The 72089-nt window shown below is 38.4% G+C and overlaps 2 protein-coding genes across 4 annotated transcripts; one reads left to right on the top strand and one right to left on the bottom strand.

The window, feature by feature from the left end:
- The first annotated feature begins 23349 nt into the window (after positions 1–23349).
- On the top strand, positions 23350–45630 carry LOC139710793 (uncharacterized). The gene is made up of 8 exons (XM_071622700.1): positions 23350–23581; positions 24923–25180; positions 27820–27957; positions 31245–31503; positions 33696–33971; positions 38949–39176; positions 41599–41730; positions 43381–45630. Exons 1-8 carry the CDS (start codon positions 23357–23359, stop codon positions 43650–43652), a joined length of 1788 nt encoding a protein of 595 aa, XP_071478801.1. The 5' UTR covers positions 23350–23356; the 3' UTR covers positions 43653–45630.
- A 2361-nt stretch (positions 45631–47991) lies between these two features.
- Positions 47992–68006, bottom strand: LOC139710795 (1-aminocyclopropane-1-carboxylate synthase-like protein 1). Of its 3 annotated transcripts, none has more exons than XM_071622703.1 (13): positions 67890–68006; positions 65839–66150; positions 64494–64553; positions 62994–63134; positions 62112–62178; positions 58549–58646; positions 58195–58272; positions 57530–57630; positions 56382–56523; positions 55153–55297; positions 52450–52592; positions 51812–51965; positions 47992–49862 (listed from the first exon to the last, which is right to left on the bottom strand). In XM_071622703.1, the coding sequence occupies exons 2-13, from the start codon at positions 65971–65973 to the stop codon at positions 49804–49806; spliced, it is 1323 nt and encodes a 440-aa protein (XP_071478804.1). In that variant the 5' UTR covers positions 65974–66150; positions 67890–68006; the 3' UTR covers positions 47992–49803. The 3 variants fall into 3 exon arrangements, with proteins under 3 accessions (XP_071478804.1, XP_071478805.1, XP_071478806.1); XM_071622704.1 differs by having other exon boundaries at positions 65839–65997; positions 67890–68004; XM_071622705.1 differs by lacking the exon at positions 65839–66150 and having other exon boundaries at positions 67890–68001.
- Positions 68007–72089: the final 4083 nt, after the last annotated feature.

Genomic DNA, 72089 nt, shown 5'->3' with positions numbered 1-72089 from the left:
GCAATGCTTGCATTATTATTTTTAAAACTAAAACTTGATATATACATGTATTCCCTAATGGAGATTCTCTGGGAAATTTACAACCAGAAGGTCAAAGGTCAAAGGTTAAGGGTCAAAGGCCAGGTTTAAATGCAAAAAAATATATATATATTTTATACTGTCATTACACTCTTTCTTCATACCTTGAAAATTACTCAATGCATAAACTTATAAAAGGGTCAGTCAGAAGTCAAGAAAAAATTCTCAATTCCCCAAATACAGGTCGTGTACCTGCACTCTTAGACAATTATAGCAAATCAAGTTCAAGGAAAGTGAACATTCAAGATATTTCTGACAAACCTGTCATTTTAATATTTTGTCAGTTTTGTGAAACTGTCAAAACACATTGTGAAGACATTGTACCATACACCTATTGGGAGAATCATGCATTATGGCGGAGGCATCAGTCGCCAAAGCGACATATCTAGTTTATTCATGAAAGAAAATAGCACACAATCACTCTGAAGTACTCAATGCTTTGAATGCTAGTGGCAATTTTGTGAAAGTTTCATGCCTCAAAATGATTGTTATCATTTAAAGTTTCTCGTATTATGATGAAGGAAAGAAAGGGAAGCAATATACATAATAAAATAACAATGATCAAGATGAAATGTTCAGATGAAGCTATTATGGTATTAGAAGCAGTGGAGGGGAAGTTATTGATGATTCATATTTTGACTTTGTACAGTATTCATCTTGTTTTTGATATAGTGCAACCTCACCCATTTTTCGTAATTTCTCTAAATTGTATTTTCTTTCATGTAAGGTGGTGATAAACTACCCCAGACGACGAGCAAACGAAAATCAACCTACTCATCTATTCTCTCCTCAAAGCAACGGAAGCAGTCCGTCTTGACACAACGTACTCTTCCGCGTGCTCCAGACACAGGTTCGTAAAAACCTGAAATTTTAACGTGCATCAGACTTATGTGAATTTCTGTGTTCCCAAATTCTCTCTGTAATTTGTTCCCTTTGCATTTGTGCTCATTTGCAATATTTAAAAACAATAGAATATCGTAATGTAAGCCATGCATAATAAAAGAATTTAAAAGAATAGATTACGGGCACTGAGGAGACAAAGAGTAATGTCAAGGATAGAAATAGAAATAATATTGTTCAATATGTAGATTTTTACAATGCAATAGCTATGATAGTAGGAGAAAGAGGAGAAGGGTAAATTCTTCATGATACAAATGTTGGGTTTCATTTAACCCTAACTTACCTGGTGGAAGGCCATAATGCCCCCCCCCCCCCCTTGACGCTTCGCGCGACATCTCCACAATGCAAGAACGCATCCACATGGCGAGAACGCATCCACATGGCGATTCATGACAATTTACCTTGAAGCCTTGGGCAACTTTTAAGACCAAATTTGTGACGTCCGGGTACGCGGTTTCGAAGTTACGCAACATTATGTAAATGCATGTCGGACTGAAAATTGCTCAAAAACATGATTTTGTGTACAAAACCGATGCAAATCAGGTTTCTATCTGAAATTCGTAATTGTATCATTATTTCTACTTTTAGTGATTAAAAACGATTAATTTTATGTTTCCTATGATTGATATAGTGTTGCCAATGATTTCCATCGAAAAAACAATAAAAAACAAGAAGTAAATAGAACAATAAAATACATAAGAAATTATAAAATCAATAAAATACATAAGAAAATTGATACCAATTTTTTTTTTAACCTAAATTAAATCGGAATTCACCAAAGAGTCCTCAGCAAAATATTTTGAAGTTTGGGGGCTTGATTTAATGATTTCCATCCAAATTCTAATTTTATGCATAAATTACTATAATTATCTCATATAAAATAAAATAAAGCGATTTAATGAAATTTAACGACACAGCCCTATAGATTGCATCATGACTGAGGCGTGTGCCAATTTTTGTAATGAACGCACGAATTGTGGCTGAGATCATACGGGGGGGGCCCAATCATGCCCCCCCCCAAAAAAAAAAAAAAATAAAAATAAAAAAATAAAAAAATAAAAAAATAAATAAATAAAATACAGGTACCTGCACTCTTAGGCAATTATAGCAAACCAAGTTCAAGGAAAGTGAACATTCACGATATTTCTGACAAACCTGTCATTTTAATATTTTGTCAGTTTTGTGAAACTGTCAAAACACATTGTGAAGACATTGTACCATACACCTATTGGGAGAATCATGCATTATGGCGGAGGCATCAGTCGCCAAAGCGACATATCTAGTTTATTCATGAAAGAAAATAGCACACAATCACTCTGAAGTACTCAATGCTTTGAATGCTAGTGGCAATTTTGTGAAAGTTTCATGCCTCAAAATGATTGTTATCATTTAAAGTTTCTCGTATTATGATGAAGGAAAGAAAGGGAAGCAATATACATAATAAAATAACAATGATCAAGATGAAATGTTCAGATGAAGCTATTATGGTATTAGAAGCAGTGGAGGGGAAGTTATTGATGATTCATATTTTGACTTTGTACAGTATTCATCTTGTTTTTGATATAGTGCAACCTCACCCATTTTTCGTAATTTCTCTAAATTGTATTTTCTTTCATGTAAGGTGGTGATAAACTACCCCAGACGACGAGCAAACGAAAATCAACCTACTCATCTATTCTCTCCTCAAAGCAACGGAAGCAGTCCGTCTTGACACAACGTACTCTTCCGCGTGCTCCAGACACAGGTTCGTAAAAACTAGAAATTTTAACGTGCATCAGACTTATGTGAATTTCTGTGTTCCCAAATTCTCTCTGTAATTTGTTCCCTTTGCATTTGTGCTCATTTGCAATATTTAAAAACAATAGAATATCGTAACGTAAGCCATGCATAATAAAAGAATTTAAAAGAATAGATTACGGGCACTGATGAGACAAGGAGTAATGTCAAGGATAGAAATAGAAATAATATTGTTCAATATGTATATTTTTACAATGCAATAGCTATGATAGTAGGAGAAAGAGGAGAAGGGTAAATTCTTCATGATACAAATGTTGGGTTTCATTTAACCCTAACTTACCTGGTGGAAGGCCATAATGCCCCCCCCCCCCCCCCTTGACGCTTCGCGCGACATCTCCACAATGCAAGAACGCATCCACATGGCGATTCATGACAATTTACCTTGAAGCCTTGGGCAACTTTTAAGACCAAATTTGTGACATCCGGGTACGCGGTTACGAAGTTACGCAACATTATGTAAATGCATGTCAGACTGAAAATTGCTCAAAAACATGATTTTGTGTACAAAACCGATGCAAATCAGGCTTCTATCTGAAATTCGTAATTGTATCATTATTTCTACTTGTAGTGATTAAAAACGATTAATTTTATGTTTCCTATGATTGATATAGTGTTGCCAATGATTTCCATCGAAAAAACAATAAAAAACAAGAAGTAAATAGAACAATAAAATACATAAGAAATTATAAAATCAATAAAATACATAAGAAAATTGATACCAATTTTTTTTTTAACCTAAATTAAATCGGAATTCACCAAAGAGTCCTCAGCAAAATATTTTGAAGTTTGGGGGCTTGATTTAATGATTTCCATCCAAATTCTAATTTTATGCATAAATTACTATAATTATCTCATATAGAATAAAATAAAGCGATTTAATGAAATTTAACGACACAGCCCTATAGATTGCATCATGACTGAGGCGTGTGCCAATTTTTGTAACGAACGCACGAATTGTGGCTGAGATCATACAGGGGGCCCAATCATGCCCCCCCCCCCCCCCAAAAAAAAAAATAAAAAAATAAAAAAATAAAAAAATAAAAAAATAAATAAATAAAATACAGGTACCTGCACTCTTAGGCAATTATAGCAAACCAAGTTCAAGGAAAGTGAACATTCACGATATTTCTGACAAACCTGTCATTTTAATATTTTGTCAGTTTTGTGAAACTCATCACACATTGTGAAGACATTGTCCTATACACCTATTGGGAGAATCATGCATTATGGCGGAGGCATCAGTCGCCAAAGCGACATTTCTAGTTTATTCATGAAAGAAAATAGCACACAATCACTCTGGAGTACTCAGTGCTTTGAATGCTAGTGGCAATTTTGTGAAAGTTTCATGCCTCGAAATGATTGTTATCATTTAAAGTTTCTAGTATTATGATGAAGGAAAGAAAGGAAAGCAATATACATAATGATCAAGATGAAATGTTCAGATGAAGCTGTTATGGTATTAGAAGCAGTCGAGGGGAAATTATTGATGATTCATATTTTGACTTTGTACAGTATTCATCTTGTTTTTAATATCGTGCAACCTCACCCATTTTTCGTAATTTCTCTAAATTGTATTTTCTTTCATGTAAGGTGGTGATAAACTACCCGTGACGACGAGCAAACGAAAATCAACCTACCCGACTATTCTCTCCTCAAAGCGACGGAAGCAGTCCGTCTTGACACAACGTACTCTTCCGCGTGCTCCAGACACAGGTTCGTAAAAACCAGAAATTTTAGCGTGCATCAGACTTATGTGAATTTCTGTGTTCCCAAATTCTCTCTGTAATTTGTTCCCTTTACATTTGTGCTCATTTCCAGTGATATTTAAAAACAATAGAATATCGTAATGTAAACCATGCATAATAAAAGAATTTAAAAGAATAGATTACGGGCACTGATGAGACAAGGATTAATGTCAAGGATAGAAATAGAAATAATATTGTTGAATATGTAGATTTTTCCGGTGCAGTAGTAATGAGCTACATGATGATAGTAGGAGAAAGAGGAGAAGGGTAAATTCTTCATGATACAAATGTTGGGTTTCATTTAAAGGGGAAGGCTAGTAACTGGTCAGTGGGAATCAGTGGAAATGCTGGGAGATGATTGTTCCAATCCTTATGGGATTCATTCAATGATGAGCTATGATAGTAGGAGAAAGAGGAGAAGGGTAAATTCTTCATGATACAAACTTTGGGTTTCATTTAACCCTAACTTACCTGGTGGGCGGGCCATAATGGCCCCCCCTTGACACTTCGCGCGACATCTCCACAATGCGAGAACGCATCCACTTGGCGATTCATGACAATTTACCTCGAAGCCTTGGGCAACTTTTAAGAACAAATTTGCGACGTCCGGTTACGCGGTTTTGAAGTTACGCAATATTATGTAAATGCATGTCAGACTGAAAATTGCTCAAAAATGTGATTTTGTGTACAAAACCAATGGAAATCAGGTTTCTTTCTGAAATTTGTAATTGTATCATTATTTCTACTTTTAGTGATTAAAAACGATTAATTTTATGTTTCTTATGATTGAAATAATGTTGACAATGATTCCCATTGAAAAAACAATAAAAAACAAAAAGTAAAAAGAACAAAGAAATACATGCGAAATCATAAAATCAATAAAATACATAAGAAATTGAAATTGATACCAATTTTTTTTTTTGACCTAAATTAACCCTAATCAGGCTGGAGGGGGGGTGGAATCCGCCCCCCCCTCTCGACATTTAGCGAAATACTTGTATCTTCGCAGCGCGATAAGCTCCCGCCGCGATGTTTCATGAAGCTAACTTTTTTCTTTCAAGTATCGCGCAACTTTTGAGACCAAAATTGTTGCACCCGCGCGTACCGTTTTGACGCGACGCCCGTTCGAAAAAAATTTGTCAACCCCAAAATTGCTCCAAAGCGTGATTTTGTGTACAAATCCAATGCAAATTGTGTTTTTTCAATTAATTCACATTAAAATTCATATCTTGACATAGAATGGACGAAATTACTTTATTTTAGCATAATAAAGCTTCGAAAAATGTCTGTGACAAATTTTGGCCAAAAAACAAACAAAAACAAAAGGTCGAAAAACAAGGAAATACATAAGAAATTCAAAAAACAATCAAATACATAAGAAATTAATTTCGATACAGATTTTTTTTTTCCTATGTGTCTGGAGAATGATAAAAGAAACATTTTTTAAAAGAAATTAGCTTAATTTGAGCATTAATAAGTGATTTAGAGCCCAATACTGATTTTATGCATAAATTACAATAATTAATTAATATAAAATATAAGGAAAATTTTTCGGAGAAAGCAACCATACATTTTGATAGTATACGTTGCGGGTGTCGCGTGTGCCGATTTTCGGCGCGATCACACGTTCCATAGGCGATCCCAACGATCCCAGAGCACCAAAAATGATCTTCTGTTTGTGAAATTCTGTGAAGATCTTGTAGCTTTTATTTTTATCTTGTCATATACATGTACATGTAAGTGAACCCCACCCACCTTTTTCTCTTAAAATGACAATTCTAACTTGAATTTTCTTCCACGTACACAGATGGTGGAAAGGCACCATCCACTTTGCCGCTTGTTAAGCGTTGGACCTCACAGATGAAGCAAAATTCTGCGTCAAACACAGGTTAGAAACATTGGAAATGTGGGGGCAATGTAGGGGTGTGTTCCAGCACTCTCTTAGAAGGGATGTTATAGTTTTGGTAGAGACAATAATTAGGCTTTTAACTTTCTGTGAGATACCAAGAAACCACTTACAAAATAGTACAGAGCGTACCATTTTAAGAGGAATTCAAAGTTTATTAGATGGAAATCAGTTTTGGAATGGCTGAAGCATCCAAAAACAAAGCAAAAACAAAGTGATCCTAGTAAAATGTGGGTCGCATCTCTTTTTATGCCTCCACCACGAAGTGGTAACAGAGGCATTATGTTTTCGGGTTGTCCGTCCATCCGTCTGTCCGTAATGAATTTTGTGGCAAGCATAATTTCATTAACTAAAAAAACATCTGAGGTATCCTAATGAAATTTGGCATGTACAGTCAAACCTGCCTTAGCAGCCACCTGTCTATAGCGGCCACTGGAAAATTCCCCCGAAAGAAAAGCCGTGTTAAAGACCCTGTGTATAGCAGCCACCTGTCTAACACGGCCAGCGGCCACAAATTTTGTTTCCCGCTGTAGATTTTAACCTGTCTATTGTGGCCAAAAACCCAATGGAGCCGTAGCCAAGCCAATAATTCAGCATGTTTTTCTGCTTTGTAGTCGTGCGGGCAACGTTCAGTGATCGCCATCGCTGCATTCATCCCTCATTCAGTCATAATAATGCACTCGTGTTAGGCTTTCTTCATGACAATACACATACTACTGTGCAACAATTTCATATACATCGGCATGGTTAAATGCATGAAACACACGGTGTGTGCATACGTACACACATACATGTACATGTAAGGATACAACGATGATACATGTACATGTAAGCAATGCACACAAAGTTGGATTACCTGTCTATAGTGGCCACCTGTCTATAACGGCCACTATAGACAGGTTTGACTGTATGTGTATTAGGGGGTGAAGTTGTGCCTATCAACTTTTGGGTGCACATCACTGAACTCTATAGTGGAAGGGGCGCTGTGCGCGCTTAGCGCGCACTACACACCGAAAAGCCACTACGCTCGTGTTGCGCTGTGGGTAAAAGCTTGAAGCCACCGGAAGTGCTGGCCGGTGTCAGCCATTTTGGGACTTTGCTATGGGGCACCAATAAGGTGCCAATAATCACATGGCTATTTCGTTACGAAATTAGTAATTTTGTCCACAAAATTGCATTTTTAAATCAGTCATTTCGTTGAAGAAATTTTCATTTTGTCAAAAAAACAGTTGTTTTATTAGGACATGTTCATTTTGTCGACTAAAGAGCCATTTGGTAATGAAATAGCCTGTGCGATTCTTGGCGCCCCATGATTTACACCAAAGTAACTTTCCACTGAGGAATGTGCACTTCTTCTGCGTACCATCAGCACAACCAAAGCGTCTTTGTGCACAACGCAACAATAGCGTAGAGTAAAGTGGGCTGGACCTAAAGGTGGCGTCCTAAAATTGCAGCGCCAACTAAAGCTCTTCCGGTGGCTTCGAGCACTGCGTGTAACATCAATTCCAATATAGAGTTCAGTGGTGCACATGCTCAAGGTCAAAGGTCAAAAGGTTAAGGTCAAATATGGAAAATTTCACTATTTCCTCCATATCTATGCATTGCCTGAAGATATTTTTTTGAAACTTAGTTTATACATGTATTGCCCAATTAAGATTCTCTGGTGAAAGTTTCAGGTCATGAGGTCAAAGGTCAAAAGGTCAAGTAAAAATATTAAAATTTTACTTTTTCTCTGTACCTTGGAAATTTTTCAAGGTATCTTCATGGAACATAGTATATATACATGTACTGAGTGGCAGTGATTATCTAGAGAATTTAGGGTTCATGGGGTCAACGGTCAGGGGTCAAAGGTCAAGGGCAACACTTCAACATGTAACACTATTTCCCTCATATTTGTGCAATGCCAGCAGGATTATCTTTTTTAACACTTGGTGTATGCATGTATAACCCAATAGAGATTCTCTGGGAAGTTTTTCATTTTCTTTTTCTTTTTCTTTTTTTTGCCTCAAAGGTCAAAAGGACAAAGATCAAAGTGAAAGTGCTGAACTAACTGTTTCCTCCATATGTAGGAAATGATTCAAGATATTTTGAGACTTACTACATATTTATGCATGTTCTGCCTGTCAGTGATTATCTTAATATGAATTTTAGGGTCGAAGGCCACATGAAAATGGCAACAATTTACTATTCAATACAGAAATTGCACTTTTTCTCCATACCTTGAAAATTACTCAGTGCATAAAACTTATGAATGGATCAAAGTCAAGCTAAAGTTCTTAAATCGCCAAATACATGCTCTCCTATTCATCCAATTAAACTTAGGTCAAGGAAGGTGAACATTCAACACATTTGTGACAAACTTGTCATTTTAATATTTTGCCAATTTTATGAAAATGTAATCACACATTGTCCACATGTACTATAGACCTATTAGGAGAACCATGCATTATGGCGGAGGCATACAGTCGCCATAGCGACATTTCTAGTTTAGTATTGCTCTTTTTGGATATCTTAGCCATTTCAAAACCAATTTTCTTTCAATAAATGTTGAATTTCTCTTGAAATTACATGCTCTTTTATAGTTTACGAGAGGCTTCACATCATCTCACCAAGGAATGAGAGAAACCTGAAGTTTGGTCTCAACCAAAATTCTATGATCCCTTTAGAGCAACTCATACCATACCGAGCCGAAAATGAACCACTTCCCAGTTTTCATGAATACCGCACCATTGTACCATCAACCCTACTTGAAGTTGGCATCATGACTCAAGGAGTTGATTTTCCTCAAAGAAAGGAAATTTCAGACATTGTCTGCAATTAAATTGATGCAATGTGTTAGTCTATAAAGCTATGAGAGACCAGTTCCTTTTATACATGTGTTTGACATTATTGAATAAAGAGATGATCAAAGGCAGAAAATGGATGAATGTTGGCAAGAAGCTGTGAAAGTCTTGCAGCTTTTATGTTTGTCTTGTTTTTAATGCAATCACATTACCACCCAATTTCCTGAAGTACTCTAACTTGAACTCTCTTTCATTTAAGATGGTGATAAAGCGCCCCAGGAGAATACCAAAAGTGACTCAACTACAACTCCATCCGCGAGGCGACGAAAGCAAGTATTGACACCAGGTACTCTTATTCGTACTTGAGACACAGGTCAGATTGTGAAACCAGAAATTTCAAAGGAGACCTCTGGATGATTTCAGATTTTTACATGTGAACCACTATGAATTATTTACAGACAGCAAAGAGAGAAAAAAATACAGCAAAACTTTTTGTCTCAATCAACCCTGGACGATTTGTAGGTGAATATATAACTGTACACCATATTAGCCATATTTCACAAGTCTAAATTTTCACAAGTCTAAGTTTTCACGAATCAGGACTTCGCTATGATTTTGCAAGTACTTAATTTCGCGATCCTAGAGTACTGTACTGAATGGAGAAATATATACTTGTGCATCACATTCATATCTGGATCAGAGTCATTATTTTTGTTACTGTGTCTTTAATTTCATGAATTGCACATGATTCGCAGAATTTGTGGATGAAGAAAACTTGCAAAATATTCCATGAATACAGCATATCATTGTCAACAAACCTGTGTACACTTCAAACTCTGATTCCTCTTTGAAAGGTGGTGGCAAAAACGCTTTAGAGAGCAGAGGTCTTACAACACCGTCACGCCTCCTGAAAAATGGAGAAGACGCCAATCTGGAGAGAAGCATTCCATTCTCATCATCTCTTCCGAATGAACACTCAGAGGACGATGAAGTTGACGATCGGCCCCCGCCCCGACGTAAAACTATGAAAGATCTAGCCATAGAGTACATTGTAGCATCAAAATATCGACTCGCGTTCAAAAAGTTATATGAGGAATCTCAACAGGCAAGGAAGGCGTTTTTGGCCTTTGCACAGGAAATGATCCGGAAGGAGGTATTTAAAGCGATCCTACAGTTTTGGTTGAGACCTATTGTGTGGTGAAATAATGAGAAACCTCTTATGATATGAAAGAGCACATACAGTGTAATTCTATGAGGAATTCAACTTTTTTTGATAAAAATTGGTTTTGAAATGGCTGAGATCTGTATCTCAAAAAGAGTGATTCTAATAAAGTGTGGGACCCACACTTTATTATTGTGTGGTGAAATAATGAGAAACCTCTTATGATATGAAAGAGCACATACAGTGTAATTCTATGAGGAATTCAACTTTTTTTGATAAAAATTGGTTTTGAAATGGCTGAGATCTGTATCTCAAAAAGAGTGATTCTAATAAAGTGTGGGACCCACACTTTATTATGATCGCTTTGTTTTACTTTGTTTTCGGATGTTTCAGTCATTTCAAACCCGATTTTCATCAAATAAACTTTGAATTCCTCTTAGAATGGTATTCTCTGTACTATATCATAAGTATTTTCTTAGTATCTCGCTAAAAGTTAAAAGCCCAATTCTCATCTAAGTTGTACGAATTTGCATGTGTCATCAGTATGACAATATGCCCACAATGGTATTATTACACATTTTCTTTCAATTTCCACTCCTCTCCAAACAGCTGAAGTCAGAACAACCCTGACAGGCAGATCATATTTGTCATGTTCTGGAACTCTCTTATAATTATGAAAATGATTTGCATTTATTGACAGCAAACTCATTTATACTATGACTTTTTTTTTTCTTCAAATTAGTCACTTCTCTATAAAAAGAGGAGAAACATTAATGCTTGTTAGTTCTGAATTGTTTTAATTGCTTAAACATGTTGCAATGTTGGTACTCTTGTATATGAATGTATGTCATCCAATTTTTGTCGAGCCCACCGAGCGGCGTCTGTCCGTCCTTCGTCCGTCCGTCCGTCGTCTGTCCATAACGCTACAAAAACTTCAATAACTCTTTACTCTGAGCTTCAATTGCAATCCAACTTCGAGGGAAGAGGAGTCGTACAAAGTTTCACATTTTACCATACAATGTATATGAAGGTCACCTCAAGGTCAAAGCTCACAGGCAGTCGTCAATGAACTTTAGGGCCCAATGTTAAGTTTTTATGGCGCGTTTCTATTATGACTCATAACTTTTGATCCATAGGTCCGTTTGTTATACCAAACTTGGATGATAGATGACCCTTGGGGAGTGGATGTTCACCACAATGCAAAGGTCACAGGCAGGGGTCAACAAACTTTTAGAGCCCTATGTTAAGTTTTTATGGTGCGTTTCTATCATGGGTCATAACTTTTGATCCATAACTCCATTTGTGACCAAACTTGGATGGTACTGTAGATATCCCTTGGGGAGTGGATGGTCATCACAAGGTCAAAGGTACATGCAGGGGTCAACGAATTATTAGAGCCCAATGTTAAAGGACAAGTCCACCTTCATATACATAAGGATTGAGAGAATGCAGCAATATTAATAGAACACATCAGTGAAAGTTTGTGGAAAATTGGACAATCCGTTCAAAAGTTACAAATATTTCAAATATCTGCGCAATCACTGCTGGAAGAGAAGACTACTACAGTGTATGATGTCACATGCGTACAACTATATAAGGAAAATAAAACGAGAATTTCACAAAACTTAACTTTTTGAATAATGTGCACATTTCTTCGACTTGCTACTGACGTGTGTTAAGGGTAATATTATTCCCCCTGCCTTCTGAAAGAGAGAAGTCGAGTGTCCTTTTGTTATGCGAGAAAAATGGAAATATGTTGAATTTTCTATATTCTTTCTTTATATTGTTGTACTCATGTGACATCACAAGCTATAGTAGTCTTTTCATCCAGCCTTGACTGAGCAGAAACTTCAAAAATTCATAACTTTTAACAGATTGTCCGAAGTTACTCAAACTCTCACTGATGTGTTCTACTAATATTGCTGCATTCACTCAACCCACATGTCTGTTAAGGTGAACTTGTCCTTTAATCTTTTATGGTGCGTTTCTATTATGGGTCATAACTTTTGATCCATAACTCCATTTGTGACCAAATTTGGATGGTAGATGTCCCTTGGGGAGTGGATGGTCACCACAAGGTCAAAGGTCACAAGCATGGGTCAACAAACTTTTAGAGCCCAATGTTAAGTTTTTATGGCGCGTTTCTATTATGGGTCATAACTTTTGATCCATAGGTCCGTTTGTTACCAAACTTGGATGATAGATGTCTCTTGGGGAGTGGATGGTCACCGCAAGGTCAAAGGTCACAGGCAGAGGTCAACGAACTTTAAGGGCTCAATGTTAAGTTTTTATGGCATGTTTCTTTTTTGCCATAAATTTTTACTCTTTTTATCTGTTATATCTCTTTTTTTTATCTGTTATATCCCATTCACGTACAATTTCTTGTTCGCGAATGGGCGAGACACATTATGGCACTTGCCTTGTTTTCAAGACCCACCAGGTCGGCGTTCATACAATTGTAAGATTATGTAGCTGATTTTTCGCTTCGCCTTTTGATTGAAATTCTGCTTGTTTTATTTGAGGTGAAAGCCATGAAGTGCAAGAAACCAGCAAGTGGTTACAGTCGGCCCTTTTCAATCGGAAATGTTCGAGATTTCCGTTGGGATGAACTCGTCGATGAAACGGAGAAAGTCATGCCGATCACCTTTGGCTGCATGTCAGCCATATTGCCATCTACAGAACGAATCAAGCAGCACATGAGGAGACTGAAAGGCAAGATAGGCGCAAAAAGGTATGACTTACAATATGTAAATGTGACCCGCTACAACAACAAAAAAAAAGGATCCAAAAGGCAGGGGAGGACAATTTTCTGAAAATGGCATGACAGTATTCCCTTACTCTTCTGCTTTTTTTTATATATAGCACATCCCATTAAAGTACTCGGTTGCGGAGATATCCATGAATTTATGAACGCATGTCAAGTGGTTTTGGAAATCAGAGTTTCAAGAAAACGCCTTCAAAGTTTTCCTTCCGACGCTATCATGATCAAGGGGAGGCGAGACAGTTTTCACTGTTTGACGGTAGAAGTAGAAGGTATTGAAGCAATTGAAACCAAATTTGGTAGGCATTATGGCCCTGAGGTATATATGGAACACATGATTTTTGTGTTTGTCAAGCAAACCATTGCCATGGTAACCGCAACTTTACGAAAACCTTGCATATCGAATAACTTTTCCATCATTCAAACACAAGCAATTAAAGTCAAATTTAGTATGTATCATGATCTAGAAGTGTAGTTTTGCAAGACACCAATGTGTTAGAATGTGTTGCCATGGTAACCACTCATTTTTGTATCAAAATAAACCATTCAAGCTATGAAGGTCAATTTTGGTTTGTATGATGCTCTTCAAATGTAGTTATGCAAAACGTCCCTTGTGTTTGTATCAGACAATGCATTGCCATGGTAACCACACTCTTTACCCAAACCTTGTGGAACCAACTGGTACCATAGCACTCAAGCAACTGTGGTCACGTTTTGTTTGTATGATAATGTATAAATATTGTGCAAGACACCACATACATTGTAGACTGTGCCTGATGCTGGGGGAAAGCATGTTTCCATTTGCTGTAAGTTTTATACTCAGTGTCAACTCTGTAATTGTACAGTAAACTGAAATTATTCTGTTTCCCATTCGACAAGTGCACAAACTTGGTATTAACGTCATTGCCCTCATGACATCCACATACTCTAAAGTGACACTTGGGGCGGGCGTATTAATCACCTTCAGTGATAATTCTAGGGGGGGTTTTTTTGAAAAAAAAAAATGGTGTTTTGAGTGAACCGCATGAGATTCATGCATCCTAGCAGGATATATCCCTGCATTGGTTCCTGGCCAGATTTGTGGGTCTTACGATGGTTCTTGTCGCAAGGAGTCTCTGCTAGCACTAAAATGAGCACATGAACCCCCATTTTGTATGCCTCCGCCACAAAGTGGTGCCGGAGGCATTATGTTTTCGGGTTGTCCGTCCTCGGTTCCGTCCTTCCGTCCATCCGTAATGAATTTTGTTGGCAGTGTAACTTTAAATCTTTGGAGGTACCGGTATCCCAATGAAACTTGGCTTGTGTGTGTATCAGGGAGTGAAGTTGTGCCTATCAACTTTTGGGTGTACATGCTCAAGGTCAAAGGTCAAAAATACGCATTTCACTATTTCCACCGCATCTATGCAATGCCTGAAGATATTTTCTTGAAACTTAGTGTATGTTACCAAATTAAGCTTCTCTGGTAAAATTTGAGGGTCATGAGGTCAAAGGTCAAAAGGTCAAGAAAAATATTAAAACTTCACCTTCTCTTTACCTTGGAAATTGTTCATGGTATCTTCATGGAACATAATACAGTATATGTACTGACAGGCAGTGATTATCTAGAGAATTTAGAGTTCATGGGGTCAAAGGTCAGGGGTCAAAGGTCAAGGGCAACACTTCAAAATTGTACTTTTTCTCTCATGTTTATGCAATGCCAGCAGGATTATTTATTTTTTTTAACTTGGTGTATGCATGTATAACCTAATAGAGATTCTCTGGAAAGTTTTTTTTTTTTTTTTTTTTTTTTTTTTTTTTGCCTCAAAGGTCAAAATGTCAAAGATCGAGTGAAAGTGCTGAACCAAGTTTTTCTCCATATCTCAGAAGTGGCTCAAGTTATCTTGAAACTTACGATGTATTTATGCATAATCTGCCTGACAATGATTATCGTATGAATCTTAGGGTCAAAGGCCAGATGAAAATGGTAACAATTTACTATTCATTACAGAAATTGCACTTTTTATCCCTACCTTGGAAATTACTCAATGCATAAACTTGTGAATGGGTCAAAGTCAAGTTAAAGTCCTTAAATCCCCAAATACATGCTCTCCTATTCATCCAATTATTTAAACCTAGGTCAAGGAAGGTGAATATCCAACACATTTGTGACAAACTTGTCATTTTAATATTTTGCCAATTTTGTGAAAATGTAGTCACACATTGTCCACTTGTACTCTGGACCTATTAGGAGAATCATGCCTAATGGTGGAGGCATACCAGTCGCTATAGCGACATTTCTAGTTACAATTGTTCTGCATTAAGTAACCCTTCTTCTACAATTTGATTTCGTAAAAATGACATGGGTTTGAATGTACAGCATGACATTCATGAACCCTACGTAATATCAGGGCATCCATGATAGGTTTATACCATATTTTGTGGTCCTAGGATGATTTCTATCATATGGGGGTGCTGCCAGCACAAAAACAAGCACATGACACCCCCCCCCCCCCCCCACACACACACACACACTTTTTTATCGTTTTTCTGGAATTAGTAAGCCTTCTACAATTTGGTCAAGTTTCATGAAAATGACATGGGCTTTGAATGTACAAAGATTTAGACCATTATTTTTGTCGATTTAGGTTTTTTTCGGAAATCGAATCTTTGATATGTTTCTACATCTACATACACTAAATTTCATTGCATAAGACTAAGTTTTTCCTATCGAAAATGGAATTTTGAGCACCCTATGTTGGATCCCACCCGTCCGTTTCGAGCTTCTTTCGAACGCCGCACCAATATCCCTAGTGTTGCTACGTCACAGGGTTTTGCATGCGATTGGCTGGTGGGTCGCATACATTTCCATAATTCGGCTTTCGGAGACACCAATTGCGGCGTTTGGGGAATGCTTTGTCCACACGTGCACGATTACATGCTCCATTGTTCTTGCTATAGTGGTTTATATACGCTCGCGCTGTAGTGCGTGCTGTTCATTTGGCTTTCTATCCAAGCTATTCTACCGCAATGTTTGACATTGGAAGGGAAACAAAAATCATGTAGCATGACATACTCGTGTGAAAAGAAAACTAAATATTCTCAAATTTGTCTACTTGTACATGTAGTAAAAATTATGACAGAAGGTAGATGAGAGGAAAGGAGCAGTCACATGTGACCAATTACTGTATATTCAAATAATACACGTCAAGATAGCACCAAACTAAAAAGTCGTGTTTGTTTGTTTGTTTTGTTTGTTTTACATAATTCAATTTGCACCACCGAACAAAGCAACATATATAATGCATGTCTTGTAAAAGCAAAACAAACAGGAAGCATGACCCTTGCCAGCACTAGCAATTTTCTGCCCTCAAAAGGGTCGCCAATGATTAAGACTAATCAACCACAATGAATACGCGACTTGTAAATGTCTGGATTTGCCACTGCTCCTGTTACATGCACACAGTCATGGCGTCTGGATGGCATCACTGTAATGCGTGCACCATACACATGTACATGTACAGTATACATGCAATTATCGTATTCGCCATCTTGAAAGACGTGCTGTTAAACAAACCTTAGCGAAACACATTGTTTTCCGGCTCCATACGCTGAGCTCCGAGGAAGGTGCCCGGGAAATTTGACTCTCTCAGTGAGCCAATCAGAAGGCGATGTGGTTGCTAGAGGCGGAGCTTAATCAGGCAAAAGTCAGGAATTTTGTAAATTCATTTTTTCACTGAATTACATTGCCAATTTCCTAAGCTTTGCATTGATGTTAATACTTGTATTCTTAGGCACCATAAGTGGGCATAGAAAGAGATGAAATAAAATGCACTTTTTAAGTTGCTAGCCTGACAAAATTGCGAGAAAACAGGCTTTGAAGATTCAACTCTTTCTCAAAGACAATGTCCAAGTGGCGATGCAAGGGGAGAATCACCCATCCGTACAATGGTGCCAATCGATGTTAAGCTCCGCCTATAGCAACCACATCGCCTTCTGATTGGCTCACTGAGTACTCGTACGGATGGGTGATATATATAGCGGCTTTGTATCCAGTGGAAAAGGCATTCTATAAATGTCTATTATTATTATTATTATTATTATTATTATTATTATTATTATTATTATTATTATACCCCCGCCAAACGAAGTTTGAAGAGGGTATATAGGAATCAGCGGACAGTGGTCGGGCGGTCGGTCGGGCGGTCGGGCGGTCGGTCCGTTGCAAATCTTGCGTCGCGAACTACTTCCTCAGTTTTTAACCGATTCCCATAAAACTTGGCACAGATGTGTGCCTTGGGTTGTAGATGTGCAAGACGTATTTTTTGACAGTACCCAAAAATACGTTGCCATGGTAATGGCATATTATGGGCAAAAATGGGTACAAATCTTGCGTCGTGAACTCCTCCCACAGTTTTTGATCAATTTTTATGAAATTAGGTACAGATGTTCATCTGAATATGTTAATGTGCAAGACACATATTTCCGCAGTGGCAAAAAGTGCGTTGCCATGGTAACGGCATGTTATTGGTAAAATATAGGGCAAAATGCTTCATGGCAAAACTGCTTCATCAGTGTTCTTACAATTCTCATGGAATTCATATTGAATGTTTGTCTTAGGATATAGGTCAGCATGACACATTTCTTGACAGTGACAAAAAGTATGTTGCCATGGTAACAGCTCACATATTATGAGCCAAAATGATGGAAAATTTTGTGTTGCAAACTACTTCCTCAGTTTTTGCCCAATTTCCATGAAACTTGGTACAGATGTGTGCCTTTGGTTGTAGATGTGCAAGACGCATTTTTCGACAGTACCCGAAAGTACGTTGCCATGGTAACGGCATATTAATGGCAGAAGATCAGGGAAAGATCTTGCGGATTTAACTACTTCCTCAGTTTTTTGACCAAAGCTTATGAAATGTTGTTTTGACCAAAGCTTATGAAATGTTGTTTGGCGGGGGTATAACCAGTCGCTGTAGCGACATTTCTAGTTATTATTATTATTGTCATCATTATCATTATTAAATCCTTTGTATTTTTTTTTCTACCAAGGAATATGACTGATGAAGAGGCTCAGGCCCATTTTAATCGCCGACTGGGGCAGATGGTGGCCATTGGTCTGTTCACGAATCGTCCTCGCATTTTCAAGTTTGTGCAGACGTGTATGGGCTTTGAGCTGTGGCGGCAAGGCGTATCGACCAAGGTGTTCCGTATGCTGAATCACAGCGGCATCTGCTTGAGCATAGCTGCCGCAACCGGTTACGTGGAATCGCTTACAGAAAACCATGACGAGAAACTAAAGGAATGGAAAAAGACGTTCGAGGTGATGTACTTCACACACACTGTATATTTTGTGAGGTTTTTTTTTGTCGAGCCCACAGGAGGTGAGGGGAGACTAAGGGATCGCCTGTGGCGTCTGTCCGTCCGTCGTCCGTCCGTCGTCCGTCCATCCTTCCGTCCGTCGTCTGTCCATAATGCTACAAAAACTTCAAAAACTCTTTACTCTGGGCTTCAATTGCGATCAAACTATGAGGGAAGAGGGGGTCATTACAAAGTTTCACATTTTACCTTTCAATACATGGACCTAATATACATGTACATAGATGGACTGTTCACAACAGTCTTTCTTTGATGTAATGATCGTCACCGACACCTGATTATGTGCATCTTAATGAGTACATTCAGGTGTCTTGACAATAACGATTGTGCAATCATGTATCGTCACTAACAAAAGGATCGTTTCCCTCATTTCAGTCTTGTTTCGCTGATGTGCCTTTTTCAGACAGAAATGTCTTTGACTAAATACAGATAATGAGGAGCAGCAAACCTGAGATCATGACAAATTTTGTGCCAAAAGATGGGTAATTGCTGATTTGCACATTTTTGCACACGCATAAGACCTTGCCCAATGGCAAGATACACCGTGTATATCTGTTCTCTACCATCACCATCCCTTTTTGCTCTGGAATAAGCTGGAGAAAAGTAAAATATTGAGATCACAAATGACAATCTTTCTGCCAAAATGTTAGCTTCCTTTTAAAAACTGCCTACCTCTCCCAAGCGAAATTGCTTGAGGTATGATTTCCTAACATGCACCGCAACTGCACATTCACTTTACTTGATTTTTGTAAGTTATTTTCTTCTGCGCATATAGTTTTAGATTTCTCGAATCTCCGTCTTGTTCTTCCCCCGGCTTGCTGGCGGTGACGATCATGGGATCAAAGCAGTGAAGCATGCTAAAAATGTCTTTGTGGCGCTTTTGAGATGTACGGGTGCATGAATTAATTGCCGATACGATGAATGTCCTTGTGTATTAGGTCCATGCCTTATATGAAGGTCACCTCGAGGCCAAGCTCACAGGCAGATGTCAATGAACTTTAGAGCCCAATGTTAAGTTTTTATGGTGCGTTTCTATTATTGGTCATAACTTTTGATCCATAACTTCATTTGTGACCAAACTTGGATGGTAGATGCAGAGATGCCAAGTTCAAAAAATTTTATGAGTAAGACTCTCATGACTGGACGTCTCGACGCTCACGCGACGCGCGAGCGAGGGAGCGTAGCGACCAAGCAGGGGGAAGGGTGGAGTCCCCCCTCCAGCGGTAGGGACCTTTTTCAATTCTTAGCTCTTAATGGTGCTATCTGGTGCATACTTGAGTGACTATTTTTGTCCCCGCCGAACGAGTTCGAGCAGGGGACTATGAAACGGGCTCCGTACGTGTGTGTGTCCGTGTGTCCGTCTGTCCGTCTGTCCGTCCGTGCGTCCGTGTGTGATCAAAATGTTCAAAATGCTACTCCTTCGCCATTTCTAACCCGATTTTGATTCTGTTTGCTTTATATGATAGTACTACATGGGAGCTTTGAAACTTCTATACAGAATTTCAGTTGTGACCTTTGACCTTGACCTTTGACCTATATTGTACATTTTGCTTCAAAATGCTACTCCTTCGCCATTTCTAACCCAATTTTGATTCCGTTCGCTTTATATGATGGCACTAGGTGAGGGCTTCAAAACTTCTACACAGAATTTTGACCTTTGACTTCTTTGACCTTTGACCTTAATTTTTGACCTATATTGTACATTTTGCTACAAAATGCTACTCCTTCGCCATTTGTAACTCGATTTCAATTCCGTTTGCTTTAAGTGATGGCACTAGGTGAGGGCTTCAAAACTTCTACACAGAATTTTGACCTTTGACTTCTTTGACCTTTGACCTTGATTTTTGACCTGTATTGTACATTTTGCTACCAAATGCTACTCCTTCGCCATTTCTAACCCGATTTCGATTCCGTTTCCTTTATGTGATGGCACTAGGTGAGGGCTTCAAAACTTTTACACAGAATTTTGACCTTTGACTTCTTTGACCTTTGACCTTGATTTTTTTACCTATATTGTACATTGGCTACAAAATGCTACTCCTTCGCCATTTGTGACCCTGCACCTCAAAACAAACAAAAAGTCGCCAGAAATGAAATTTTAGTTAAGACCATATTCTGAAAGAGCAGACTTTAACCTTTAAAATGATGTATAATTCAAATCAAATGGACTCTCCTAACCTATCTAAATATTGGAAAGAAAGCAAAAACTTAGGAAAAGTGTGAACTGAGAAAAGAGGCTCTGAAGTACAGTGTCTATTCAAGCGCTTAATCTTTACCAAACCGTGCTGGCTGTGCGATGAATGGGACAAAAAACAGGAAGTAAACCACCAGAGTAACAACAATGAAGGGATTATCAGATTAAACTGAAATTAAGCACGCCTCATTAACACATTCTGTCCATAATTAATACCAACTTCCAAAGCAGTAGCACTATCCTTTCAAAAGTTATTAGAGTTGAAAGTGAAGAGTGTGGACAAGGTTTTTCAGAAATGAAAAAGGGATTCTAAAGACACACCTAATCACACTATTCTACCAGAAATGTTCCAGATAAACTGCTAAAAAAAAACACTTTCCTGCCCGTTCTATGATACCAAATTTTAGCATAATGTAAAAGAAGATCCACTCTTTCAGAAAATATGAAAAAGTCAAGTTCGGCTAGGTTGACCCATTTCACTTATTTTCAGTCCTCACGCAAAATCAGTGTGTGCGACTTTATGTTCGTTTTGAGGTGCACGGTCACATTTCTAACCCGATTTCGATTCCGTTTGCTTTATGTGATGGCACTAGGTGAGGGCTTCAAAACTTCTACATAGAATTTTGACCTTTGACTTCTTTGACCTTTGACCTTGATCTTTTTACCTATATTGTACATTTTGCTACTAAATGCTACTTCCGGCGGGGACATATATTACGCACCGCGTGATTTCTACTTTTCCTTGTTTAGGAATACTTATTTTGAAAGATGAAAGGGAAATATACCAGGTCCTTCAATTGCAACGTTCACTGCAATCCTTTGAGCTATGTCCCGATGCGTGAAAAATGGGTACCATATGCGTGAGATCGTGAGACAGACCCTAAATTTGTGAGTCTCGTGGAGAATGTGTGAGACTTTATACATTGTAGCTCTGTAGATGTCCCTTGAGGAATGGATGATCACCACAAGGTCAATGGTCACAAGCAGCGGTCAACAAACTTTTAGAGCCCAATGTTAAGTTTTTATGGCGTATTTCTATTATGGGTCATAACTTTTGATCCATAGGTCCGTTTGTGACTAAACTTGGATGGTAGATGTCCCTTGGGGAGTGGATGGTCACCACAAGGTCAATGGTCACAAGCACGGGTCAACAAACTTTTAGAGCCCAATGTTAAGTTTTTATGGCGCATTTCTATTATGGGTCATAACTTTTGATCCATAGGTCTATTTGTGACCAAACTTGGATGATAGATGTCCCTTGGGGAGTGGATGGTCACCACAAGGTCAAAGGTCACGGGCAGGGGTCAACAAACTTTAAAGACCCATTGTTAATTTTTTGTGGCACATTTCTTTTTTGCCATTAATTTTTACCCTTTTATGTCTTTTTCAAGGTCACAGTACAGTATTTCCCTCATGTTTATGCAATGCCAGCAGGATTATTTAGTTTTTAAACTTGGTGTATGCATGTATAGCCTAATAGAGATTCTCTGGAAAGTTTTTTTTCTTTTGTTATTGCCTCAAAGGTCAAAAGGTCAGAGATCAAGTGAAAGTGCAGAACTAAGTTTTTCCTCCATATCGTGGATGTGGCTCAAGTTATCTTAAAACTTTCTACATATTTATGCATGTTCTACCTGACAGTGATTATCTTATGAAATTTTAAGGTCAAAAGCCAGATGAAAATGGTAACAATTTTACAGGAATTGCACTTTTTCTCCATACCTTGGAAATTACTCAATGCATAGTTAAAGTCCTTAAATCCCAAATACATACTCTCCTATTCATCCAATTAAACCTACATTGTAGGTCAAGGAAGGTGAACATTCAACACATTTGTGATAGACATGTCATTTTAATATTTTGCCAATTTTGTGAAAATGTAATCACACATTGTCCACTTGTACATTTTGTACTATCTAGACCTATTAGGAGAATCATGCATTTTGGCAGAGGCATACCAGTCGCCATAGCGACATTTCTAGTTTTGGTTTTGTGATGCATGGTCACATTTGTTATTATATTTATATAGAACTAAGTACACTGTAATGTAACACACTGTGGACACTGATACAGTATCCTGGAATATCTCCCAACAACTGAATACAATAATTATAGATCCACATTTCTTTGAATATTGATGAGATTGATTAAAGTTGTAATAAGACATAGAGCATTACCTTGCATATCTTACAATTAAAAACAAACCAAATACTAACAAAAAAAACTAATTGCGATAAAAATATAGATTTTGCATAATTTAATTTGCTTGCCAGTAAGTGTTGGTATTACAGTATCATGATTAAAATGATTGTCAACTGTTTCAGAACCATTAAATTAGTTTGTCCAGTACACTCCCAATGACTCAAAAGTCATGCATATCTTGTATTCCCTCAGTTCTTTTGTGACAAAAGTAATAACAGAAAAAAAGATATGTAGAATTCCTTTGTACCATTTATGGACATTAAGCAAAATATTCCTGTACGCAGGACGCGATACCTAATACTCGTACCAAAGGTTACCAGAAGCGAGTTGTTACTTCTGCTCCAACGTTTGGCTTGCACTTCAATCGCGTGCTGGAAGAGACCGAATCACCACACCTGGGTGGGACGCCGGGTAACAAGTTCTTCATGCAACAAACCATGTGTTACGCTGCCAAGGACCGCGTGCAATACAGGATGGTGACCGCTCCAGTGGCCACTGTCGCTCAGGCGGCCGAGACTCTGGACGCCTTCACGTTTCTGCCCGCCCCTGACGTCCTAGACAGGCAGCGGTTGCGCCTCGTGGACGTTGTGGCCAACATCATGAGCAGGCACATGACTTTCTTACAGGATCTGTCGCGTGACCTTCCCATTGCTCAAGGGCATGTGAAGAGTGACTGTATGTCACAAAAGTCTGAACTGGTAAGGAGTGTGATTAGGGCCAAGCTATGTATCGACACGATTGCTCCTTTTTTATTGAAGGAAACCAAAACCCAAAGAGCAATGTGGATTGAGTGAAAGCACCAACATTAGTAGAACACATTGGTGAGAGTTTGAGGAAAATCAGACAATAGAATCAAAAGTGTTAAAGTTTCGGGGTTGGAACCGTTGGATGAAGAGACTACAATGTACTTATGACATCATGTGTGAACAACAATATGAAGGAAGTACATGGGGAATTCCACAAAAATTCATTTTTCTTGAAAATTGCACATTCCAGTAACTTGATACTAACATACATAATGTCTGTAAAGGTTAGCAATTATCCCCCTGGGTTCTGAAAGTGGTTCGTCAATTTCAATGAATTGTTGTAGAATTCCCTTTGTATTTTCTTTATATTGATGTCCACACAATCATGATGTCATTACACCAAAACTTCAAAAATTCATAACTTTTGCATCAGTTGTCTGATTTTCCTCAAACTTTCACTGATGTGATCTACCATTGTTGCTGCTTTCGTTCAATCCACATTGCTCTTTGGGTTTTGGCTTCCTTTAAAGGGGCATTCCAGACAATTTTTGTAATTTCACATCATGTGCATAATATTGATAGCTCCATGTACAGATTTGTAAAATTTATCGTGGTCCTTGAGCAGAGAAATCAGTACTTTGAAGAACCTTGAATGAATTACATTGAACAAAGATGATGACACAGGAGGCTCACATACACGTATTTCAAAAATGTTGCAGTGTAATTTTACAATGTATTATGATACCATTTGCTTAACAATGTCGCATGTGTATAATCTATTATGCATTGTACCTTCTTTGTTTTGCTTCCTTTGAGCCCTGTACCATGTACCTCATGCATTCTTATGGTGAGGCTGTCATGTCATCATCCTTATTCATTGCAATTTGCTATGAATTTCATAATATTTTGATATTCTTCATCCGAATCATATTAAAATTTGAAACTCTATTCTCAGTATATAAACTAATTTATGCTTGTTCAAATATAAAAGTCTGGAAATCATTTGTAGGGCTCCTTTAATTGAGTAGATATGAATATATTTATGGTGGAGAGGCCATGGGGCATCCCAGAGAGTTTTCATAACTCCACACCGTGAAGTATATAAATCAAGAGTGCCATGTACAGATTTTTGTGGAATTCATTCTACATTGTGGCCTTTGAGCAAACCTTCAGTAATAATATGAGCTTTATGGCCTCAGGTCATCATAATGGTCGTCAGAAACATACATTACTGTGCAGTCTGAAGGAAAAGGTGTTACTGTTGAGTCATTGTCAAGTTCTCTCTCATTCCAGGTGACATTGGGAATCGTACCGACTAACCCCGGCACGACGCAAGGGATTGAAACGGTATTAGAGCATCTCCAGCAGTACCTCCCGGCCTCCGCCAGGGGTGGAGGCGCCACTCCGACCCTCGTCAGTGGTAACGAATCGGCCATGAAGGGCGTCCTGCAGGCTCAGAGAGTGCGAGCGGACCAGGAGACATGGCAGGAGCGTCTGGACGGGTACATCCCAGTGCCCCAGGAATACGACAAGGAGATTCTTTTCCTGCAGGTTTGTTTTACGTCGAGCGTACTCATTTATTCTTTTTAGAGGAGAAGAAAGAACCTAAATGCACATCAGATTAAATTCAATATTTTCATCATCTTTATTTAGCAATAGGAATTAGTGAGTGCTGGGTCCCTGATCGTGTGCATAGCTGTTTGGCCCATGACTGTGATGATAATTTTGCAGTCAAACCTCATTAAAAGGAGTCTTATCTGAATTACTATGTATGGGTGTTCACCAAGGTGGTACTGGGGACTTTTTCTTTAATTTGAGTTATAAAATGACCTGGGGAATTTAGTAAACAAGTGCAAGAGTAAAGTCCTGTTATACTTTGTAATTGTCCCCGCCGAACGAGTTCGAGCAGGGGACTATGAAACGGGCTCCGTACGAGTGTGTGTCCGTGCGTCCGCATGTGCGTCCGTGTGTGATCAAAATGTTCAATTTGCTACTTCTCTGTCATTTATGAGCCAATTTTGATTCTGTTTGCTTCATATGATAGCACTACATGGGAGCTTTGAAGCTTCTACACAGAATTTCAGTTGTGACCTTTGACCTATATTGTACATTTTGCTACAAAATGCTACTCCTTCATCATTTCTAACCCAATTTCGATTCTGTTTGCTTTATGTGATGGCACTAGGCGAGGGCTTCAAAACTTGTACACAGAATTTTGACCTTTGACTTCTTTGACCTCTGACCTTGATTTTTGACCTTATTGTACATTTTGCTACAAAATGCTACTCCTTCGCCATTTCTAACCCGATTTCGATTCCGTGTGCTTTATGTGATGGCACTAGGTGAGGGCTTCAAAACTTCTACACAGAATTTTGACCTTTGCCTTCTTTGACCTTTGACCTTGATATTTGACCTGTATTGTACATTGGCTACATAATGCTACTCCTTCGCCATTTCTAACCTGATTTTGATTCCGTTTGCTTTATGTGATGGCACTAGGTGAGGGCTTCAAAACTTCTACACAGAATTTTGACCTTTGACCTTTGACCTTGATTTTTTACCTATATTGCACATTTTGCTAGAAAATGCTACTTCCGGCGGGGACATATGTTACGCACCGCGTAATTTCTACTTTTCCTTGTTCCGTCAGGGATTACGTTGACAAGAGAGACCCGCTGACGCATGCGCAGATTCCCCAATTCGCTGACGGCACATTTGCACTGAAGCACGGCTTCGGATGCCCGTTTTTTCCCCTGAAAATATCGGCGCGATCTTTAGGAATAGGTTAGCGCTTTAGTGGAATATTGAAACTTAAAGTCTCTCAGTCGAAGTGTAAGTCACTTTAGAGACTATTTTTCACGTTTTCATTATCAAAAATTAACGATCGGTATGGAGGCGAGCACGGCTGCCTCTCCCACACCCCCAGCGGCGGCCGCTAAAACTGGCACGCCGGGTCCGGGCACCGGCAAGGTCGGTATCCCAGTAGTAAATGGATGCCCACGAGATTGAAACCTTGTTGAATATTGAATTACCTCGGGTAAATTGGATATTTTCGGTGATTGATTTGTTGCACTGGGCTGGGTGTAAAAAATTTTGTGTGTTTTTAGTTTTGTGGGATTGAGACATTTAACAGGAATGTATGTAACAAGCAAAAATAATTGCATGCTTTTATTTTTGTGCTAGTTTCTTGTTGCAGGAAATGCACACAAAGTTCCACACCACAAAAAATGTTATTAAGGTGTTTCAATCAGTGAATCTATGAGATGTTATAATGACATGTAGATTGCCTAACGTCTAGCATTACTGAGATGCCTACAGAAGTATCCAACCAACAGCAGCGCTAAAACTCTTTCAAACTCACTAATTTTACCATATTTTGTTCTATCTGTGTGCATTATATGCAAAACATTGCTTAACTTCAGTGCAGTGTACCCGGACGTCGCAAAATTGGTCTCAAAATATGCAGGAGACTTCAAAGCATAAAGTCATAAAATGGTGCAGCAAAATCTTTGCGTGTTGCAGAATCATTGTGTGAAATGTCGAGGGCGGGGTCAATTTGGACCCCCCCCCCCCCATCCCTGGTCGAGATAGGGTTTAACCCTAAAAAGACTGGGTGGGGGGGGGGGGGGGCCCATAAAAGGTCCCCCCCCCCCCCTCGACATTTCGCGCGATTACTCTGCAACACGCAATGCTCTCACTGTGATGCTCCATGATTTTTTTTTCTTTCGAGTTTCCCGCACATTTTGACACCAAATTTGTGACGCCCGGGGGTACGGTTCTGAAGTTACCTAACCTTTTCCACATGCACGTGAGGCCGAAAATGGCTCAAAAATGTGATTTTGCGTACAAAGTCAATGCAAATTGAGTTTTTTCACATGGTTCATATAAATATGCTTATTTTTACTCTCAATGGCTAAAATTCATTTGTTTTAGGAGTATCATGCTTCAAAAAGTGTCTGCCACAAATTTTGTAAAAAAGAACAACAAAACAAAAGGTCGAAAAAACAAAGAAATACATAAGAAATTCATGAAACAAAATAAATTTTTGACTCCCCCTTCAGATCTCGGCTGCCCAGTTAGAATAGGGTTAACTCAGAAATTGTAACATTACAGCTGCTAACAATTTGAAATGCAAATTACTGCAACAGAAGAAATCATAACCGAATAGATATAATTTTTTCCTCTTCAAGGACTCAAACAATGTCTTCTTCGATGGAGAAAGCGCTTCTGCAAAAGGGACAATTGCACAGTTGAAGAATGAGTTCAATTACACCTTCTTCCGGAAAGAAGTTCTGCAAAATGTGCAGGAAGCATGGGATATGTACGAGGTGAGACTTTACTCAGTAGCAGTAAACAGTATAAAACATGTAGCGCAGTCTGCAACCCCAGACTAGTAGTGCCTCAGATTCAAGGTATGACCACACATTATCTCGTGATGCTAAAGAGATTTACCTTCTTGCTGGTGTTCTACTAGTCTGGGCTTGCATACTGCACTCTTTATTTATTACACTAAGGCTCTACTATTGTAAGCTATTGTAAACTCTTTACTTAACATAATTTTGCTTACCTCAATCTTGACTTGACGTAACTTTACCTACAACTGTAAGTCATGTAGCACTTGTAAGATCAATGATAATATTAAATGGGTTAGTCAAATACCGGTTAGTGGATTGGCTAAACAGAGTCATGTGATGGAGGTACATACGTTATGTTTGCCCATGGGCGAACATCCTTGGTAATCTTCTCCCATGGGAAAACATTTTCACGTAACAAATTACAGAAGGCTTAGGGCCACGTGTGCACTGTGAATTTGGCTCTGCGCGAGCGAGCGAATGAGTGCGTTGTGCTGCATCATGCTGGTGGCCATAATTGCAAAGATCGTACACTGAATCTCTACGATCTTTGGTGGTTGACGTTGACGTATTTGACTAACCCATATAATATAACAGATGATGACTTTTATTGTTGGGAACATGTACCAAACGTTCCACCCTCAGGGTTTGAAATGCTATTTCGGGACTTATAACCTCCCTCAATAGCATTTCAAACCCTTTGGGTGAAATATTTGTTATGTTCCCTCCCCCGCCAGTCATCATCTACATATAATGTCACTCTAGTGCTCCCTGCTCTTCTTTACAATTGCAATGTCCTTTGTGTCTTGAAGACCAGTGCAAGCTCTGAGTGTGTCTATGTATGTGTGGTGAGGTTGTCCATTACCAAAGAAAGTGATACAGTGAAACCCCGTTCATGAGTTAAAACAAGGAACCGCTCGTAACGAGGTGATCGCATTGGTCCCGTTTTCATTTGCGTGTTAACCTATGGCAGAACGAATCGTTTATAACGAGTTCGGTTATAATGAGATTCCAGCTATAACGAGGACAATTTCGGTGAATCATCGTAAAGAAAGACATATTAAGCAATTTGATCGGATATATCGAGGTTCCACTTCTTGACTAAATTGCCGCTTTCAAACACACGACAAACGAAACACTGAAAACCGAATTCATGCTATCCACATCTTTTTTTCCGTTTTGCAGAGAACCGTTCCTTCCATTTTTTCTTCTAAATCATGCGATAAGACACAGGAATGCCTTCTTATGTTCCTCCTACATCATTGAACATAATCATTCGATTTTCTTTTTCGCAAGATACGCATGTGTGATTTTAGGGAAGATCACAGCGCAATGAGAAAAAAAAAAGATAATGCATTCCAAAACTTTTCATGTAGCGACACCTGTGGCCAAAAATGGACAATTGGAATGCATGTGCAACTCATCATTATGTCCTTTCTATTTTTAGTTCCAACTTCCAGTTCTTTTGCTGGTTAGCAAATATGATTGTGGATGATTAAAGCCTAAATAATTAATGAAATCATCGCGATCCCGCCGGGTGACAGTAGCGCAAAAATAGTTGAATAACGCATGTCACTATACTTAATCGGTGTTCTGAAAAAGAAACGAACACATTTGATAGTTCAAGAATGTACAAAACGCGAAGAGATTTTCAAAAGAAAATAAAGAATGCAATTTTAATCCCTTCAGACGCCACTATCATACATTGTATAGAATTACGGCAGAAATGATTCATGAAATTATCGAATTCCCGCCTGGCACCAACGGAGTAAAATACCTTGCAAGTTAACGGTAAACAACGCATGTATGCTACTCTGAAATTATCGCGATCTCGCACGGTAACAGTAGCTTAAAAAATAGTTGAATAATGCATGTTAACCTAAATCAGAAAAAGAAACGAATGCATTTATTAGTTTGAATAGATCTTGGTTTGTTCATTGTCAGGATTCTAACGCTGCATTTCACAATGAAGATTTTTCTCTCTGTCAGAATGGTCTATGAGGTATAAATTTGCATAAAAGGATCACAACGTATCTTTCCACATTCAATCCTGTCGCATATTTTTCAGGAACGAATGTACAGAACGCGAAGAGATTTTCGGAAGAAAATAAAGTACACAAATTTTAATTCCTTCGATGCATTTCACAATAAAGATTTTTCTTTCTTTCAGAATGGTCTATGAGGTATAGATTTGCGTAAAAAGGATCACAACGTAACCTTCCACATTCAATCCTGTCGCATATTTTTCAAGAACGGATGTACAAATCGCGAAGAGATTTTCGGAAGAAGATAAAGAACACATTTTTAATCCCTTCGAGTACAACAATCATATATATTGTATAAGATTACAGCCGAAATGATTCATGAAATAATCGCATTCCCGCTGGGCACCAACAGCGTAAAAATACCTTGCAAGTTACGTAAACAGTGCCAGTATTTCACTCTATTTGTGCTAGTTTTAGAAAAAATTAACAAACAAGAATTACAATGAAGAATTAACTTATTTCAACCCCTACTTTTTTGTCTAATTCACAAATAATTTCCCTTCATTATCTCAGTACTAATGATCCATAATCGTGTAATAACAACGCAAAGGATGTTCTTATGATCTTAACTCTCATTGATGGGTATATGATGTCGTGCTTATGTTTTTCTTTGTTTTCGATGCGTACGGTTATAACGAGGTCCCGGTTATAATGAGGTAATATTGCCGGTCCCACGGACCTCGTTATAACGGGGTTTCACTGTATGTGTTTGTGTGTTTGCCCCCCCCCCCCCCCCCCCCCCCAACAACAACAACAACAAAAAAATGAAATCAAATTTGAATTTAATTTAATTGACTTGAATTGAATAGTTGCATTCATTTTGCACATAACACACAGCAGTGGCATTGTTTGGATATTGTGAAGAACAACGATTCATTGAGAATTGTCATGTACAACTTTTTGTCCTTGATTTGTTACTTTGTGTAATTATTCTCAATGAACCGTTGTTCTTTGTTATTTTGTTGGAGGGCCCGCAGGAATAAACATGTTTAAACCATGTTTTAACTCGCATGTATGCAGACCTTGTTTTTTTACCAAGACAAACTTTTGAACATTCCAGTGAAGGTCCATTTTAAATTCTGTTCTGCATAATTTTTATATTTATATACTTTATTGTGATATATGTGAGAACTATGAAAATAAATTGAAATGAAATGAAATGAAATGAAATGTACACACATATTTGTTATATTTTGTACTGATTTTCCTACTGCACAGTTTGTGACTGAAGGATACTCTCTCCTCTGTGCCTTGAAATTCTGTGGAACATCATCTCTACATGAAGTCCCTGCCAGTTTTCCGGCTAAAGGCAGCAGACAGAATAAACTCCTCTGGGTCAAAACTGTGGCCCAACGAGTTGTGGATTTCGTTTACCACGAGCCGAAAAGGTCATCGATACAGCTTGCAGCGGATGCATACGGTGATAACACAGATAACGAAAGTGATGCTGCCGTGTTGTGTTGTTACTGCCGAGCCGGTAAGAATTATGGTCTACTACATTGCAGTTCAACCTCAATTGACTGGCGGGGGGGGGGGGGCATCCAAAAGCGAGATTTGGTTGGATAAGAGAGTTATGCTCAAATACAGCCTAAAGCATGAAATTGAGACTGACCTGAATTTATTTGTGTATCGGGATAGATAATCAAGAATTGTGACAGAAGGCGTTTTCACATCAGCCCATTGTTTTGAAATAGCGCACTATTTTCTGACTTTGGAAATTAACCCAATCACAAAATAGCGCACTTTTTGATAATGTGAACACAAATTAGCGCACTAATTGTATCACTCTGATTGAGAAAATTTCTTGAGTCCAACTCGGGAAATTTCTGAAATAGCGGGATAACATAGCGAACTAAAGTGAAATCGCCTCAAGAAATTAGTGCGATGCATCCCATCATGCCTAGCGTGTGTGACCCGAAAGCGTGCGCTCTACTGGAATGCCCGACACTCTTTGCGCATGCTCAGCTGTCGAATTAGCTCAAAAAAATTTCGGCTAATTTTCTTCCTGCTGATGTGAATAGAAAAAATGAAATTATAGCGCGCTAATTTGCGATTGTAAAAAATATCTCGAGCTTGGATTTTTATCGGGCTGATGTGAAAACGCCTGGAGATCTCTGTTGCCATGGACATGCATCGTTCATTGATTCAAACACCTGTGTATGTGAAAAGCATCACAGGATGCTTTCATTATTTTCTCATTGTGCATCACCAACAGCCAGCCTTGAGTAAAAACAACAGTAAACGGCGCTTTCAGATGTCTAAAAACCACATGCGCAGAGGATAATAAATCCCTTCAATAAAGAAAAATGCATCTGCAGTTGTAATATAAGATGGGAAATCATCGCTCAGTTATTTTCATTTGTGAAGTGCACATACTTTACATGAGAAAGCAAGGGTTTTGGTAGGTTGTAATTTGTAATCTGATTTTTCCCATTTTCAGCACATTGTTTCAGAGTAAACTTGGACAGTAATGGTACAATTTATGTAGATGACATATATCGTCGCTGGGGTGACAAGACCTTGTATCTGCAATTTTGGTGAAAATGACTTTTTTTTATTAATGGTCAAATAATCGGTTAAGTGATGTCCTGTCCAAATCCTAACTGTCTTACCCCAAAAATGAAGCCACCACGGCATGTCCAAGGAAAGGCTATCCCATTCACTATAGTGCTTTGGCCGCCATGTTTTTTGGCTCTCCGGAACACTTGACATTTTGTAGATACGAGGTCTTGTCGCCCCAGCGACGATATGTCTTTACCATTATGCAACGTTACATGCGCATCCACGAGCATCCACTTCAGTAATTACTCATTTTGCGACACAAAATGTGTCATTTTTTTTAGGTTTGCTGCTCCCCATCATTGATGTTTTTCCAAAGGCAGTTAAGTCTGAAAAGGCACCTCAGCGAAATAAAACCGAAATGAGGGAAACAAATTTTTTGTCAGTGACAATGAACGATTACACAATCATTATTGTCCAAACATCTGAATGTACTCATCTAGATGCACATTATTAGGTGGCAGTGATGCAGGTCGGATGAAAGAAAGACCCCGTTCATAGTCCATGTGTGTAGTACAGTGTAGGTCCATGTTTTATTCATCATTTTTAATTACTCACGAGCTAGCCATGCAATGTACAGTGTGTGTTGTAGTTCACAGGAACATGTAGAATGTATAGCAAATAGAGTGTCACTGTGTGTGTCTGTGTGTCTGTGTGTTAGTGTGTTTGATAGTGTGTGTAGTGCTGGAGCAAGGGTTTGTATATATGACACTCCAAAATGCATCTACAATGTACTTGTACCAGTCATACAACAAATCTGTCATACACTACATAATTGTTTGAAACATCAACTTCACTCTTTAATGACTGTCAGCACTTCACAGTGAATCTAATTGACACAAATCTGAAAGGCTTTCTGTGGGAAAATATTAAAAAAGATAGGGTAAATCTGAAAAATTCCTATCCGTTTCATTAAAATAGATCAGGTTAATCTGGAAAATTTGTACCCGTCTTTCAAAATACCCATCCTGTGTACCTGATTATCCAGTAAATATAACACACATCTGGAATAGTTTTTCAATTTGCAAGTCAATTATGTGTCCGGTAGAGTGCCTGATTAACTGGCATCCAATTATTAAACGGAGAGCGCTGTGTGAATTTCCTACACAGTGAAAGATGAAGAGATGATCGTGTGCTGCAATGCTATGTGCCCCACGCCGTGGTACCATCTGAGCTGTGCGAGACTGACGGCTGCCCCCGAGGACGACTGGTACTGCTGCCACAAATGCTTGAAGAGTCCCAGCTACACCTACTGTCTCTGTAAGCAGAAAAAAGATGCAAGAGGTAGTACGAGAATGGTGCAGTGCGCTAAACAGGAGAACTGTAGGGGTCACGAATGGTATCACTATGGATGTATCGGACTCCAAGACACTGATGTGCTACCAGGTGAGTTTTTTTCTTCTTCTAGTTAACTGTTTTAGTTTGATTGTGTGTTTATTTTCATACCTCCGCCAAGGGAGGAGGTTATGTTTTCGTTACTGTTGGTTTGTTTCATTGTTTGTTTGTTTGTTTGTTTGTTTGTCTGTTTGTCTGTGTGCAAAGTAACTCAAAAAGTAGTGAACGGATTTGGATGAAACTTACAGGAAAGTTTGACAGTGACACAAGTATGAAACAAATGATAAAATTTTGGTAGTGATCCATGAATTTGGGGGGAGTCTATGAAGGATTTTAATACAGTCAACTTCGGATACCTCGAATTCATCGGGACTGAAGAAAATGGTTCGAGGTACGTGAAATTCGAGGTACACGAAATTCGAGGTACGCGTACGTACGTCAAATTTTCTTCGACTTATCCGACGTTTATCGATGTTCAACATGGTATCTTTATAGTGCCTACCGCTTGTTTGAATGCTTGTCAATTGGAATTGAATCTACTTTTATATGAATGAATTGAATGAAAATTGGAATTGAAATCAACATTTCAGAAATGAAGATTTTGGTGACCCTATCGCGCCACCAAAAAAAAAAGTCGGATGTTTGCCTTTACTTTTGAAAATGAACAGCGGTAACAATCGGCTCCGTAAGATACTAAAATAAATGTCGGATGTTTGCTCATGCTTTTGGAAATGAAAAACGATAAGACTCAGCTCCATATGGTGCTAAAACTAATGTCAGATATTTCATTTTGCGTTCGGAAATGAATAAGGATAACATTCGGCTCCGGAAGACGCTGAAATAAATGTCGGATATTTGCTTTGACGTTCGGAAATGAAAAACAATATTCAACTCCGTACGATGGGTAGATAAGTGTCGGATGTTTCCTTATACTTTCGAAAGGAAATAGCAATAACATTCGGCTCCTGAAGATGCTAAAATAAATGTCAGATGATCGCTTTTATGTTCGGAAGTTGCAGTAATATTCTGCTCCATACGATGCTGAAATAACTGTCTGATGTTTGCTTTTAAATTTTGAAATGAATAACAGTAACATTCGGCTGCGTTCAATGGTAAAATTAATGTTTCATGTTTGCTTTGACGTTCGGAAATGAGTAACAACAACATTGAACTCCTTACGATGATAAAATAAATGCTGGATGTTTGCTTTTACGTTCGAAAGTAAATGGCAATAACATTCAGCTCCGGAAGATGCTAAAATACATCTCGAATGATTGCCTATACGTTTGGCATGTTTTGAAGTGAATAGCAGTAACATTCTGCCCCATATGATGCTAAAAAGATATTGGATATTTGCTATTACATTTCGAAATGAATAACAGTAACATTCAGCTACGTTTGATGGTAAAATAAACGTCTGATGTCAGTTTCGACGTTCAAAAATAAAAAACAGTATTATTCTGCTCCGTACGATGATAAAATAATTGTCAGATGATTCATTTCACTTTCGGAAGTGGACAGCAGTACCATTTGGCTCCGTACAATGATAAAATAAATGTCGTATGTTTGAAGTGAATAACGGTAATATTCTGCTTCGTACCGTGCAAAAATAAATGACAGATTGTTGCTTTTACATTTGGAAATGATTAACGGTATTAATCCGCTTAGTTAGATGCTGAAACAAATAGAGGATAATTGCTTTCACGTTTGGAAATGGATAAGGATAGCATTCAGCTCCGTAAGATGCTAAAATGAATGTCAGTTGTATGCGTTCTCGGGGAAGAATACATGAAACATACTTCATGAAAGGCAAAAATAAAAAAGTAAAAAAAAGGCACTACGCAGGAGATTGATGTTTGGACAGTGGACGATGATTAATGTCAAAGATATATAAACTGTCAACACCTACGCAGGCACGCCACGACGATTAAGAAATCTACGCGCACGGTATGACTATCATGATCAAGAATTAAAACACAGTGGTTAAAGAAAAGAAGATAGATGGGGCAGAGCGTAGTGCTATCGTAAGCACTCCATTGGCAAGGGTGCTATGTGCATACCGTGTACGTATGTAGGTAGGTGTTGGGGATTTTTCTTGTCAGCTGTGTACCGGGTATTTCTTTGGACGCGCGATTGTTCTGGTCGGGAATATTTACAGTCGAGTGTGAAAAGATTTTTGACATGTCTTCTTCGCTGTCCATGCGCGCTTAATCGGAGATGCTGAGTAATGTTTGCAATTTCGATTCGAGCTACATGCTGGGAAAAACAGTAAGTTAAATAAGATCAGGACAGTAGATTTCACTTTGAGGTAACCGAACTTCGAGTTATTTTCTTCGAGCTACGCGAATTTTAATACACGGAAACTCCATAGGAACAATCGGGACTTTCATTTTGCCCCCGAGGTAAGTGATATTCGGCTTATCCGACGTCGAGGTATCCGAAGTTGACTGTATTTTGACAAGTTGGGTCAATGAACTTGGGAGTTCAAGCTGCGCATTTTTTAGGTTTTCAAATGCACACTAAAATGCGTGCTGTAATTTCTGCACGGGTGTCAAGGGGCGCCGCGCAGCTGAGGGTTTATGACGTATAAAAGGCTTCGATATTGGGAAATTGAGCAATTTTTCAACATGTACACCTATGGGTGGAAATCACTGATCTCTATGGAGGAGCCCAAAGAGCTTTACCCCAGTGGTGGAGAGGAGAAATATCTCTTTGGGAAGAGCAAGATCATCGGTGGAAAGTAGCTGCTTGGCGGAGGTCTGTTCTCTCAGAGTGCTTTTCAAGTTAATAAATGTATTCATTTGTTTGTTTGTTTGTTTTATTTCTTTTTGCCACCTGAGAAGATGACTGGATAGCCCATAGTCAGCAGCAATAGCTGGTCTTCTGTAGGGTCCAGTTTGATGTGAGGCGGAATCACTTCATCAGGTTATGCTCCCTCCTCTTTGCAATATGAACTAGAGAAGCACTCTCGAGAGCGCAGACCTCCGCCACGCAGCTAATTTTCACCACTCTGTTTTTCCATAGAGACTGGTGATTTAAGCAAGACTGATTGTAGTGATAAATGTGGAACATACCTGTACAGTACAACTGTACATACAGCTAATGCAGCATTTAGTCAGTAAGGTCAATATTGTTACATGCCTTTTGTCTCGCCCACCGGAGGTGAAGGCGAGACTAAGGGATTCAAATGGCGTCCGTCCGTCGTCCGTCCGTCGTCCGTCCATCGTCCGTCGTCCGTCACAAATGTTAAAGTTTACCTGCAAGACTCTCTTATGATGCATAACTTGGCAACTGTTACAGCAATGGCGGCCACACTTGGGTGATAGAAGCACTAGGGGTATCTTGATGTTATGGTGTTGTCGGAGGTCATGTGATGATGTCAAAGGTCATTTGAGGTCATATATTAAAGAGTATGTGCAAGACCCTCATTTCTATGTTAAAGTTTACCTGCAAGACTCTCTTTTGACAATTAAACTTCACATACTTGTAAGTTGCTTGGATTACAACCTAATTTGGGTCATAGATGCACTTGGGGTACCTTCATGTTATGGTGCCGTTGGAGGTCACAGGATAAGGTCAAAGGTCATTTGAGGTCATACGTTAAAGTTTACTTGTAAGACTCTCTTATCACACGTAACTCGACACATGTTGCTACAATGGCAATCAAACTTAGGTGATGGATGCACTGGGGGTACCTTCATGTTATGGTACCGTAAGAGGTCACATGATAAGGTCAAAGGTCATTTGAGGTCATACGTTAAAGTTTACTGGCAAGACTCTCTTATCACATGTAACTCAGCACATGTTGCTACAATGGCAATCAAACTTGGGTGATGGTAGATGTCTCTTGGGAAGTTGAAGGTAACCACAAGGTCAAAGGTTACAGACAGGGGTCAACGAACTTGTAGGGCCCAATGTTAAGTTTTTAGGGCGCATTTTGTTTATGGCTCATAACTTTTGATCCCCTTGTCCGTTTGTGACCAAACTTGGATGGAAGATGTCCCTTGGGGAGGTGAAGGTCGTCACAAGGTCAAAGGTCACAGACAGGGGTCAACAAACTTTTAGGGCCCAATGTTATGTTTTTAGGGCGCGTTTTGATTGTGGCTCATAACTTTTGATCCCTATGTCCGTTTGTGACCAAACTTGGACGGTAGATGTCCCTTGGGGAGTTAAAGGTCATCACAAGGTCAAAGGTCACAGAAAGGGGTCAACAAATTTTTAGGGCCCAATGTTAAGTTTTTATGGCGCGTTTCGATTATGGCTCATTACTTTTGACCCTTTGTCCGTTTGTGACCAAACTTGGATGGTAAATGTCCCTTAGGGTGTTGAAGGTCACCACAAGGTCAAAGGTCATAAGCAGGTCAATTAACTTCTGGGAGTTATAAAAAATATTAATTCCTTGTACGCGAATGGGCGAGACACAATTTGGCGATTGCCTTGTGTTGTTAGAATATTACTAAATGTATCATACATGTCAGACTTTGTTCAACCTGTGCAACTGCCCATATATAAAAAATCCCTGATATTGTGTGATGCGATTTGCTAAAATATATTTCACTTTTCACTGAATTACTATACACTATGTTCCTGCAAAAAATTATGATCAGATTTTCGCATTGATAACACCCAATATGCTTAAACTGTCTAAATGCCACTCTCGGGTATTAAAATATAAAATCTTAGCTCTATTTTGCAGGAAACCCCATTCATTTTGGTGAAGTGGTCACAGCATGTCGTGAGTCTGATTCTTCCAAGTTTAGCACTTGGATGCTCTATATTTGTGTGTGAACTCAATAGACAAAACTTGTAGGGAAGAGATATCCTGACATGCTCTACAAAATTGCTCATTTCTCTTTGACCACTGAAGCAAGTCGAATGGGGTTTTCTGTAAGATGTGGGCAATGACTAATGGTTTCATACCCTGAAATTGTATTTGGATTGATTTATACTATTTATAAAGTTATCATTGCAGAGGGTCCCTTTGTAATTTTTTTTTTTGTATTGTCTTGTTTTGTTTTGTTTTTGTAGAGAAATGGTACTGTGGAGAGGAGTGCGCCCTCGATGCCGAGAACGATGACCATGTGCTGAACCACAGTAGGGCCCTTACTCTGGAGGGTCTGCGCCATCTAGCCAGACAAGCCGCTGTGCGGACTGGAAATGGACCGGTCATGGTCGAAGACTGGAAAATTGACCTCCTGTTGTTCTGGTCAAGAAGGCATCCAGACTACCTCGCCAATGCCCATCACTTCCTCGCATGTGAGTCCAGCAAAAATCTCTATAAAAGGCGGGGGGGGGGGGGGGGAGGGAGGGGGCACACAATGACATTTTTTTGCGACTACTCTGCCACACAAAACTTTTTGATCGCGCCGTTCGCTGACTTTTTACTTTCAAGTCTCGCGCATCTTTTAACTCCATTTTCTCGAAAATCGTACATACCGTTATGACGCTGCACGATGTTTTATACATGCCTGTCAGACCGAAAATGGCTCAAAAACGTGATTTTGTGTATAAAATCTATGCAAATGGAGTTTTCTCTCCTTATTCATAAAGATATGATTATTTTCACTTTCATAGGCTGAAACTAATTGATTTTAGCATAATTATGCTTGAAATAGGTTCTGTCACAAATTTTGCGGAAAAGAAAATGATTAATGATATTAAAACAAAAGATGGAAAAAACAAAGAAATTCATAAAACAATAAAATACATAAGAAATTGATATTGATACCAAATTTTTTTTTCAAGTACATTGTTTGGAATGCTACAAAGAATGTTTTCACCAAAAAGTAGGATTCTAGGAGCTTTAATATCTGATTTAGAGCAAAATGTATGATTTTATGCATATGTTAGCATAATTGATTGTTATGACAAAAATTTCCATTTCTACTCGGGGGGGGGGGGGGGGGGGTAGGATTTGAATCAACCCCTCCCCGTTAAAGAGAAAAAGATGAAAAAGAGTTATCTTATGGGGTCAGCAGTAAAAATTTGACTGAAATTGGATGAAAAATAAGAAAGTTATGACATTCTGAAATTTTGACAATTTCTCCAAAACAGTTCTTTTACAGTGGGCAAATGAGTGAGCTAACCATGTCATAACCTCACAATTTTCCACTGATCATTTACAAAACAAAAAAAAAAATGATGAAAGCTCAATTTTTCTGTCATTAAAATCTGAAACATGATGTTATTTCTAGTTGAATAACTATAGATTAGTGTTGATCAGTTAGATAAACCAGGATTTAAGCCTAGGGCATAATTGTGTTTGAATGAAAAACAGGAAATTTCACTTATGTTCAACTATTATGGTAAGTTGTGAGGGAATGACATGCTTACTCTGCATTGCATTTTCATATCAGCTGTTCAAGAACTGTTTCCTGAAAAATTTGCAAAATCTCAAAGTGTCATCATTTCCTTATTTTTTTACCTGATTTCAATCAAAATTCTACTGTGTTTAACTCATAATATTTTACTCATTCTTATCAGATTAACTAGTATGTGGACTGGATTTGCCCTGGGATGTAGTAACATGCAAAGAATTCAAAATTTCGTATGTGTACTCGCATGTTCAGTTACGGTGCGCTTCTGTTATAACAGACACAGTTATAATGAAATTCTCGATACAACAAAGTAAGAATTTAGGCACAAACATCATTTTTATAGTACTGGGCTTTTATGTTCCGCTGTAATGAAATTTCAATATAATGGTGTATAAAGAAAGCCGTTATTTCCAAGAACTTTGTTATAACGAGAGTGCACTTTGTCAGATGAAATAGCAAGCAATTCAGAGAAACAAGGCTGAATTTTGTGAGCAAAGATTACATTGGAGTCCTGCTATAAAAGTCCTTGGCACTGCCAGTTTTCTGACGTTACGTAAAAATTTGGTAGTACCCACACAAATGAACAATAAAAAACATAGAGTGGACAATGCTAAAAGCCTGAATTTTATTATAACCGTAAATTTAATTATAGCCATAGTCGTTAGAATGGAAGTGCACTGTATTTTCATAACTGACATAATAAAAATGACAGAGATTATTTTTTCAAGACGTTGATAATGTTTGAAATAGTATTAAAAAGAATAGTAAATGGTCACAAGTGCGATGGTACAAGATTTTGCATGAGGTGAAAGATCAAAGTGCTCTATACAATGAGGTGAAGCTGAGTTGAATAGTGCCCCTCATCTTTTACGGAGTGCACAATCTTGTTCCTTTGCACGAGTCTAGACCATACACTATTTGTTTTATACAACACCTCAGACCGTCTAGGGACGTGGTTCCCGCAGATTCCTGAATTTAGCACAAAAATGGCAACCATTTTTGTGAATGGTGAGTTTAGTCACAGCAGCCCTCAAGTGTATGTGTGTATGTACATGCACGTCCACAAAACAGATAGGCTGAAGTTGTTTACAAAAAATGAGTGACAAAGGTATGCGCTTGCAAGCGTTCGCTTGTAATCATTGAGTGCACCGAGCGTGACAAATGTTTGTTCATTGTAACATCTGAGCTGTGCAATGTTAAACATGTGTTATCTATTTTGCTCAAACAAAATTGCATGGCTGACAGCCACAGAGTGTGATGGTACTTTTATCTCAATGTCACATGATTTGCAATCAACCAATTGGATAGCTGCATTGTTTCTCGGTGTTGTATAACATGCATCGTCTTCCTTGGTGTTTCAGGTGTCGGAGGATTCGCTCCAAAAAACATCATTAAGAGTTTGATCTGGAACAGGGTGGTAAACATCAATGGACGACGTGAAGGAAACTTTGGAATGGACTATGTCTCTAAGCAAATCAGCAGGGACTACAAAGGTATGGATGGGGTTCCGTGATGTCAAATGGGCCATCCCACTAGACCGACACCCACAAGTCATACAGCCCACGAGCTTTATGAAAACAGTTCTATCACTTCCATGAGTCATACAGCCCATGAGTTCGACACTAGGTAAAAACAGCCCACGAGTTCGACAGATACAACATGGGGCTCAATGTGTTGGTCCCATGGGCCCTGTTAGCTCAGTGTTGAGCTAATGGGCTGTTAGATTTGTGGGTGTCTGTCTCGTGACGTGCACCCTGTCAAATGACATGTTACCCCGATTTTTTTTTTCTCTGAGTTTGACGTTTGACTGACTTTACAGAGGGGATTTGGTGCAGTATGAATTCATATTATCATCAGTACAATCATGCAAAGTTAACCAATGCAAAGTTGACTGTACTACCATGCATTAATATACAAATGATGCACAGGATAGAGTGCGTTAGTGTAGGCGTATAGTGCACTCGAGGGTATTTACAATTGTGAAACATGCACGAGGCGAAGCCGAGTGCATGTTGCACTACATTGTAAATACCCGAGAGTGAGCTACGCCTCCCACGAAATAATCCTGTGCATCATTTGTTTTATAAAATGGGTCGAAAATGTCGAAAACTAACAGCATTTTTCAGCGTTTTTCACGTACCTTTGTGGGTCAAGACGTCCGAAGATGTTCGTCCCAAACAGTACGCACGTCGCGCTCGGAAATCCCGCACATACAGTATAAGTATGATGGGGGGTTGGGTTTCCGAACACTTAAGTTCCCGCATGAAAACTTACTTATTTTACATAGAATATGCACTCTTTACCTTAAAGACTTGATATAGACTCCTCATATAGGCCTACTAGACAACATACTCTGAAAACGGTGTGAGAATTAACCTGCTAAATCGTTGGATTTGCCCTTCAAAGTGACTCCATGTACGCGTCCGGTCCCACAATGGGACGAGAATAAAGGAAGGCACATGTGACTCATTTCAGCGCTTCTATTGGCTACATTCTTGAACCCATTTTATAAACATAATTATAAAATGGGTTCAAGAATGAAGCCAATTGGAGCGCTCTGAAATGAGTCACGTGTGCGTGCATCAATTTCTCACTAACATGCTCGGCCTGACGTCACAATATTTACACTAGCAGTGCGCACTCAATCAGTTGTTACATGTGCGTTGCGCACTACTATACACGCTGTCAATCCTGTAAACAACTTCTAGTTAGGGCTGCCAGCCGGCCTTTCTTGTGTGCATAACATGTGTGGCGTACGTATACTCTTATACGTACAGTACTTATATGTGCGGGATTTCCGAGTGCGAAATGTTTGGACGAACATCGACGAGTTCTACATGTAGCTGACTGGTATTGACCCACAAAGGTACGTGAAAAATGCTGTTAGTTTTCGACCCATTTTATAAAACAAATGATGCACAGGATTATTTCGTGGCGTTAGTGGAGATGCAGCTCACTCTCGGGTATTTACAATGTAGTGCAACATGCACTCGGCTTCGCCTCGTGCATGTTTCACAATTGCAAATACCCTCGAATGCGCTACATCTCCACTAAGCACTCTATCCTGTGCATCATTTGTATACTGTTTGGAAGTAGTTGACATGTTTGCCCCGCAAAGTATATTCACTTTTCATTATTTGCAGGAACAGTGAAGTCCTACTACGGAAAGGTGACAGACAAACATGCCGAGCAGTTGGCCAAGGTGAGCGGCCTTTTTGGTCATGTTTTGGGTGAAATGTTCAGTGGCGCTGGGCCTTCCTCCACCCTGAAGACTCCGTGCCGGAAAAGAGCAGAGATTTTGTACAAGAAAGATGTTGAGTCGTTTGTCCACGGAAATCAGGGATCGGCACTGTTCAGCTACTTGCCCTGCAGAGAGCACAGGGGGTTCGAGGACTTTGATGGCAGGGAGGTTTAAGAGACCCACAAAACCTTGGGCACAAGTTGAAGGCCCTCTCCAGGAGATTAGACACACAGCGCCGCGGTGAAAGGTAATAGGCTTTGACGGCGATAGATAAACCCAGTGATGTACTGTATGCACCAGTGATCCGTGCTGTGGCAAATGCTGCATGGAGCTACCTGTGTGTTCCGTACCAGACACCAGCAGTGCCTTCAAGACAGACTGCCTAATGCAACGGGATGACTAAGAGAATCTCTCACATCTTTCCATAGGCCAAAATCTTATTGACTGAAATGGGCAGTGAGTATGTGATAGCCTTTCTGGGTCTCCCATCATGGGCGCAGTGTCCTGCTTCTTGCCCGTATCTTTGAACGTCAGCCTTGGCTCCCTTCCCCTAGTGGATGACATTGTCGACATCTTGAATATCTACACCGAGCCTGAAGGCGATCATTGCTGTACATTGTAATGATGCATCACAGTTTTCGACCCTGCCATGGAAAAGTCCCTGTATGTTCGGTCCTGGCTGTTTGAGTCCATTGATGTGTGGTACATATTAACACGTCAAATCTGTACTGCGTATGACACTGCACAGGCTGGTCTTTTGGGCATCTTCCTTTGAAGATTCATGAATCCATTTTAACAAGTCGCCAACGTGGTCAGTAATTTGTTCGAATGAACAATATTTCATGCATTTTGAGCTCACCTCAACTGAGGAAACTCTGGAATTCATATCAGTCATCCTGAAGAGAAGACAAATAATTTGTGAAAAATTTTTCATGAGCTCTCATTTCATGATGTTCTGCAGAAAGGATTTTTAGAAGATTTGAGTGGACCACAGGTAGGCCCTAAATGCTTAATATCCCTTTTTGTTCTCTCCACTTTCAATATTGAACTTAAACATCCACATATATCCCCATTGTTTAACATTATTTTGTCAAGGATATTCGAATTGATCTGGTGTATTCTCCATATTTTGATCGGCCTAAGTTACATTGGGTGATTTTAAGATCATTGCTAGCTCTATCTCAGCGCTAACTCTGGCATTAAAACCAAACCCGAATTATCAGTCAATGGTAGCAGGTTGACCACAAAATTATGATGTAATTCCGGTTGCTGGTGCTGTGCTCAGTGTTGAATGTTGTCCACTGAACTGAGCTCCACTGTTTGTGTTGGCAATTTATGTGCGATGCCTTTTCCCCATTGGCTTACTCTTGCCTCTAGGGATTTACATTATCGTATTTATCATTTCAAGTTTTGCGTGGGTGTCAATGATGCTAAACTATGCGCAAGACCCACATAAATACACGTAAATGCACATTTTACATGTAAGGTCAGTGCTAATGCGATGGCCACCCATGGCACGTAAATGCTTAAACTAAACATCAACTTTTCCCATATCTCCGAGTATAGTATAACATTTGACTATGCTCTATCACTTTTTCTTGCTGCACAATTCCAGCTCGATCCCACAGACTTTCCGGTGATTAGAAGGGTAACACCCGGTGTTGGGGAACGACAATTTTGATCAGTATTGCTTGTGTGAGTATCGGTGTTGGAACTCAATTTATGGCAATGAACTGAACATTGAACTTGATATCACACAGTGTGTGGAAACTCTTTTTGCTTTCTTATTCAGCCATTAAAACCATGCCATGAGACTTAACAAGTTAGTTATCTATAGACAGATGAAATGGAAGATTTGATATAGCAATTGATTAATATGCAGAAGTGATGGGTTCCCTCAGTAGCTTCTGTTCCTTTTTCATACATGTAGCTGCCAATATTTGCTTGTTCGTTTGCTTTTAAAATTTGTGTTAAAGTGTGTGGAACAGGTGATCCTTAACATGTGACAGGGTCTGGGGGATAGAACTCCATTGAACTACTAGTTCGGGGACATTCACACACACTTCTTATGCACTCGGATCATTTGTTTTGTTTTTAGTGATGTCTAAATACATTGAATATTCAACATGAACTTTGAGTATGATGTGTAATAAAGCTGTTCAGTTTTTTGATAATCTACGACCACTTGGCCAATGATGGTTTATTTTGTGTGTAAATGTATAACAATAGTACAGTGGACTCCCGTTATAACAAACAGTTTTCTTTCTTTACAGTATACACTGAAATTTCATTAACACAGAACAAATAATAAATGCAGAGCATAAATGCAAAGCATAGAGCAGATAATGTTGCAGCCTGAATTTTTACTTCGTTGTAACTGGAATTTTGTTATGACTGAAATTAATGTTAAACAGCTTCATAGTCTTAACTATACACAGCCCAGTTGCTGTATAGTTCGCACGGCGTCTGGTCTGGCTAGTAGAGCTTATAGGGGAATTGAAAGTTCATTTAAAGAAAATCGGTTTTGAAATGACTGGGATATCCCGAGAGAGCATAAAACGATGCGATTGTTATGTCGTGGCCTGTTGCATTTAACAAGGCTCGCTTTGTTTGGATATCACAAACGTGTCACGACCAATTTTCATCAAATAGATTTTGAATTCCTTTAGGAATTACATGTTCTTACTTTCATATTTCACAAGCGCTTTGTCATGATCTCACACGTAAAAACACACACGCACACACACACACACAAACGCAAACATGTTGGAAACCTTGAACCCTAATCCAAACCTAACTGTACCATCCCTTGAACCCTAATCCAAACCAATACTGTACCAAATTTGCAACGTCCGCACATAATTTTTCGAAGCCACACCATGTCACCCCAAAACAGGCACAATTTTGTTATCTTGTGTACATTTCCTCTGGAAAACAGTGCTCTGGCATAAAAGTCATAAAAGCCTGATAATTTTTACAATTAATCATTTTCATTGATTGATTTTATGCTAATTATGGTAGAAAAGTGGTCAGTGACAATTTCCAATTAAAAAAACAGAAAAAGCAAATGTTGAAAAACAAAGAAATACACAAGAAATTCTGAAAACAATAAAATACATAAGAATTGAAATGAGTTTTGGAAAATTTTGTGATGTACGATTGTTGAATATGCCAAAACAGATAAACAGACCAAAAAGTAGACTCTCAATGCCTTTAATTGGGCTAAAATATGATCTTGAGCTTAGTTTGCATAATTGATTGATTAAAATTAGAAATTGATTATTTCAAAAAATTTTGTGATGCAGTGTTGTATATTATGAATCTGCCCCCCCGGGTTTACCATAGCCAAAAAAAACCCGCCTGATTAGGGTAACAGAAACCCCGCCTTGGAACCGCAATCGGCGCTTTTTTCTACACTGATTGGAAAACTCGATGTGAGACAAAAATGCAAGATGTCATTTGCTTCCTGCCAGACTGTTTATTTCTACTGCTTGTTGGCATGATTTATAACTATATTTTGATGTGAGATATGAGATATTTATAGTTTTCATTTTCTAATTTCACATTATTGGTAACTGCTAAGAAAAAACATCGCGATGAAATTTTGCATGCGTGAGACCCACGTCAGAATCTACAAGATTGTGTCATAAGATGTTCTTAAACAATCGATTTCTAATTTTAATTAATTAGTTATGCAAATTATGCTCAAGATCATATTTTAGCCTGATTAAAAGCATTGAGAGTCTAATTGTTTTGGACCTGTAACTCCCCCCCCCCCCCCCCCAGCCCTTTTAGGGTTAAAGGTACATGGATTCAGGATCAAAGAGAGCACTGTTGGTTTGTTAAAATATCAACACCTGTTCTACAAGTGTATGTGACGTAAGTGGTTGCAACCAACATCACTACATGTACTCTGAAAACATAGGACTTCATGTTTGAAAACGATATCAGTATGATCTTATTATTCAAGTGTCTCCAAATATTGTTACATCATCCAGTTACGGAAGCAAATTGAGTTTGTACTTTGTTGTTGTTTTTTTGGAGGTGAATGGCTAGGAGTTTGCTGCATCAGCTATAGTGCTACATGATTCTCCAGTGGACAAGGATATTCATCAGAGTAAACCAGCCATTGTAATACTGTTACATATACACGTATTATGCAAGTGGATGTCGAGAGTCTTTACTTCCACCAGACTATAGCCTCATGTCTTGACATAGTGAAATGCATGATGTCAGAAGATATCTCTTTGAGGTGTCGTGATTGTTTCTGCAATGCATGTACAATGTACCTTCTATGATTACCTGTTATATAATATTATGTATGTTTCATTTTATGCATGATATATCATTTTCTTTGTACCATATGATGTACTTTATATGTGTATGTATGTTTATGACAGAAATAAAACAAACAAACAAACAGGTGTACTTATTAAAGTAGTTGCAGCATTTATTCCTTATCATAAATGCAAAAATAAAAAGATATACTGTACATCTTATATTTCACCTGTTTTTAAGATTAATGATGATGTACATATTTGCAGCATTTATATCTATATCTTGAATCAACAGTTACATAGTACTTGCTGTACCCTTGACCTGCTTATATTATTAAAAAGTAAATCTAGTTTTACACCTTCAAATAGGCCACTGTGCATGTGACGTGTGGGGAACAGAAACAAACCATGAGAATTAGTTACACTGTATTTATTTATATTCATACCATATTTCGTAGCAAACTTTCATGATATCAGTCTCAACTGAGTCTTTACTTTAACAATAAATTCAAAATCATAGCCAGACATAATTATAATCAGTTATAGTTTACAGAAAACAAAGCTTAGTTCCACACCAGAAAATCACACTTTCATGCCTTCCATGTTGATTTTGTACATACGTTGTAGTACATATTGAAAAGCACGCATCTACTGTAAAATTCTGTACTCTGATGACTAGCAAAGTGGAAGCTCAGTGCAATCACGTAAAGTGATCATTATTTGGTAACTGGACATTTCATTCATTGCATTCTGTATATTTTGTTAATGTTGGCACAAAACATTGATAAAAGAAAAAGAAAAGTTTTGAATGATTAATCATAATTACGTGATCTATAGGGCTTCTCTACCTTGCCAGAAGTTGAAAAAATGAATGCATGATTCACCCTGACGTAATGAAAACTACTTCACTACTTCTGCATCACAGCCTCAGAAAAACAATGAAATTAACCAAAAGGGATGAATTTACATCAATATTCGCTCTTAAAAAACAAAAAAAAACAAAACAAAACATATTTCAGTTGTTCAGTTGCTCTTTTCATCTCCATTGCTTCTTCCCCCATATGTGGATTCTACAGCAATTTTTTTTTTTAAAGATCCAGTATATCGACAAGAAAGAAAGTTGCGATGAAGCTATTCTTTGCCACACATATTCGTATGAGATAATAGTGCTAAAAACCATTCACAAACAGAGCACTCCCTTTATAATGAGTATGGTTAAAGGGATCGTACAGTTTTGGTTGAGATCTAATTTCAGGTTTCTAACATTTTTTGGTGAGATAATGAGAAACTTCTTATGAAATATGAAAGAGCATGTAATTCTATGCAGAATTCAACGTTTATTTGATGAAAATTGGTTTTGAAATGGCTGAGATATCCAAAAAAGAGCCATTCTGATAAAGTGTGGGACCCACACTTTTATTAAGATCGCTTTGTTTTACTTTGTTTTTGGATGTTTCATTCATTCCAAACCCGATTTTCATCAAATAAACTTTGAATTCCTCTTAAAATGGTATGCTCTGTACTATATCATAAGTGTTTTCTTGGTATCTCGCAAAAAGTTAAAAGCCCAATTCTCATCTCCACCAATACTGTGCTATCCCTTTAAAATCGAACTCTCGTTATAATGAAGCAGAAATTCAGGCTCCTAAGATATCATTTTTACTTATTTACATGCATAACAATGTATTTTTTTTTTTTGGCTACAACAAAATTTCGAAAATAAAAATTGCCAGTCCTGAGGACTTTGATGGTGGTACAATAACCACAGCGATTTAAACGCAACCATGACAGGTAAAGAGACATGATGTAGGCCAACATGGACATGTTGGGACGGACACTATCATCCATCAACATTTTATGCTAAAATTTACTAAATCAAATGTCAGCTGACACACTATTTGGGACATCAAGCATGACAGCGCCCCTCTTCATGATGAAAAGAATAATATGTGGAGAAAAAATGTTCCTCGTCAATGGTCGCTCCGAAGGTCCCAATATATCCCCTACGTTACTTTTTTTCTCCGATACTCCCAGCCTCAATGCTGCCCTCACGCGGTTCCTGACGGTTTACTAAACGACAGACAGACTTCCTTCAATCTCTTCAAGCCTGTAAGTTTATGAGATATAAAGCCGGTGGGGGAAAAAAAAATTAAAGATGTAGTCTAGTCAATCAAACGCCGCCTACACTGTACACAGAGGCACACACACATTCTCACATACACAATTATTTGCACGTGAGCAAAAATACAGCTCAAACAGATGATGACTGAAGCTACTGTTTGTTTTGTGAAACCAAGGAGGTTCTAGAGAATGGCTCACAACCATCTTATTTCATTTGCTCAATGTTCGAAGCTGCCGCTCAAAAATATTTGAAGCATGTGCCAAATAGGATCTGCCGCGCAGATACGAAGACAATTGACTCGTGTCTCATTGCTTAATCACCAGCCACTTTCAAAGGAAAATTATGTCTTTGTGATGGTAATTACTTTTCGCTATCCCTACTTGTTAAAGGTGGGTGGTACAGACACGAGGATGCGCGAATCGAAATTGAGCAAAAAATGCTGAAATAAAGATGAAAGTTACTTGACTGGGCATACCCAGGCACTAATCTGGGGGCGTTTCATAAAGCTGTTTGTAAAGTTACGAAGTAACAACTTACGACGAGCGACTGGTGATCAGTTGCGATGTGCTATACTTACTAGAATTTCAATAATTCACCACAAGAACTGATCATCAGTCGCTCGTAAGTCGTTCATAACTTTATGAACATCTTTATGAAACTGGGCCCAGATATATCTACATGTATTAATAAAGAATTATACTTGAAGTGATTGTTCCATATCGGATTGTAGAGTTTTAAACATGTTTACATGATACAGCTCTGATTTACACTTATGCGCAAATTTCTTGACGGAATTGACTTTTGTTTTACATGCTTTAGATTAAGTGAAATTACATTTCATTTAATAAATAAGTAAACAAAATATAGCCAACATTATGATAATGTTCAAAATGAATCTTAAGATCGCTCAGCAAGACGGCGCGCCGCGCCGCACCGCACCGCGGCGGTGTCGAACATCGATTATCAATGGCACAAGTGTACCTGTGGAATTCTTTTGTACATCAATAGAAATCTGACAACAGTTTGAGTAATTACAGCCAGTTGGAACTCCATGTATAAAACCTCCTTGGTGAAACATGCTACGAGACATACACATAATTATGCTTAGCATTATTTCGTACCTTACCGTAACTCTACCCAAAAGACGAGAGTACGACTTACATGTCAAATAGATCATGATTGGTTGAAGAGAAAAATTCAATATTCTCCATTTACTGCACTCATGGCATATACATTTTCGGAGATTCAGCTTTGATGTTATATTGCTTTTAATATTTAGTGATTTATACCAAATTGTCTGGTTTCATGAATCATTATGCATAAATTAGCATAATTTAGTGTTCTGATAATTTGTGAAAAAAAATTAACTTCATGGTACTTTAGATTACATCATAGGCAATGTGTGTGCCAATTTTCGTTGCGATCGCGCGGTAGACGGGCGAGAACTGGAAGGGGGGGGTGGGAGCCCCCCCCCCGGCTCTATCATCTACCTAAATAGCCCTGCCTAGTTAGGGTTAATATACTAAATATTCACCTGTGACGAAATTCGATATAACAAAAGAAAACCGCCGGTCCCCAGGACTTCATTAAAACGGGAGTGCATTGAACCGGTAATACAGTGCACCCCAGTTATAACAAATACGGTTATAACAAAATTCCGGTTTTAACAAGTTAGAAATTCAGGTCCCTCTTTCGACATTATCCACTCTATGTATTTTTATTGGTTATTTGCTCGTTTATAACGAAAGAGAATAGCCGGTCCCAAGGACTTCGTTACAACGGGAGTCCACTGTACGGTATTATGAAATCATTTCAATTTCCTCTTGCTTTTAAGTTCTCGCGAGCGTTAAATGATGATTAACGGTACGCATCAAACCTCCTGCATTTAAACAATCCCCACCACACCCATCCTCAAGCTTTCATTCGGGACTCACCTTCTAACAGTTCATGTTTGGGGACGGCAAAGATGATTCTAAAGAAGCCAGGATCGTCGTAGAGAAAGGTTGAAGCTGGAGGAAGCGCGACACCGTGTCCCTCGAACGCCTCGGCCAGTCGCACCTCTTCCGCAAGCGTTTTCTCCGCCAAGAACTGTAAGGGAATATTCAAGCTCACTGCCTCGTCAATCACATATGTAAATCGTTAAATTAGGTTTCTTTTAATGAAATGACAGTAACTTATCATGATTTCTTCTCTCTTTTGTTGTGTTCCTCTTTACAATTTGGAAAAATACCACGTAAATATCTGCCCTAAGCAAATTATGCCAGTATTCAATTCACTTACTGCAAATCGGAAATTAAACCTATTACAGCTTTCCACTTAGAAATTGGTTCGAAAATAAATCTGTTTTCATGCAGTTTTACGTATTGCCTATGTATTAAGATGTTTTTATTTTAGGGTCTCGGTTGAATACTTTTTTCAGCTTAATTCCTTATACTGTATTTTGTGTTTTTTTTCTTCATCATCATCATCACCATCGTCATCGTCATCATCTTCTCCTTCTTCTTCTTCTTTGTCTTTTTCTTCTTCTTTTACCCCTATCATTTCAAAACGTTTTGACTCATCATAAGTGTACCTTTCCAAAATCCGCCCAGATGAACAAGCCGGCAGTGGGCTTCAAGTAGGGCACGCCCAACTCGTCCAGGGTTGCTATGGTGATGTCTAGGTGTTCTCCGAGGCTGCTGAGGTTAGTTGGGATGCAGACATTCCTCAGCCACTCTGAGGATGAGTAAGAGAGCGAAACGCAGGCAAGAAAGCGAGAGCAAAAGGATGAGAAAAAGGGAACTACAAGAGGGAGGGAAGGAAATGAGTTTGTCAGAATCACGATACTCATCATACTCAACCACGATCATTGATATCAATTAGCCTGGTTTGTAGATTGCTGACGGAAAAATGGAGTGAGCCTATTTGGTGAAAATAAGGTCCTTATTCGAATGATAAAAGAAAATCAGAGCAGTCTACTTAGTGATAATACGGTAAGTTCATGTCCTGGATTGCGACGAATGACTCCAACAAATAGACCATTTACTATACAGGAGCGCAATTCATGTATGCATCCGCATACGACAGGGACTTATTACAGCATCATTATGGTCTCCTGTTTCGACTGCATTCAAAGCATAGAAAAGATGACAAATCATTCTATTTGGGGAATAAGCTATCTAGTATCCCTTGCATTCGGGTCTCGCAACTTTCGCTCTCGCGTTCACTTGTTACAGTTCTAATGCTGTTTTTGGGGAAGGCCGTACGAAGACCAAGAAGACTACATATCATGTGGCGGACATGCCCAGAGTAGCTACCGGAGATTTCCCTTTCCCAGGCCACTCCTCTACCGCTTTGACAGACTGTGGCATCAGCGTCTACCGGAAGGAACTAGAATTATCACCGAGGGTGATTAATACCCCCTCCCCTAGTGTTGCTTTATAGTATGTGATGTGATGAGGGCAATCATACAAACAAAATGTGACCACAGTTGCTTGAGTGCTATGGTAACAGTTGGTTCCACAAGGTTTGGGTAAAAAGTGTGGTTACCATGGCAATGCATTGTCTGATACAAACACAAGGGACATTTTGCATAACTACACTTAAAGACCATCATGCACACAAAATTTGACCTTCATAGCTTGAATGGTCTATTTTGATGCAAAAATGAGTGGTTACCATGGCAACACGTTTTCCTTATACTAACACATTGGTGTCTTGCAAAACTACACTTCTAGATCATGATATATACCAAACTTGACTTTAATTGCTTGAATGATGGAAAAGTTATTCAACTGGAAGGTTTGGATAAAATTGTGGTTACCATGGCAACGATTTGTGTGACAAACAAAAACTATGTGTTCCACATCTATACCTCAGGGCCATAATGCCTACCAAATTTGGTTTCAATTGCTTGAAAACTGTGGAAGAAGTTCACTCCAAAGGATTTTAAAAATGCGGTTACCATGGCAACGAATTGTCCGATACAAATACAAAGGACAGTTTGCAAAACTACCCTTAAAGAACATCATACACACCAAATTTCACCTTCATTTATTAAATAGTTCAATTTGATACAAAAATGAGTGGCTACCATGGCAATAAATTTTTCTTATATTAACACATTGGTGTCTTGCATAACTACACCTCCCGATCATCATACATACTAAATTTGACCTTAATTGCTTGAATGATGTGGAAGTTATTCAATCCACAAGGTTTTGGTAAAATTATGGTTACGATGACAACGCTTTGTCTGACAAACACAAAAATTATGTGTTCCACATCTATGCCTCAAGGCCATAATGCCTACAAAATTTGATTTCAATTGCTTCAAAACTGCGGAAGTTGTTCACTCCACAGAATTCGAAGAAAACATGCGGTTACCATGGCAACGCTTTGTTAAATACAAACACAAAGAGTGTCTTGCATAACTACACCTATAGATCATCATAGATACCAATTTTGAAATTGATTGCTTAAATACTATGGAAGTAGATCCCTCCACAAGGTTTTGTAAAATTGTGGTTACCATGGCAACGCATTGTCCGACAAACACACAAAAAAAACTTGTCTTGCACATCTGTACCTCAATATCATCATTTACCCTAAGTTTCATTTAAATTGCTTCAAAACTGTAGGAGGAGTTCGCGACGCAAGATTTTGCAACAGACCGACCGACCGACCGACCGACCGACCCACCATTATCACGGTGATTCCTACAATACCCCCTTCACACTACGTGTGGCGGGGGTATAAAGAGGTGAAAATGTGTTAGTTGCGTTTCCCCTCCCTGCTTGCACAATGACTTCTCATGTATTCGTCCTCATACACTGTACATCTATTGTATACTTAACTGCGTATTATGTTGTAGCTATCATAACTGTTTTGAGTGCAGTAATCAATTTCCAATTGAGACTCAGTATTTTTGTGTGAAACTTTTTTTAGCTCAATTTACATTGCTACCATTGGTATATGTCCGCAAATATCCTGCCCAGCCTCTATGAATAGGCCAACATTATTTCAAAAAATTGGCCTGACCTGAAGAAGTAAAACTCTAGAAAAAGTTTGGCGAAAAGCAAAGCTCGCTTTTCCAAAAGACCGCTGACGCAATTCAGACGGGTTGTGACTTTACCATAAAGTCTCCTTTAACGTAATGTCCCCAGTTGTTGTCACACATGAATATGGAAATATTATGAATTTCCCATCATATTTTTTTTTTAGTTAAAAAAGACGTTATTGCCAAAGCTTAAAACAAGTCAATGGAATTAAGTTAAGTTGACAAGCCTAGTTATACCTCGATCTTCCAATAGTTTGGAAGCGGCAAACTGGTTGTAGGTTGGCATGCCAAAGAATGTCGACGCCAGGTTACACGTTGCCTGAACGAGGTCCTTGTTCCACGAGTAGAAGGCAGAGATTGGGGACCCGGGCATACCAAAATCCTGTAGGTATAGTAGGGACATTTATCGGGCTTCTGGTTCAATACCCACCATAAACACAATACTCGAGTAAATCTTTTGCCAACAAACACCTTTTAGGAACTGACAAGTCATACGTCTCCATCCATGCATATTTCTTTTCCGTCAAAAATTAATGCAAAAACTTAATAATCATGCCCCTGAAACGAAACAATGAATAATTATTGTAATCATGATTTTTATTGAAACATGAGTAGCACGGGCAGTACGCAAAATTTGCAGATTTCAAAAGAAAAAGAACAAAGAAGAAGGGACACTGAAAGGAAATTCGTCGAGCCCGACAAGCATCGAGGAAAACATCGTACACACGTTAAAATGCCGCGGATAACGGCCGAGTTCGATGTGTCTTTCCCTTTTTGTGAGATCGCACGATGAATGAAGAGCGAAATACAGCTTCCAAGACACGAGTTTTGGCCCATTCAAACTGTGACTTAATCTGATGAAACGATTTGCAGATATCTGGTAATTGCTCAGAAGGTGCAATTCAGTCAACTAAAATTTACACAGGAGAGGCGGAGCTACTTAATGAACGTGATCATCATATCAATCTATGCATGTCTTATTTCATCTTCTTTCCTTTCGCGTCACTTTCCAAATACAACTGGATTTTTAACATAGCCGTAAGACAATAGAATTACAAGTGTATGTACTGACAGTCAACGTTGTCATATTTCTTGTTTTAAAAATTCCAGATCCGTGATACAGTGCACTCTCGTTATAACGAAAACGGTTATGACGAAATTCCGGTTACAACGAGGTAAAAATACATATTCTCCATTATCCGCTCTATGTGTGTGTGTGTGTGTGTGTTTTATAATGTCTATTTGTTCTGTAACGTTATAACAAAATTTCGATATAACGAAAGAAAAGTGCCGGTCCCGAGGACTTCATTATAACGGGGGTCCACTGTATTTTATACACTAAACGGGTTTCATCAATTGATGCAGAATTGAGATTAATATTACTTAATTTGAAAAAAGTAGATAGAGAAATACATAAAAAACCCCAACAAAACATGTAAGTTAATGACAAAGAGTATAACACTGACCTTACTAAACCCCCACATGACGTGGGTTCGTTGGATGTCTGGAATCTCTTCCAGGTCAAAGCCGAGTACGCTTGAGTTCGGGACTGACTGGTCGTATATGCAGCAGAGGTAGATCTCGTCCAGAATGCAGTGGATTTCATGCCTTTGTATTGTGACGTCAGAGAAAGGAGAAAATGCTTGCACTCATCACCATAATGTTAAGGCATCAATATTGAAGTGACTTTCACACCTGAAATCGAAGCGATCTGCGGTGATGTCCACACGTTATTAGTATCCTAATTCAAGTTCCTGAAAGTACTAATGTGACGTTCACACTTAAATGTTTACATGCATTCACGTTCACACTGAACGAAGCATACGGCGTTCACACCGCTGTATAGTGAATTTCGGTAACGTTCACTTGTGAACACGTTGAGGACGAGCTGTTTTTGCTTTACCACACAATTCCTAAAGACAACTGCCCTAGTAATACTCTGGAGTAGTCTTCATAGTTTTGAAAGTGGAGATGACATCTAAAAGGATCTTGTCAAGCTCACCTTGATCATCAAAATTAGCTTACATTACTTTCACGCTCGAAAATTGAAGAGACTTTTGCACCTCGTCATTGGAGTAGTAGCTTTCGTTTTATCTAGTCCCTACAAGCTGGCAATATGTAACAATTTCATCCTTTTTTTCTTTTCTTTTTTTTTTTTGCAACTAGGAGGTTACTCTCTCTGCGGATTAGTACTGTTCCAATGACATTCCATAATGACCAGATAAAGACACCAAATCTACCGACTATCTAAATCAAACTGCTCTCTGACAAAGACGAAGGATGGAAACCAGTCGCTGCGGGTTACTGGCATGTTTTGCCCGGCATCTGGACACCAAAGACGCACAAGGTTCCCCTGTAACAGCTTTATTCAAGTTTCTAATCTTATGATACTGTTTACGACACTTTCGACGTCGCTTTGGACTCTATAGAAGCTGAAACTTTGTAGTCATTGGTTTAGGCTATTACCAAAGCCTTCCGTCAATACTTACGTCAATACTTACGTGCACTATAAAAAAATAATTATATAAAACTTAATAAACAGCCAATTTCAATGATCCACCCCTTCCTTGAGTAATGATGTAAATATATATATTTTTAACGTTTATATTATTACCTCTTGCAGAAATTCATGTAAGTGAGAACTTGCTCCTTTGTGTAGACGATCCCCAGCGGGTTTTGTGGATTGACGAGAAATAGACCCGTGACCTTGTGACCCTGTGACGAAACAGACATTATTCTCATGATTATATTCATTTCTGTTCATTTTGAGAAGGTGTCTATGCTGGAGATGAGTGAATGGTAGTGCAATACTAATTACAATGATAATCATAACAACGATGAACAGTAAGGCTATAGCAATTGTAATGATGATAAAGATTCTTTAATGCAATTCATCGGTATTGCAGTCTAACGAATACTGAAGAAGTTGCACAAAACACTTGATAATCTTTTCTTTCTTTTGTGAGAAGAGCGACAACATTGCATCTCTGCATTGGAATTCATGCATTTTTTGAAAGGGATAGAAAAAAAGAACTACATCTCTGCAGTTTTGATCACAATGAAAAACCAAAGACTGAAGAACAGAGTGACATCAACGATTCCAAAAACGACCCTTATAAGAAGTTAAAAAGTGGTGCAAACTTTCCGTATTCCACTACAGGTATGTTGAAGTAACATCAAACAGCGATGACTAGCAACGCTCGGATAATGAGATAACCGACAATGAAGGCAGCTAAAACTTGATGACAGCAATTAGATCAAATTCAGATGCGAACGAACCTTCTGTTTAGCTTCATTAAGCGCTGCCTCCAACATCTCATCGGTGAGTTCATATGCGTCCCCTCCATTCGGTCCCGGCTGTATAGTGCGTAAAAAGTCCAGATGAAGAGATTACACAGTGAACGTGATCATGTTTGCAATAACGAGCAAGTATAAATCCAAGTATTGAATCAACTAATTAGAGAAGTATTAACATTGTATGTCAAAGAAAAAAAAAAACAGACATACGAAAAGACAAACGTGGAATACAGATGTGGATCGAGGAAGAAAGGACATACACACGAAAACCAACCAACCAACAAACAAACAAACAAACAAGTAAGCTAAAAAACAAAACAAAAAACTATCAGAGACCTCGCTGCTGAGCGGCACGGGGTAGACCGTCACGTTTGAGAGCGCCTCAAAGTCCCGGGGAATAGCACCGTACATCGGCGTCGGGGACAGGAAGGTGTCTGTATCATTACAGTCAAAGAAACATACATGTATTTGGTTTGAGTAATGCTTAGAAATTAATGCATAATATCTCATACATTAACCCTAAGTTACCTGGGGGGGAGGGGGGCACTATGGCCCCCTTCAGATCTCGGCCGTTGATCGCGCGATCGCCGCAAAATTTTGCATGAACATAAAGCTGGATGTAATCTACAAGACCGTTCAGTTAAATTTTCAAAAAAATTGCATTTTCCCTTTCAAATTAATTGATTATGCAAATATATGCAAAAACCTCATTTTCGTCTGTAATTGGCTTTTAAAATCTTATGGAATGCTGATTTTTTGGTGTAAATATTCCTAGTGACATTCTGAACATTTGTGCGTAAAAAAAATCAGTATCGAAATTAATTTCTTATGTTTTTTATTGTTTTATCATTTTTTATGTATTTCCTTGTTTTTTCGAACCTTTGTTTTTGTTGTTTTTTTAGCAGAATTTGTCATACACATTTTTTAAAGCATAATCATACTAAAATAAATTGATTTCAGCCATTAAAATCAAGAATATGAGTGTTTATATGAATTAATTGAAAAAACAATTTGTAATGACTTTGTACACAAAATCACGTTTTTGAGCAATTTTGGGGTTGACGAAAATTTTTTGAAGGGGCGTGGCTTCGGAACGGTATGCCCGGGCGCGACAAATCTGGTCTCAAAAGTCGCGCGAGACTTGATCCAAAGTAAAAAGTCAGCGAGCGGCGCGGTCAAAAAATTTTGCGCGCCGATGGTCGCGGAATTCGTCAAAAGATGCCCCCCCCCCCCAGGTAAGTTAGGGTTAAACGACAAACAGATACTTTACAAATGTTAACAGGATACAGAACATCAAAGTTCTATGCAATGCGTTATGCTGGTTACGTAAAACCTGTGTGATTTATATGTATCTGTATAATGTAATTATATATTTTATATGAAAAATTGTATAAAAAATTGTATTATATTCATCGTATCGTCTATATTAAGGCATGGCATCATTAAACGGCTCTTGAATATCAATGAAATTACCGCTGGAACCTGTGAGGATAGGGATTGTATGAGGTGGCTTTAACTGATTTGCATCTTAGTCGTAATCATAAAATCAATTGCATAAAGTGCAAAGTTTGTTTTGTGGTTCGTTTGTGTTTTGTTTTTGACTATGGCTTTTTTTTCCTTTTTTTTTTTTTTTTTTTTTTTTTTTTTGTCGTGGGCCTTCCAAGTCTATACCAAGAAATAATGAAATAATGTGGAACAAACCTTTATAAATTACAACCTTTACAAATAGTACCGAAGCCAACAGCCCATCCTTTCTGACTACCAAAAAAAAAATGGATCATTTGGCTGAAAAAAAAAATATAGCAAAGAGGAGTTCCTATGATATTATAAGAGTTTAGAAAACTTAACTAGAAAAACAGCAAACTTCTATTGAAACATGAGGTGAAAACAGTCAAAATACAGATTCTTTCCAACTTCGGAATGGTTGAGAGGTCTACAGAAGTGCAACATAAGCCAGCGCTAATGTTCTTGCAGCCCTAAAGAGGGCCGAAAGTCCCACACGTTCCGGTAATGCCTGTATGGCCTTGAGCAAGGGACATCGCACTATGAAAACAAATCGTGTTAGTCTTTAATGGGCTGATGGATGTGAGTCTATGTTAGATGGAAGTTTGTACTGAAGTCGACAACAAATTTCAGTCGTTGGATGCGTTGATTCCTGTGTCTGTTACCATTTAACTCTTTCATTACGACAGGCGACTTTTGTTTGTATCATGTAATAATCTAAACTTCGATATGCCCGGCCTGCGAACAAGGTTAATATATCGATCCTTTATAATCATCTTATGTCAGAAGGCCAACATAATGGAGTTTCCTGCTTTCTGAACATCAGATGATAGATGAGCAATACAACTTAATACAAAAAAAGATTTAAAAGTCTGGTAAATGTACGACTAAAGACCACGCCACACGACTTTCGGTTCCACGACTAAGTGACTATGGATCTGAAATAAACAAGCGTGTTTATTCTGAGGCTATTGTGATTTATTTCGGATCCAAAGTCTGTCCGTCGTGCGACCAAAAGTCGTATATGGTGTGGTCTTACGACTGGCGACTTTGGTTTGCACCACGCAATGCTATCTATACATTCTGAAATGCCTACATGGCCTATGAACATGATTAATTGATCCGATATCTTATGCGAGTACATAACGGTGTTTCCTACTCTCCGAACATCAAAGTATAGGTGAGTAATATCAGTAGAAAAAAATGGGGCGAGTATTAAAGGGATGGCACAGTTTCATTGAGAGTTTCCAACTTCTTTTGACATTTTTAGATAATGAGAAACCTATGATAATGTGAAAGAGCATAACTCCTAGAGGAATACAAAGTTTCATAAAAATTGGTTTTGAAATGACTGCGATATCCCACACAAAGGAATCCTGATAAAAGGTGGGTCCTAATTTTTACTAGAATTGCTTTGTTTTCCTTTGTTTTTGGATATGTCATTTCAATACCAATTTCATCTAGTAAATTTTGAATTCTTCTTAGTATTGTATATATGCTCTATATTTCATAAAGTGGTTTCTAAGTATCTCGCAAAAAGTTAAAAGCTGAATACTCATCTCAACCAACTACATCCCTTTAAAAGTCGGGTAAATAAATTATACGACCGACGTGTTTATCAGACCAATAAAACATGAATCTTTGAACTTCCCCATTGATCGTCCTGTTTGTATAACAGTCTTCCGTTCGCTAAAGCAGCCAGATCGAAAGGGCGTACATTTATGCATTGTGCATGTGTCAAAAAATACCCAATGTTCAGTAAATACGTTTACAACTCGGGCCACCAAGCTTCGTGATACAATAAACGCATTTCTACGCTCTACTCTTTAATGATTCTAAACAAGCATCAGACGCCTGTGTTAATTCTATGTATAAACTACATTACATGCACGTTCTCTGATAAACTTAGCTCATGGTTTAGAGACTGCATTGTCAGCAAATTTGTCCCGTATTGCTTGTTGAAAATCCCTCAAGGGGGGGGGGGGGTGTGATCACGCCCCCTTTTTTGAGCTAATTCAATTCCCTTCAAGTTCATTTCATATCTTTGCACAAATACAAAGTACAGCATAACCACAAAAAAAAAAAAGAATAAATATCTCTCTCTTTCTTTAATCCCCTCTATGGGAGATATAAGGGACAATAATTCGTAAATGACATTCTTTTGTTTAAAAACATCCCGTAACTTTTGAAAAAGAGTTTGGTCCAGCAACAAGGCTAAAACTTTCTCAACAAGGTAAAAAAAAAATAAGTGTAAACAAAATATTGAAAATCGTTTGCAGGAGAGTCACGACGAGATCACCGTTCGCAAAGCTTATTTCTTATGCTATCTCTGTATTCTGCCACGTGTAATCACAGTAAAATGAATTAATAGCGTCACCTTTAGTTTACCTACTCACCACCCTCGTCGGAGAGGAGATAGGCGACAATGTACATTATGGCTGTCACACGATTTACTATCATCACCTGTGGATGGGTCAAGGGTTGAAAGACGAACACAAATAGTTGTAGTAGTGTTTCTGGCGTGGAGTGGTACGCAAATGCGATTATATTATTATTATAATTTGCCCTTTCAAATACCGTTGTTTCTACATGCGCACCTTCACGAGCTACGGTAATACCCTTAATTTGAAAGAGACGTAACTTTCAAAAAAGTTACCGGTATACAAATTTACTTTTTTATTCTACCGAATTACTTCATATAAGAAATCTTTAAAAGCATCATAGCCCTTAACATGCTGACAGGCCTAACTGATATGAGAGCTTTGATTTCTCCGTCAGAATGCTAATCATATGATCTCTTACTCATACTTATATCTTCGGAGTGTTTTTGAAAATAATAATATGGTCCTCAGCGAGGTGATCCAAACGTGCACCAACAAAACAAAACAGGGCAAAACAAAATCGCACGTTTATGAGATGACTTCGAAAAATTTGTTATTAAGAACACGTAATTCCTCTTTAAATATATTTCATGAAAAAAAGCAACAATGTAACACCGGGATACGATGAAGAACGAGAAAACCAAGCTGTTCCACACTCAACTCTTGATCTTTTATACTATGCACCATAAACTATGCGATTTTTAGATGTATCAGACCCTTCTTATTTTGCATGCGTCGAGATACGGGGAAAACTTTCGGCAGTACTTTGAAAATAGTTTGGGAGCCCCTAATAGTTATGGATAACATCGTTTATCAAATGCCGAAAACCGACTAGGCCTATGTATGTTTATACGGAGGGAGATATCAAGGAAGATCTGTGTGAAGATTATATCGTACGTTATTGGGATCCAGCGGTGTTTTCGCTCCCGTCTCTTCAGTGAGAAAGCTAGCCACTGCTTTGCGGAGTCGCCACAGGCAGGGCCTTTCCGTGTACGGTAGCATCCATGGCTCCCACTGCAAGAACTCCCGTTGGTTTAGCTGGTAGTTGAGGGATGGTGTAAGAAGACCGAGGTGAAAGATGGGTTACCATGGTAATAAACCAGGCCTAGACTTTTCCACAAGATCCATTAAGATCCGGTGAAGTTAGAGGCCTCGTAACTAATGGTATATATTTTGTTTTATGCGTCATGTTTCCCTCGACATCAGCGCCAAACATTATCAAACTGCACTGAACTCTTTTGAATTGGATGAGGAATGAAGGATGAATGTTTGGTTATAATGACGTGATACTTTCCCGAAAGACTGATTAAAGAGAGCGAAGCACTTTAATTCATGTTATTTTCATTGCTTTATCATGGTATATGCATAACTCTTGATTATCTATCCAAACAGATAAGCATAAATTTCACAATATAATCCACAACAATTAAACGGCATTTTAATAAACGGTGTACATGTGTATTTACCAAATATACAAGATTCCACTGCTTTATATCATATTGATAATAAACGTAACGTACACTGTATAATGTACTCAACTGTACGTAAAAAAAAATCACAATTGCCATCCCGCAGTTACATTTTACCTCAGGCTTCAAGAGAAGTCAGCAGGCAAACACTGTTTCCTTGGCTTAGAATGCATATATATGGAGTTATCATGTTCTATGATAATGAGTAGATTGATCTGTGTATCATGATGATACGCTTAGTTGATATCAATGACTTTAGTCTATAATGACTGGACTCTTCCCTACAGTCGGAACGAGTCAGGGGCCTGTTTCATAAAGATTGAGCGTAAAAGTTGCAAATTGCGTTTCATAAACAACTTTGGATGGCAAGTAACACTCGATCAACTGAAATTTACTCTTCATTTTCTTGAAATCAAGCGTAAGAGTCTTTATGAAACAAGACTTACGCTCAAAATTGAACTTACGCTCCATTTACTGAGTTACGCTCAATAAATCGAGCGTAAGATCAATCGTAGCTCTTTACAAAAAGGGGCCCAGGAATGATAATGGACCATCAAACACATTTTCCTCTTACGATAATTACTTTATTAATAATTACAATCTTATATATTCCATCAGTAACGATGGATGAAAAATATATATAATGTATAGGCCTACATTTGTAAATAGAATATAGATAGAAAAAAGATTCAGGTCCGGGTGCATGGAGGGATCTGTTTAAAGTTATAGTATCTCTTGCGCCTCAAAGCTAGTTGTATAGGGTCTACATTTTGATAGGTAAAGTCCGTATTAGTACTATTACAGAGAACGCTGTGTGATGCGATATTTTTTGTTCAATACAGTATATCCGTTGCCTAACTCCGATTACTAAACCACAGTCGTTGAGGAAAAATTACGACAAGAATGAAAAGATTAAGTATAGGCCTACCTTCTCAACGATGATCGGCGCCAGACAGGTGTTCTGTGCTGTGCTCAAATTCACGAGGCCCTGGTGTAAAAGGAGAAGAAAACACGTTCGGAAAGTATTATTAAAAGAACACTTTGGACTTCTAAAAATTACCTTCATTACGATGGCCTTCACCTTGAATGGTTATTATCCATCCCTCCCTACAGCAGTTTCAGCGATAAAAAGTATCGACAATTATTATTATCAATCACATATATTACCAATTATTACCTATACGAGGTAGATTTATTACCAAATATAACGCTGGTTATAGGGCCTACATCAGCTCAGTCATATGAGAACAGCCCTTTACAAATATCGAATAGCGCCACTACATATAAACTCGGAAAGCAGATTTTCAAATAATTTGATCGGCAACAAAAATCATGAATAGAATGTCGTTTTATTCGCATGTTTAAAAACTTTAATGAACAACTATTATATCCCCTGATATTCTACAGGGTTACCCTCCTCCGCTCGATACGCTCCTTCTCTTGTGTAGCGTCACCTTCAATTCCCCCCCCCCCCCCCTTGCTCCCATCGCATCCCTTACAACCGCCTGCCCCATATCCGAAAAAAAAAAAAAAAAAAAAATCCCAGTTACGTACGGCTCTGTGGCATTATGGATAAGACTCCCGACTTTCGTTCGGAGGACCCGAGTTCGAATCCCGCCCAGTGCTTACGTCCTTGGACAAGATGTTTTCACCCACTATGTCCTAGGGTAATAATAATAGCAGGCCCTCTGGTAGAGCACTGACAACACTGAAGAGGCTACCCTGGATAAATAAGACCTTATTATTATTATTATTATGACGTGTAGTATTTTCTTTAACATCACTTTTTCCCCCTGATATTCTACAGGGTTACCCGCCTCCGCTCGATACGCTCCTTCTCTAGTGTAGCGTCACCTCCCCTTCCCCACCCCCCTTGCTCCCATCGCACCCCCAACAACCGCCTGCCCCATCCCCCCCCCCCCCCCCCCCCAAAAAAAAAAAAAAAAAAATCCCAGTTACGTACGCGGCTCTGCTGATCACGGATCTATGACTTGATAACATTACAGTTTTACACAGTCACATCCACTCAAAACGCAATAAAATTGTAACAAAAATATTCATAAGAAAAATGACGTCTGGTATACGCTATACATGGAGATATAGATGAGGAGGATCGGGGGAACACGGTCCGTAAAGGTGAACGCATTTAAGAATAATGTTCCCATGATCCAAGGTCGCCAGGTCTATACGCAGTACTACACTGTGATGCGCAGGTGCCTACATGAACGGCAACGTAATGCAATGTCTATATAACATGAACAAGCAGGACAAACCTGAGGGTTCTCCGTGGGATGATATGGATTTCTCATAGCTTTCCCCATCTGATTCATATGCACGGGGTTTGCTTTGATCACTTGGATGAAACGCTCTCCTCGCTTCGATAAGTATGCTCCAAAGCGACTAGCCATCTTGCTCCACACAACGGTCTCGATCTAAACAAAATGTTTTCAGTAGTACACAATGTATCGTCATTTGCACACGTCCTGCGCTTGCCCTGAGCTGGTCTGCTGGCTGACTTGCCCCATGCGCGCCGGCGGCCAGGGCTAAACACACAGAGGTAGCTAGCTCCGCACGCTGTGTAAACGCTGCGTGCAATGAAAACAAGTCAGTGCAACGGTTACCATCTTCAATGACATGAACGTACATGGCTAAGGGGAAATGTACAATGTAATGATCCCCGCAACACATGCACAGCGAAGGGTAGTGCGATGTACAATGAACGAATGAATGAGTGAAGTAATGTGCCCGGTGTGTGTACGACGTCTGACCCATTTGTTACTGCCTGATCCATACCAGTGCGTTCATTGTATACCTCTATGATACTGTCCTTCGCACAGTATGTCTTCTATGTTCAATTCTCATGGAAAGTGATTTTAAAGCTCATCCGATCATATTACACCCGTACAAGTATTGCACTGTAATTAATTACTTATATTGTTGAAGCTGCCGTATTAAAACAGTAACACCGGTTTATCATGTTTATAAAAGGCCTTATCTATGTAGGTTTGCTTACTTTCATGCAGTTTCAATGTATGATACACAATACATTTGCAGAATATCTATAATATGTTCCATAATTATTATAGGCCCTACAAATATGAATTTAAAAGTATATAGATCGACCTAACTTAATGACAACTACGGTGTATACGTTTTATGTTCATGTCCTTATTGATATAATAAAAACAATAAAACATTTGAAGATAATCTACTAGGCCTAAACATGTCATAATATGAAAAAGGTATATAGTAGTAGTAGTAGTTAATTCTTTATTAAAAATCACACCCGTCACACGGACGGCCGGCCTAAAAAGGCCTAGGAGTGATATACATTAACAAATTATATGAATATATCATGTAAGACAAACAGACAAAAATAATTTAACATAATAAAACAGAGAGTATAGTGGGCTAAATAACACATAAAAGAGATATTCAGTTGTGGGAATATAATAAATTGTTACGGCACTTTAAGGTTGGCAAAACTGGCTACTTGACAGCACAGTGACTCTCATGACATAAAAAAAAGGAATTGTTGGGAAATGGGTAACTGAGGGAAAGTAAGATCTCTTTCTGATATAATACTGAATAATTGTGATCTGAAATCATCATATGCAGAACAAATCATAAAACAATGAAACTCATCTTCTACATCACCAGAATTACAGATTATACAAAATCTTTCATCGTGTGGGACATTCTTATAACGTCCGGTTTCAAGGGCAATAGGGGCACAACCATTTCTGAACAGAGCTAATGCTCGCCTGTATGTTCGGCTACAACAAAATTTCGATAGGGGCCTGTGAGGATCACGAACCGCTTGTCCCGAGGACTTCGTACACTAGTCAACGGGAGTCTACTGTATCGGGTGACGACTAATATCCATATATTCGTAAGGTCTCCTTCTTTCATAATGATGATGATGACGATGATGATAATAATGATAATATAGGCCTAATAATGATAATGATATGATAATAATGATAATAATAATAATAATAATAATAATATCAATTATATCAACAACAACGACAACAATCATAATAATACCTTAACATTGCGCATTTTCCATAAACGTAGGCCTACCATGGTCAAATGCGCTTTACCAGTGGAATATTAACATTAATGAAACAAGTGTTTGTTGAAGATGAGAGATTTCTGGTATTCTTCTCATTTTTACTTCATTGAAGAACTTAAGAGCGCAGTGCGTTCATCCTCGACCATTTGAGGGCAGCACTTTATCGGAAGAAGAAGAAGAAGAAGAGAGATCAGGCTGTCGATCTCAGATCTGAGATGGAAAAATTAAGAAAATAACGTCGCTTACCTGCTATGCCCTAGATGTACTGCGCCGACTACGGCAATGTATTTCTGCTGGTCCCACGAACTTGAATTGAATTTGTTTTTATGAGAATGGTGACCAACCAGGACGTTTTCACGTGGTGAAACACTCCAACAAACCTGGAGTCACGCGATAACATAGTAATTACTGTATCTACACAACCGTGGCAGCTCTTTCTTTGCACATTGGACCCTAGCCTCCATACAAGACGTTCACTTGGAAGCACTCCCCCAGAAGACGCACCTGGGTCTTCTTCGAGGTCAAGTCCCGGTGACTGGCCTTCCCCTGGTGTCCCCATCCGGATGCCTCGTTTCCGGAACATTTCTTAATCCTCTCATCGTCAGTCAATTCATTAATCATTCAATGGATTTATCTGTCAATCAATCAATCTCTATCTATCTATCTGTCTAGCTAGCTAGCTATCTATCCTTCTATCTATCTATATATCTATTCATTATATATTTATTTGAAGAGTTTTATCGCAAAAGATCTGACTCCATTCTTGCTAAGTTGAGATATTTGTAATTAAAGCTGCTAAAAAAACAAAGCAAATAATAAGAAAATACAGGATATTTTTAATCTTAACATCTCTGTCTGATGATGGCCTTAGTTTGAAATGTTTAAGAATGACGCTTATATTTATAGCCCATTTTGCAATACTCGATAAACAACTCTTAATCTATTGTCTTACTTGTTTTTCAAACTTGCAAGCTGGTCCCATGCACACTGAGTGCATGGTTATCCCCGGGCAAAGAAAAATGAAAATACTGACCGTGTTATTGCTATACAATAACTTCAGATAGATATGAATATTCATATATAGGCAGTGGGTGATATTTTCACTAATTCCCGCGAGTTCTGAGTTCTGTTCATAAAATGCTCTGTTGCATTATTCATTCTGGAATGAAGCGGATGTCAAGGTTTTTCCTTATTTAGTGGTCAATTTCTTTTTGTGCAGAACTTCGAAACGCTCAGTAAAGATTGTTATTTTAAGCCATAAGTATATGCTAGCATACATAACTTTCGTCTGCAATCGACCACTGAATAGGCCCTAGTGATTAACAGGTGATAACAAGTGATTGGAAAACTTTCATTAGAAAAAAAAAATAAAGATAGATCTCAATATTCAATTTGATGATTCTGATTCGTCAATCGGATTAAAGTTTCGCTACGTCCCTATAGCCTAAAAATTTCTTCCCATACACTTATTTATTTCCTGGACTAAAACATGCGATTGCTATAGACGTAATTGTCGATTTTGCCATCGCAGTTTTTCAAAATCAAGTGCATGCAGAGAACAAAACCTTAAAGGGGAAGGCTAGTAACTGATCAGTGGTAATCAGTGGAAATGCTGGGAGATGATTGTTCCAATCCTTATGGGATTCATTCAAGAGTTCATTGTATATCTATTGTTGTGTGAAAATGATTTGCTTCAGAATGGTCTCATATTCAAGTAATGTGCAGTTTAATGCTTCCAGGTTAGCGTCCCTGGTCAGTGACGGAGCATTAATCTGCACATTACTTGAATATGAGACCGTTCTGAAGCAAATCATTTTTACACAACAATAGATATACAATGAACTCTTGAATGAATCCCATAAGGATTGGAAAAATCATCTCCCAGCATTTCCACTGATTCCCACTGATCAGTTACTAGCCTCCCCCTTTAAAGGGAAAAGGACAATATGGAACTAAAGGTGAACTAAGCCCACCCCTCTTCCATTAGTCCGGAACTGAACAGAACTTCGCCAGCGTAAAACACTGAAAAGCATCTCCAGGGTGAAATACATGTAAATGTCCATTTTTCTTAAAGGACAAGTCCACCTTCATATACATAAGGGTTGAGAGAATGCAGCAATATCAGTAGAACACATCTGTGAAAGTTTGAGGAAAATCGGACAATCCGTTCGAAAGTTATGAATTTTTAAAGTGTCTGCGCAGTCACTGCTGGAAAAGAAGACTGCTATGTAGTGTATGATGTCACATGCGTACAACTATATAAGGAAAATTAAAAGAGAATTTCATAAAACTTTTTGAATAAAGTGCACATTTCTTCGACTTGCTACTGACGTATGTTAAGGGTAATATTATTCCCCCTGCCTTCTGAAAGAGAGAAGTCGAGTGTTCTTTTGTTATGCGAGAAAAATGGAAATATGTTGAATTTTCTTTATTCTTTCTTTATATCGTTGTACTCATGTGACATCACAAGCTATAGTAGTCTTTTCATCCAACCGTGACTGAGCAGAAACTTCAAAACTTCATAACTTTTTAACGGATTGTCCGATTTTGCTCAAACTCTCACTGATGTGTTCTACTAATATTGCTGCATTCACTCAACCCACATGTCTGTGAAGGTGAACTTGTCCTTTAAGATCACCATAACTTCTTAAAACTGCTACATTATCCCATGTATGGGAACCTTTATAATTATTCTGACTTTGATCAGTTAATGGTGAAGAAGATAAAGGTCGTATTGGACATTGATAAGGGATTATAGGCTTATGCAGTTCCACCTGTTTTTATATGGTGATATTATTCTCAACCACTATAAGGATGACCTCATCTCGTTATAGTCTCTTTTCAAAACTTTATAAGCAAAAATCTTCACAAGATTCGTTTTGTGGAATGAAATCGGTCGGGAAAGAGATTTAGTTGGAAAAACCCTGCACCACTGGAGAAAAAGGAAAGGTTAAATATATTGTACAAATGTTAACGTGAGCTAATTACGAAACCCCTTATATACGAAAAGGAATCAGATACCAGAAACCGTTTTGTATTATGTTATACATGTCAATTTTAGTAAATCAGCGAAAAATAGACGAAGATAATGCATCTGTGAATAGCAATGATTATATTTTAAGAAGTGTTGAATATAAATTATGAGTTAAATACATATTGACTACTCCCTCCCCTTTGCTTTAAAGCGCACACATGCAAACGCAAGAACCAATTTTTTGTTATGAAAAAACATTCTCTTGACCTGATAAAGAAATATATCGACGAAATACCATTATCCTCCATGCTTTCAGGAGAAGCAACATAAAGTGCGGTGTCGATAGCTTAGAAAATGAAAATATTTTTGTGTCATCGCTTTTCTATCGATAGTCTTTATTTTTGTGATCATTTATGTATTTATTATTTTATTCAAGTTTTCTTTGATAAAAGCAGGGTTGTCCCGTTCAGAGGTCCAATGGCCTGCTTTGCAAAGGATCCCTGCATCACATACAAAGGTTACAAAATCAAATACGAATTGCAAATGATATCGGGCAACATATGTACAAATAGAAAATACAAATGAAAACATAATAAGACATAATGCAAGAGGTGGTCATATGAAATTATAACTAAATCAAACGATGGACTGGTTAAGCCGGAGGCGTTTCTTGAAAACTGGTAATGAAGGGGATGATTGAACGGAAATTGGTAGTGAGTTGAACATTTTGCAAGCGGATTACGAGAAGGAACATTTCTTCATATTGTCTGTTTTTGGCTTAGGTAACTGATTTGTTAGGACATGCCTGGTAGGATAATATGTAACGTTACGTCGGGAGGAAGTCTACAAAGATAAGATGGGGCTGCGTCATTAACTATTTCATAGACCAATATACAATACTGATATTCTAGTATCTTTTCAATGGATTGCAATTTAAGTGTATCTATTAAGCTAAATGTTGATGTCCGATAGTCTGCATAGTCTACATTATTCATTCTATTTCATCCTTTTCTACAACTCTAACATCTTGAATTAGTTCACAATTCCTAAAGCTGGCGGTCTGTGGGATTTTGACCATAAGATTTGACTTCTATTTTATCCCTTTATATCGCGTGTTGTTAAATTGATGTACTGTATTCATGGCAAAATAATGCAAGAGTGTATAGTTGTTCATGCTCACTAAAACAAGCTTTATAGCTCTCTTCAGAAAAGATTTTGCGTGAATAAGAGGTAGCCTAATATATATATATATATATATAAATTTAAAAAAAAAATATATATATATATGTATATATATATATATACAACAGTAGTTCAATTTAAATACTCCGTGAGAGACGTAGTTTTGACGAATTTTCGCTCATTATAGGGCTTTGTCAAGTCAATACATTTGTCAAAACTACGTCTCTTACGGAGTTTTTAATACTAAACTACTGTTGTGAATCTATACCTTCTTAGGACTCGCCGATCAG

The sequence above is a fragment of the Diadema antillarum genome, unplaced genomic scaffold (assembly GCF_040938485.1).
Source record: "Diadema antillarum isolate AM-2024a unplaced genomic scaffold, OU_Dant_1.0 seq00001565_RagTag, whole genome shotgun sequence".
In the NCBI taxonomy this organism is placed as follows: Eukaryota; Metazoa; Echinodermata; class Echinoidea; order Diadematoida; family Diadematidae; genus Diadema; species Diadema antillarum.
The sequence above is the reverse complement of the archived record's forward strand: the minus strand, read 5'-3'. Positions and strand labels throughout refer to the sequence as shown.

Excerpts from the sequence above, each read along its gene's own strand:
- LOC139710793 (XM_071622700.1), top strand. The coding sequence starts at position 23,357 with ATGGTGACCGCTCCAGTGGCCACTGTCGCTCAGGCGGCCGAGACTCTG. Across the intron at positions 27,958-31,244 it reads AAGCATGGGATATGTACGAG|TTTGTGACTGAAGGATACTC; the intron begins GTGAGACTTTAC and ends CCTACTGCACAG. Across the intron at positions 33,972-38,948 it reads AGACACTGATGTGCTACCAG|AGAAATGGTACTGTGGAGAG; the intron begins GTGAGTTTTTTT and ends TTGTTTTTGTAG.
- LOC139710795 (XM_071622703.1), bottom strand. The coding sequence starts at position 65,973 with ATGGCTAGTCGCTTTGGAGCATACTTATCGAAGCGAGGAGAGCGTTTC. Across the intron at positions 58,647-62,111 it reads TCTCCTCTCCGACGAGGGTG|ACACCTTCCTGTCCCCGACG; the intron begins GTGAGTAGGTAA and ends GTAATGATACAG. Across the intron at positions 57,631-58,194 it reads TTAATGAAGCTAAACAGAAG|GGTCACAAGGTCACGGGTCT; the intron begins GTTCGTTCGCAT and ends GTTTCGTCACAG.